The 50957-nt window shown below is 38.5% G+C and overlaps 6 protein-coding genes across 7 annotated transcripts; 3 read left to right on the top strand and 3 right to left on the bottom strand.

Moving 5' to 3' along the window:
• Nucleotides 1-1267: 1267 nt before the first annotated feature.
• Nucleotides 1268-6625, top strand: LOC135675566 (phytochrome C-like). Of its 2 annotated transcripts, XM_065185838.1 has the most exons (6): nucleotides 1271-1538; nucleotides 1671-3754; nucleotides 3863-4679; nucleotides 5505-5798; nucleotides 6078-6283; nucleotides 6356-6625. In XM_065185838.1, exons 2-6 carry the CDS (start codon nucleotides 1693-1695, stop codon nucleotides 6406-6408), a joined length of 3432 nt encoding a protein of 1143 aa, XP_065041910.1. In that variant the 5' UTR covers nucleotides 1271-1538; nucleotides 1671-1692; the 3' UTR covers nucleotides 6409-6625. The 2 variants fall into 2 exon arrangements, with proteins under 2 accessions (XP_065041911.1, XP_065041910.1); XM_065185839.1 differs by lacking the exons at nucleotides 6078-6283; nucleotides 6356-6625 and having other exon boundaries at nucleotides 1268-3754; nucleotides 5558-5792.
• Nucleotides 6626-7612: 987 nt separating this feature from the next.
• Nucleotides 7613-8487, top strand: LOC103986542 (uncharacterized). The gene has a single exon (XM_009404557.3). It carries the CDS (start codon nucleotides 7628-7630, stop codon nucleotides 8219-8221), a length of 594 nt encoding a protein of 197 aa, XP_009402832.2. The 5' UTR covers nucleotides 7613-7627; the 3' UTR covers nucleotides 8222-8487.
• Nucleotides 8488-8811: 324 nt separating this feature from the next.
• Nucleotides 8812-21605, bottom strand: LOC135675565 (uncharacterized). Its single transcript, XM_065185837.1, has 15 exons — nucleotides 21278-21605; nucleotides 20110-20244; nucleotides 19075-19222; nucleotides 18777-18859; nucleotides 16300-16359; nucleotides 14150-14359; nucleotides 13318-13446; nucleotides 12552-13184; nucleotides 12212-12404; nucleotides 11938-12131; nucleotides 11692-11796; nucleotides 11458-11597; nucleotides 11089-11367; nucleotides 10177-10492; nucleotides 8812-9103 (listed from the first exon to the last, which is right to left on the bottom strand). The coding sequence occupies exons 1-14, from the start codon at nucleotides 21515-21517 to the stop codon at nucleotides 10231-10233; spliced, it is 2811 nt and encodes a 936-aa protein (XP_065041909.1). The 5' UTR covers nucleotides 21518-21605; the 3' UTR covers nucleotides 8812-9103; nucleotides 10177-10230.
• A 4592-nt stretch (nucleotides 21606-26197) lies between these two features.
• Nucleotides 26198-33306, bottom strand: LOC103986540 (truncated transcription factor CAULIFLOWER A-like). Its single transcript, XM_018826980.2, has 8 exons — nucleotides 33002-33306; nucleotides 29394-29472; nucleotides 27638-27702; nucleotides 27440-27539; nucleotides 27280-27321; nucleotides 27118-27159; nucleotides 26923-27041; nucleotides 26198-26567 (listed from the first exon to the last, which is right to left on the bottom strand). Exons 1-8 carry the CDS (start codon nucleotides 33184-33186, stop codon nucleotides 26471-26473), a joined length of 729 nt encoding a protein of 242 aa, XP_018682525.2. The 5' UTR covers nucleotides 33187-33306; the 3' UTR covers nucleotides 26198-26470.
• Nucleotides 33307-37917: 4611 nt separating this feature from the next.
• On the bottom strand, nucleotides 37918-40764 carry LOC103986539 (cytochrome P450 85A1). The gene is made up of 9 exons (XM_009404554.3): nucleotides 40522-40764; nucleotides 39798-40119; nucleotides 39553-39702; nucleotides 39217-39465; nucleotides 39050-39136; nucleotides 38894-38972; nucleotides 38688-38794; nucleotides 38468-38592; nucleotides 37918-38355 (listed from the first exon to the last, which is right to left on the bottom strand). Exons 1-9 carry the CDS (start codon nucleotides 40710-40712, stop codon nucleotides 38268-38270), a joined length of 1398 nt encoding a protein of 465 aa, XP_009402829.2. The 5' UTR covers nucleotides 40713-40764; the 3' UTR covers nucleotides 37918-38267.
• A 5359-nt stretch (nucleotides 40765-46123) lies between these two features.
• LOC135675564 (fructokinase-like 2, chloroplastic) lies at nucleotides 46124-50757 on the top strand. The gene is made up of 5 exons (XM_065185836.1): nucleotides 46124-46885; nucleotides 47807-48132; nucleotides 48293-48921; nucleotides 49472-49943; nucleotides 50313-50757. The coding sequence occupies exons 1-5, from the start codon at nucleotides 46845-46847 to the stop codon at nucleotides 50534-50536; spliced, it is 1692 nt and encodes a 563-aa protein (XP_065041908.1). The 5' UTR covers nucleotides 46124-46844; the 3' UTR covers nucleotides 50537-50757.
• The last annotated feature ends 200 nt before the right edge of the window (nucleotides 50758-50957 follow it).

Genomic DNA, 50957 nt, shown 5'->3' with positions numbered 1-50957 from the left:
ACACGTGGACAACAGTTGTCCACCATGTCATATTGTGATTGACATTTCAATCTTAGGCAGCCGACATATTATGTCGGGACCAAATTTATAAAACTCAAAAGTACAACATCGATAAGAGATTGATACAACTCTTCCACGAGATAGATCGGTCACGTGATGTTTAAAATTTGATTTAATAAGTTATTATTTTACATGAGCTTTTGAATAATATTTATTGAGTTCAGTTATTTATTGAGTTGATTTGATTCAAATCAAATAGAGGTTTATTTAATATTTATTTATTATTAGAGTTCAAGTCCTCAGGAACTCTGGTGGAACTCTATAAATAGGGATGTAACTGCTTCTTTTCAGTAATCTATGAAAAATACTACTTTTATCTTTTGACAAACTCTAAGATGTCGATCCCCTCAAAACGATCAAGGAGGGCCGATCCTCTCGAAGTGATCATTCCTTTTTTCTTTTTTTTTTACGATAAAACTTTAGGATATTATCAGGTTGATTCTGAATATCCCGGTGTAATTCTTCCCTGTATTGCTTACTGTGTGTGAAGGAAAACCACGTGGCCATTTTGTGTAGTGTCTTGATATAAAACAAACAGTTTAATATATAAATAAATAAAATAAATAAATAAATAAATAATATATATATATCAGAAATATCAGAAAAAATATTGTCGTGATAGCAGCTGAACTGTGGAACCAGCAGTAGAGTAACAGGCAGACTCACCAATTCGGATCGAAAGCATAATGGAAGGGCCCACGTAACACGTGATGGTGGGCCAACGTGTGGTCGTCGGCTCACCAATTCTAGTGACAATCTTAAAGCCACGTGTCTAGCCCACGTGCCCCGGCTCCCCTCTCGTCATGTCGCATGTCTGTTGCAGTGATGGGTGGGCCCGTCCCAGTTTATAATTTCACGTGACCTTTTTTGAATTGTTTTTATTTTTCCTTTGGTTTTCTCTCTGTGGCGAGAAAGAAAATAGCAACCCAATCAATCCCCTTTTATTTTTTCTCTCTCTTTTCTTTTTCTCGAAAAAACAATACGAGATTATGGCGTGTTTAATCGCTACAACCTACAAGGGCTTCTTCCTCCTCCACTAATTTTCAGTCTTTCCTTAATATTTAATTTTCTTCTTCTACATAAACCTTGTTGTTGGCTTTGGAAGGAAAAAAAAAAAAATAATAATAATAATAATAATAATAATAAAAGTAATATCGTGTAGATAAAAAGGTCTCTCTCTCTGTATCCAATCACTTGGTACATCAATTAATAAACATCCGCTCGTGTCCGCGCGGTTATCGTCTCGAGGATTTTGTCGCGCTTCCTTTCGAGCTCTGTTTCTTTTTGTGGGGGATTTATTGGGGTTTTAGAGAGAATTGTCGACCAAACAAAAGACTTTGCCGAGGAAAAAAAGAGGGTGGGATAGCAGATGGAGGAAAAGGAGAAGTGGAGAGAGGAATCTGGACCCTCGCCTTGGCTTCTTCCCCCTCTTCCTCTCCTTTTCTTCATCCTTTCGTTCCGCTTCGGTCTGTAGCGAGGTCAATTTTTTTTTTGAACTCTTGCGCTCGATTTCATTATCTGTTCTTGGCATCTGTCGTCGTTCCCCAATTCGACGAATTGACTAAGAGAATTCTTCCTCCTCGGTGTTCCCCCGGCATTCCCGTCGATAGGAGCGGAGCGGGGACGTGAGAGATGTCTTCCAGGTCCAACAGGGCGAGCTGCTCCAGGAGCAGCTCGGCCCGCTCCAAGCACAGCGCTCGCGTGGTCGCCCAGACCACCTTGGACGCCAAGCTCCATGCCGACTTCGAGGACCCCGATCACCCGTTCGATTACTCCTCCTCGATCGGCGCTGCCAACCGGTCGAGCGGCGCCGACAGCAGCGCCGTGCCTTCCTCCGCCGTCTCCACATATCTCCAGACGATGCAGCGCGGGAAGCTGATCCAGCCTTTTGGGTGCCTGCTGGCCGTCGAAGACGAGACGTTAGCCATAATTGCCTACAGCGAGAATGCGCCCGAGATGCTCGACCTGGCGCCGCACGCCGTCCCCACCATGGAGCAGCGCGAGGCCTTGACGATTGGCACCGACATCCGAACTCTCTTCCGATCTCCGAGCTCGGTGGCGCTGCAGAAGGCCGCTGGCTTCAGCGACGTCAATCTCCTCAACCCCATATTGGTACATTGCAGAAGCTCGGGCAAGCCTTTCTACGCCATTATGCACCGGATTGATGTGGGATTGGTGATAGACTTGGAGCCTGTCAACCCTGCCGATGTACCGGTGACGGCAGCAGGAGCGCTGAAATCCTATAAACTGGCTGCCAAAGCCATTTCGAGGCTGCAGTCTTTGCCTAGTGGGAACATCTCCCTCCTGTGTGATGTTCTGGTACGGGAAGTGAGCGATCTTACGGGCTATGACAGGGTGATGGCGTACAAGTTTCACGAAGACGAACATGGCGAAGTCATAGCTGAGTGCAGAAGACCAGAATTGGAGTCTTATCTTGGCTTGCATTACCCTGCCACTGATATCCCGCAGGCTTCACGTTTTCTCTTCATGAAGAACAAGGTTAGGATGATATGCGACTGTTCTGCTCCACCGGTTAAAGTGATCCAGGACAAGAGATTGACTCAACCTCTGAGTCTCTGTGGTTCGACCTTGAGAGCACCTCATGGTTGCCACTCTCAGTACATGGCAAACATGGGCTCCACTGCGTCTCTTGTAATGTCGGTCACGATCAGTGAGGACGAAGACGAAGCAGGTGGTGATCAGCAGCACAAGGGGCGGAAGCTTTGGGGGCTGCTGGTTTGTCATCACACCAGTCCGAGGTTTATCCCTTTTCCACTTAGATATGCCTGCGAATTCCTCATGCAGGTATTTGGGGTGCAGCTGAACAAAGAGGTAGAGCTTGGAGCTCAATTAAAGGAGAAGCACATCCTTCGAACACAAACTCTTCTTTGTGATATGCTTCTCCGTGATGCACCAATTGGTATCTTCACCCGGTCTCCAAATGTTATGGATCTTGTTAAGTGTGATGGTGCTGCACTTTATTACCGAAACCAGGTTTGGCTGCTCGAAACAACACCTACCGAAGCACAGATAAGGGATATCGTAGCATGGCTCGTGGAGTGCCATGATGGTTCTACTGGTTTGAGTACCGACAGCATGACAGAAGCAGGTTATCCCGGTGCTGCTGAACTCGGAGATGCAGTCTGTGGCATGGCTGCAATTAAGATTTCTTCCAGGGATTTTCTCTTTTGGTTCAGGTCACACACAGCAAAGGAGATCATATGGGGCGGTGCTAAACATGAACCTGTTGATAAAGACGATGAGGACCGAAGAATGCATCCACGAACTTCATTTAAGGCCTTCTTAGAGGTTGTGAAGAGGAGGAGTCTTCCTTGGGAGGATGTTGAAATGGATGCAATCCATTCGTTGCAGCTCATATTGCGTGGCTCTCTGCAAGGAGAGACTGTTGATGTTGATTCAAAGATAATTGTGAGTGCATCACCGGATGATGCAAACAAGATCCAATGGGTGGACGAACTGCGTACTGTTACAAATGAAATGGTTCGTCTAATTGAAACTGCAAGTGTGCCCATTTGGGCAATTGATGCATCAGGTAACATAAACGGCTGGAATAGCAAAGCAGCAGATTTGACTGGTTTACCTGTGCAAGAAGCTATTGGGATGCCTCTGATTGATATTGTCAAGGATGATTCAGTCGACGTGGCAAAAAATGTGCTGCACTTGGCTTTGCAAGGTGAGCATATACTTTAGCGCATCTTGCCTCTATTTCTAGTCAATTTCATACCACTTAAATGTTGCATTTGTATTTGGCCTCATCCATATCTTTTTGATGCTAACGCAGGAAAGGAAGAGAAAAACATTGAGATTAAACTAAAGTCATTCAGCCATCAGGAAAGTAATAGCTCTGTGATCCTAGTCGTCAATTCTTGCTGCAGCCGTGACGTGAAGGATAATATTGTTGGTGTTTGCTTTGTCGCGCAAGATGTGACCGGTCAGAAACTGATGATGGATAAGTACACTCGCATTCAAGGTGATTACGTTGCAATAGTGCAAAATCCCAATGAGCTGATCCCCCCTATTTTTATAGTCAACGAGTATGGTTGCTGTTTCGAGTGGAATTCAGCCATGGAAAAGGTATCAGGCATAAAGAGGAAGGATGCAATTGACAAGATGCTTGTTGGCGAGTTGTTCTGTCTTCATGGTTTTGGCTGTCGGGTCAAGGACCATGACACATTGACCAAGTTAAGGATAGTATTGAATGGTGTAATGGCAGGCGAAGATGCCGACAAGTTTATATTTGGATTTTTTGACCTTAATGGTAACTATGTTGAGGCATTGCTCTCCGCAAACAAGAGGATTGATTCTGAGGGGAAAAATACTGGGGCATTATGCTTTATGCGTGTTGCCAGTCCAGAGCTTCAACATGCCTTGCAAGTGCAGAAGTTGTCTGAACAAGCTGCGATAAACAGTCTCAAGGAACTAGCTTATCTTCGTCAAGAAATAAGGAACTCACTAAACGGCATTACATTTACGCAAAACTTGATGGAGGCAACTGACTTAACTGAGGAGCAGAAGCAACTTCTTAGAAGGAAAGCCCTCTGCCAAGAGCAGTTGGCAAAGATCTTAGATGACATGGATTTAGATAGCATTGAACAGTGGTATGCATTTCATTTCTTATTTTGACTTTGCCTGAAATTTATCTATCAATAGGGTTGCGGAAATTAGATTGCCTAGCTTTCCTAGAAATATAATTAGACCTCCCGGGACAAAGTTGTGGTTCTGGATATGCTATTCATTTGTTCAGAAGCATCTGAAGTCCATTCAGAGACTGAGAATAAAAAATACTTTTGGTGTGAACAATCATAAGTGACTTTTTAGGGGGTAAAATTAGCCACAATATATTGTCAAGATAAACACATGGTAAATGAGTATCTTTCTTATGTTCCATGTGACCAGATCCTAAAGTTGTCATGTACGTCTGTCATTTGATGATGTTGAATTTCTTAACAACCAAGCAAAATTTCCAATTGAAAAAAATAATTTGTTGTTTCTAAAAATTTGAGCTGCAGGAGTAATCTATATGAGGCTTTCGAAAGCTGTTATACTTTTAACCAAGTTCACAATCTGGTTCAGGAGTAATCATGCATGATTTATATCATTATGTGAAAAATAGCTGCAGAGTAGAATGTAACATCAAAATCCAATGTAATATATTTGTGTGAGGAATAAGTGATGGATATTAAAATTTATTAATCTTTTTCAAATTTATTTTCCGCCTCATATAAGATTAATTTCTTGCAGTAAACATCATTTTGAGTTTTTGATACTCTGAGACTCTTTAGAAAGTGACAAATGTTTGTGTGGATCCCCACATAGAATTTGCAAGCATGCTGGCTTTTGCAATTTAGGCTTTCATGTTATTCCGTTCATTCTTGGCCTCAAGTATACATAAGCACCTATTAACAGGCATGACTTCCTAACAGCTATATGGAGCTGAACACAGTAGAGTTTAACCTCGGTGAAGCTCTGGATGCAGTCATAAACCAAGGCATGGCTCTAAGCAGGGAACGGGAGGTGGCGCTTCTTCAAGATTGGCCTGCGGAAGTATCTTCTATGTATTTGTATGGGGATAACTTGAGGCTGCAGCAGGTTCTAGCAGACTTCTTGTCAAGTGCTCTTCAGTTTGCACCAGTGGCTGATGGATCAATCGCACTTCAGGTCATTCCAAGAAAGGAACGTATAGGAACCGGAGTGCAAGTAGTTCATCTCAAATTCAGGTAGTCCAGTTCTGAAAATTCATGCTGAAAAATTCTCCAAGGGGAATGCTCTATCTAGTGCATGTGGAGTGTTCTCAGGGATGAAATTTTGTTGTTCACATAAACAACTCAGTAGAATTTGAATTGACTGGAATCTGAACATCAATTATTTCACTGTTTTAGGCTTTTAGCAGGATAGTATGTGATCTTTTGAAGACACAGAGTAAACTTGTACAGCATTAAACTGTAAATCAAAGATCAATTGCACTGAAGAAATTAATAATGATACTTTAATTTCAGGATCATTCATCCAGCACCAGGAATACCAGAGACGTTGGTGCAGGAGATGTTCCACCACAGTCAGGGTATGTCAAGGGAAGGCCTCGGTCTTTTCATCAGCCAAAAGCTTGTGAAGATCATGAACGGAACTGTACAATATCTTAGAGAAGCAGAGAGATCATCTTTCATCATTCTCGTCGAGTTCCCTTTGGTTCAGCATCACACAGGTGGGCGAAGATTTTACAGTAACCCGATAACTTGTTACCGATCTGACTTATTTACTTGCCTACTTGGTGCAGGATCGAGGACTCATGGTTCATCGACAAGCAAGAAGAAACTTCATTTAGCCTAATAGTGAATCAAGCAACAATGGCCCCGACAAACATAGTGCGCGTTTGGTTGCTAAACATAAATGGAACACCGAGGCAACCTGCAAACTGAACTATGAGAAATAAATGTGTGTATTTTCCGATGACTCCTACCATCTAGGCTTTCTGTAAATTACTACTGCAGAGTGATTTCTGAACACATACTAATGATATTAGTACGATTAAACTGTCTTGCGCGAAGGATTATTCGATTCATGCTATTAGTCATGCAGAGAGCTCAGTGTCTAGACTATATGTGGCTTCTGCATAACTACATCAGGGCAGCTTCTGCAGGAGCAACTTGTATTACACAAGTAGAAAAAGGATTTTATGACCTTCCTAAATTGAATATCCTGTCATCACCATCCTTTTTGGCAGCTGTGTGCTGCAGTTGCAGTTACCAATTGCTTAGACTGGCTATGGTCAGAGGCAAAGAAACAACAAACAAGAATAATGGAAATTGCACTGTCAGCTTTAACTTCCAAGCTAATAGGTTAGTATGTGCTTTGTGAATTTTCCTAAACCAAAGCATTACCTCACAGCAAACAGATGTCTAGAATTACAAAATCAATTGGATTCATTAATCAAATTACAATGTGACTAAGTATACACACACCCCAAATTAAATCTTTTATTTATCGAAGTTCTAATATAATAATTTATTTTAATTGATTTTGATATTGAGATAAGCATATTAAAATAGAAGTGAAGAGTTTTTAGTAAAGTTGGAAGAAAAGAAAAAAGGATTTCTTTCTCATTCATGTGCAACAGATGTGGCAATAATAATCGGTCTTCGTGAAACGTCGTTGGCAATTGGTCCAACCCGTGAATAAAGAGATCGCCACAGAAGACCGTCGGATCCGAATCCGACGGCCACGATTGGAGATTGAGAAGGCCGTGACGGTGGCCCCCGCCTCTTCTGCCCGCAAGTTTATCATATGCCTTTGGCGCATCGAAGAACGTGGTCGACACGTCACCGTTGCCTAACGTTGCCTTCCGCCCATCTTTGCCCTCAGCAAATCCAACAATGCCAAGTCCGTCCCCTGTCGAGACGCGGTGTCCGAAGCGACAACCGTTACGGCGGTAGTTGACAAAATGGGGACATTCTATTAATTCATTCCGTCAATTGCTGTTGTGATCATAAATAAATGATATAAGAAATAAATATAGCTGTTTTCTAATGAGATGTGTATTGTAATCATTATGACGGTTTCTTTAAAGACTGATGAGAGTGGAGATCTCGGAGGTGTAAGGGGTAATTTGGGGAGACCGACCGAGAAGTACATGCCTTTCTCTCTCTCCCTGAGGGAGCGAGAGAACGAGAGAGAGAAAGGACAAGAAAACAAAGGTTTGGCAGCAGAAGAGAATCCTGTCTTTCTTCACTTCTGCAAGAAGAGGAAGCCTCCGCTTGCTTGGGTTTGGTGGTTCCCCATGGCGATCCAAGAGAAGCTGATGCAGGCGGCGGTGGAGCACCGGTTCCACCTGGCCGTCGCCGCCGCTCTGGTCGCGGCGCTCTTCTCCCTCCTCAGCCTCGGTCCCAGCTTCTCCGCCGTGGCCGGCTTCTTCTGGCCGCTCCTCGTCTCCACCGGCTTCCTGCTCGTCGCCGTCGCCGTCCTCCTCCGGATCTCCCCGCCCCCGGGGGAGACCTCCGGGGAGGAGCTCATCAACTACGTCGCAGGCCGGCCGGAGGACGGCCAGCTAACGAGGGACTACGACGAGGCGGCGGACGGCGTGACGGATCAGCGGCGAGGAGAAGAGGCGGCGGCGGAGGACGCAGAGCGCCGCAAGTCGCAGTGAGAGTGAGACAAAAGGAGCTTTCCCGTGTTCCGCCGGAACTGGTTAACGCGGAGAAGGTCGCTTGCGTGGAGTGATAATGATGGGCGCGCGCCTCTGGGACCCGCCAATGGAGAGAGAGAGAGAGAGAGAGAGAGAGGAGGGGTACTGTAGAACAACCGTTCCTCTGCACCGAGGAATTCGGGAATAAAAATATATGTAATCCCATAATGCACTTCTTTTCTTTTCGATGATAAAAAGACATGGCCTCTTATCGTAAGCCAAACCAATTGATGCAAAGCGTATAAATCTACTGTTGGTATCAGGCGATGTTAATGATAGGTTGGTTGTATATTCTTTATGTTGGAGATCCGGTGATGCTGTTGGGGGTAAACTATCGGGGGTGGGGCACAACGACGGCATGGGAATTCAAAAGTATTCCCCGTAAAGCTAAACTCTGGAGAACATACGCGGCTTGCTTCAAAGCCATAGGCTTACTCTCACCTTCGTTAACATCTTGTTAGCAAAATGCTATCAGTTGCATGCATGGAAACTGTTGTTATTACAGTCGAGAAGACGAACCATCGCAGCTGATATTTCGATTTCTCAAGTGCTCAAATAAAAGCTTGAATGATGCATATTTATACATAATGAAGCCAACTACGGGCCGTTTATGTTGGAAACAAAAATTTAGCTTAAATAATTTAAGAAACAATTAAGTTTACACAAGCTCGAGCTGGTAAAGATATGCATTAGAATGGCACAAAGGGGGCAACCAAATCTAAAACCCTAACTGGAGGATACACTTGAGTTCTTCAATTCTTTGGTTGGAAATACCTCTGCAAGTTCAAACTAATCTAAAGCCCTTTTCGGAATCAGCTGTAAGAACAACCCTCTTGCAGACTCCTGGAATTTGGAGAGCCACTAATTAGTATACGAGAGAATGTAAACAGCAATAATGGCTAAACAATCTCGTTGATAATGCAGTTCTAAAAGCTGACGGCCAACTTGGGCAACTTAAATCACTAGTTCAAATTGAGCAGTTGCAGAAGCTGCAAGAGATTCTTGATTTGAGGTTCTCAAAGTTCAAGAACGTCTAGTTTCTGGTCATGTCAAATTATAAGTAATGTGCCTTGGAGTTGAAATTACACAGCTACAGTGTCAAATGAAAGCAAAGGCATAAGAAAAGGTCCCAAACTTGGCACTCTAGATTCTAGAATCAGGTATCAAATACTGGTCAGACAATTTTTACTGATTGATGTTTGGGACCTTTTACCGATCCGATCCATGCAAACTCACTGGTATTTGAGGTTCAACCCACAACTAATGCTGGAACATATGGCTCAATACCAACAACTAGTGCTAGAACACATTGCCGGAACTGTTTCAAATATCTCAAGGAAAACAAGCCATGTAAGATAAGTGTCAACCTAAGAGCTAGCTAATTCGACTTTCAGTTGTCTCTAGCCCTCCAGCAGCATTTAAGGTAACCAAAAAAAAATAATGACTTACAACAGAGACAAGAACAATATGTTGCCTGGAATACCAACATCATCCAAATTTGAATTACAGCCGAATGACAATTGTTTCATTCTCTCATAACGTTAATGAATTTCAACAACTACAAGAGAAACTAAAGTTTCTAACCACACTAGCATCCCCTCGAACAACATGATAAAAAAACTAGATTAAGGGTTTCCACTAAATTCTATTTTTATGCACGAAATGATCATCAAAACAAATTTAGGACATTAAAATTTTACGCAGTTTGTTAAACTAAAACACATGCCCGAAACAACCAACAAAAAGCAAAAAGAAAAATATAGGATGGATATGACCTGAGCCAGAAAAGGTAAAATAGGACGAATATAAATCAAGCAAAAAGCAAATAAAAGATGGATATAAACCAAGCAAAAAGTAAAACACAGGAATGATATGAACAGAAAAATAAAAATAAAATACTTGCAGCTGTAGCATACCTTGTAAAGCTTGAAAACAATACATATAAACCAGACATAAAATGAAGCTAAGTTTCATCTCCTCTTCCTGCCTTTTCCTAATTGTCCAGACTTGAAAGCATACTCCTGTTCTTGGAGGAAAGCCATAGCCTTTCCATATTTCTCTGCTCTTTCTTCTTCCTGCATTAACCTACCTGTCTCTTTTAATCCAGACACAAATTGGCTATCTTTTCGTAGTTCACGTATTGCTCCTTTCTTTTCACTTTTAAGGAGCTTTTTCAATTTCTTCATCTCTGCTCTCTCTCGATCTGGATCATAATCTCTACCCTTTACAAAGCTGCAAAAAGATTTTAGATAAGAATCATATATTTGCATTTACACAAGAATTATACTGAAAGTGACAAAATGAAGAAAGTTTCAATTAGTTAACTACTAATTATACTAAATAATTTCACTTAAATAAGATATATAAACAACAAGAACCATAAAGATGCCACAACACCACCAAAGTCTTATCTCTCAATAGCTAGTTTGAAGTGAACGGTAAAGTTTGGAGTCATGTATAAGAAGAGTACACAAGCAATGCGCCCCCCAAACAGAAAGAAATAAACAAAATTGGATTTTGACCCTATCTAAGATTGCTTTGTCTTATCCACCTATCCACAAGCAATGGCACCCAAGAAATTTTAAAAGCTGAAGCGTCAGCAACACTTATATCTGTTCCTGCCAGTAACATCACTCTACTAAAGATTTGGCTTTATATACAACCTTTAAAAGATACAAAAGGCAAAGATGTTGTGAATAGTATATTTATTTACAACATAAGCACCCTATGTTCATGAACCATAAAAAGATTTGGCTTTTCTATTTATTATTATTATATATATATATGAAAAATAAATGACAAAAAACCTCAAGTTTAGTAGCACGTACTTCTCTTCAAATTTTGGATTCAGTAGCTTTATTGGCACTGGCTTCTGTTTCCGCATTTGAAGTGGTTTTCTAAACATGTGATGTTCATCAGTTTTCTTCTTGATCAAATCAAGAACATCTTGCATCTTGTCTCGTAATAACCCTGGCAAGTTAGGATTTTGCAACACTTCGTGCAGCAAATTGGAAATTGGTGAGAATATTTCTGCAAAAGAGCTGAATCCTTCATAGATGATGATGAATCCTTTCAGTGTTTCTGAAACTGATGACAGAACACTGGCCCTGCCATTGAAGAAAGGGAGCATAACACAGAGAACAATGAAACATGAACATTCTTAGAGGCAAGAAACATCAAGAGAACCTTGTACTTGCCTGAAAGTGTCAGTGGCAAAAAAAGGTGACTCTTCTTGCATCTCCATGACTGCAAAGAAATCAAGAGGATGTATAGCACATGTCTGATCAGTTATGTGGAGCCAAGGTTTCAGCACTCTAATCTCCATAAGATGGTTTAACTGGGAAAGAAGACAGACAACAATAGCTTTAGCAACCAGAATATCATAAGATAATCATCTTCCAGCACAAATATTTTAAGGGTGTGAAATAAACCTGTGAATGTTGTTGAAGTCCAAGTTTTAACTCTATGGAGGATGATAACAGTGTTTGCAAGTATATTATAGCCTCAGGACAAAACTTCTGGGATTGTTTACACACCTACAGAAAATAAAAAGCTTTTCTGACAACACCACCAAGTACCTTAGGTCAAAAGAATGTAACATTGATACATACAAGTGCAGCCACACATGCCAGTAATTTCAAATTAGACCAATTTAAAAACAGAGATCGCACACCTACCGAGAATACCAACGAACACAAAAAAGATCCACGTGCTGCATCTTGACCCGAGTTTATGGGACAACGCATCAGATACTCACACATCAGGAGAAGTGCAGGAGTCATAACGACATGACGAAAATCAGAGCACGGAAATACCAGTGACCAGAGCCTCAACAGAAGCAAAGTCTTCAGAGTTGGCCAGCAGCTCTTTCCTACATTACAAACAAGTTGCCCACTTTAAGATGAAGTCAATGTTCCAAAGAGTAGTTAACATGATTATATGTCTCCAAACCTGGGTTCTTAATATCCTCCAGGAAGTGAGTTCGTATATGTATCAGTCGCTGCCTAGCACAAATGGCTGCAAAATAGGGGGTTTCTGCGCTCATCTCTACCAAAGGTTTAACAAGTGAATTTATAATTTTGAAATTCAATGGACTTTGAGTAGCTAAAACAGCAAAATACTGCAACAGAACACCATAGAAGATCTGCAAGTTAAAGAATCAAACGTAAGAGAACAAATTCATCCACATACATAAAAAGATAAAAGCTTCAGAAAAGGAATGCCCAGTGGAACTTATATAAAGAAAAAGGCAAGGAAAATAGACAATAAATGGAAACCAAAAATGACATACTTGCATTTTCTTCCGGTTTTCTGCTGCAAGTCTTATTGAATTGTATGCTCGAATCCGATTAATGATCTCCACAACTTCATCATCTGAACGGCTATCCAGCAAGGAACATAGCTCTGTCAGGTTCTTTGGAGCTTCAATTACATAAGGAAGTTCCTTCTCTTTTGCTGGAGCCAGATTTCCAGCAGCATTCATCTCATGAGATGAACTGGTTTTCACTTCATGCAAATCCAAGCTAAGCTTATCACCAATGGCCACTTCTTTCTCATCAATGTTCTCTGTTTCTTCACTATCCATATTCAGACCGTCATCATCATCATCACTTTGCTCCCAATCTTTCATGGTGGATATATTTACATGCTCATCACCATCTCCTTCATTATCTTCATCACCTTCTGAATCCTGGGAAGATGAATCACTTTCATCTTGATTATCTGCATCATTTTGTTCATATATGCCATCAATCCAGCCTTTTTTGCCCGTCACATCATCAGCAATGGAAAAGGAGTCTCCAAGATCATCCCCAGAAGTAGGTCTGATCTTAATTGATGCTGAATTTTGTATTTCTACATTATCATCATCACTGCCTTCATCAGTAGAATCATCGGTAGCAAGCATCCTTTCTCGACGTTGCTTCTAAAATTATTCAAAACAAGAAAAAAAAAAAAAAAAACACTAAACAAGTTTAACATGCCATAACATCACTTCTTTAAAGAATAAAAGACATCTGAGATGTAAAACATCGTCTCTTAAAACAATGCAAGGTCACCTCCAGTTCTTCTAGACGCTCCTTTTCTTCTTGGGCTATTTCTTCTGGAGTTTTTGTCCTGTCTGATGCATGAGCTCTCCTATCTGAACCCAGCTCTTTTACAAGTTTGTCATAAGCATCAGGATGACCCTGATGGAAACAATAAACATTAATGATGCTAACAGAAATGAGATAAATTCAGTCGTGTCAGTTTTGCAACAGCAAATGAAGGAAAAAAAAGAATTACAAAGAAAAAGCAGCAAATTGTCCAAAAGCAGTTTCATCAAATCCAAGCATCACGAAAGAGAATGCGTTGGTAAGGATGTCTTCAATAAAGGGACAGCTGCTTGAAAGCTTTCTATTCAGAAAGTTGTCACCACTCCAACATAAGAAAATGACAACTTCTGACAAACAGAATCAAACAAGAAAGTTTTGCCTCCTTGACAAGTTTTGTCTGCAGCGTTACTCATGGAACACTGAAAAGTGAACTGAGATTGCTCCTTAAATGATCACACAACCTCACAAGAGTATTAATTAAATAGAAAATGGAATTAAAACCTAACAAATATTTCTTTGACAACACATGATGCATGAGAAAAACAGCTGAAATAACATTATCAATAAAAAAACTGACATAAAAAATTAATCTTGTGCTATCTCATGTTCAGTTCAATGCTTAGAAATATTCAAGAAAGCCTTTAGAGAAGTAGAAGAATTTGACTTAACAAGCAACTAAATAAGAGTTTCTGAATATGAAAAACAAAGAAAAGAAGTTATAAATGAGACACATCTGGAAAACATCATCAACACATTTAGCAAGTTTAAAGGAAGCATAGCTGTGGTGTTTACATACTTTCTCAATAAGTTTGTTGTCTGATAAACCTGATGATCCTTCTTTTAAGGACTCCCTCTTAATGTCCTTGTTCAACAAAGCCTTCAAAGCATTCATCTTACTTGGATGAGATAAAGCCTGTAGTGCCTCTGTTTGGGCCAACATACTAAAGTCTTCATCTAGCTTCGCCATTAGAGTTTCATCTTCTTCTTTCTCCTTCACTTTTTGGGCCTACAATGTTTCACAAGCATAACCACATGTAAACATAAAAATAAAAAAGATCCTTTTACAACTGTATAACAATGTATGGTACCACTACCAATAACTAACATGCAAGTTTGCTCAGGCCACCTTAAGTACATTGATAACACCGATGCATGCACATATGGACATGGACTAAACAACATGATGTCATGATGAAAAAATGCCTCCAAGAATTCCAAAAAAATTTAGAATCCAGATTGACATGGTAGCAGAGAACAGAGAAATATTAATAATGATTTGCAAGAGGATTAACTAATTAACGTTTATTTTCTAATACTTTTAGCATGGCTATGTATACCAAATATGGAATCATGTGCTTGTCCATCCAAGCCATACAGATGAGACCCAAATTCTATGATGAACCACATAAAATTTACATAAAAAGTTAACCATTCAGACAATCTAAGGTGTGATTAGATTATAAAATTGTCAATGAGAAAAGACAAAAGGCAAAAAATTAGATTACGATGTCAAGGTGGCAGAGACAGAGGGGACTATGAAGCTATTGTGATGCACCCCGTCTGTACCCCAAATTGGTTTAGCTGAAATTTTCCATGAACTTCAATAAATTCAATTTCTCCACAAGTAACTATATAAGTCTATAAGTTGAGGTAGTTTATATTCTTCAGAAGATCTAAAGCAAGAAAGTTAAGGGTCTCAAGCAATTGAGAGAACCATAAGTAAAAGAAAATAAGGGTCAGTTGGTCAGATTCAGTCAACTACTGATACGCATGATGAACATGACAGTTACATTGCAACCAGATTTTCATCTGGCTTCATAAGTTATCTCAAATGCTTTGAGACCTAACTCATCTCAGGGAGACATGATTTGTTTGATAAAAAATGTACAACTGAGTGATATACTAGTGTTCTAAGTTTTATAGCCATAATAGGAATCTAAGTACTGTCCAGTTGAGTATCTTCATGAGCCATAAATGGCTGAGAAATTTGGTATATCAATGAATTTAGTATAATAAAAGGTAATATAGTGTCTCAAGCCTATTTCCCCCCGCTCTGATGGCAATCCAGTACAAAAACATATATTTCTTGGTCTTTTCTCCTTTCAACAGTCCGAAACATTCCAAAAATATATACTTGTATGACGATTAAATTTACTAAGGTGACTCTCATAGTCTCATGCATTGCAAATTTGTTTCCTATTTCCTAAAGCTTAATGAACTATTGTTACCTGGCAGCAAAAATTGTAATAAAAAAAATAAAGAGGCTTGTAACTTTTAATAGTCATGATAGCATTTCCATTTATTTTTAACAACCAAGTCAGTTATAATTAGTAAAAGGGCACCACATGCTCCTTGCCAATACAAAGTCTGGGAACACAGCCTTGTCCCTAAAAGCAGAAAAATTATGTGATCCAATAACTGGCCCCAGGCTGCAAGGGAGCAACCTCAGTGTGGCATTAAAGTTGCCAATACATTCCATATTTCCGAAATCTTTTAAGTAGAAGATATCTGGACATTTGAAACCAAGAATGGTTGAGGCACAGTACAGGCCTTTTAACTTTCAGTAGTCATAAGTAGAGTCATCAATTTTTACAATCAGGAAAATACAACATATTAGTTATGGTTAATACACAACCAATAGTGTTTATTAGCATCAACAAAAAAATACAAACTAAACAGTTAATCAGTAAGGAACCAGTAATAACCTCTATCAACCTTTCTGTCTTTTCTCATTACATAAATTTGTTAGATAAGCCGTTTAAACATGCTGCAGAATCAGAACCACCAACGAACAATATGCAATAACAAAAAGTAGGATGTTGATACGATGGCTCTTAGTAAAATACACCTCAAGGATAACAAGCTTATATAAACCTAGTAACGGTATATTACAAGGAAAATAAACAAGCAACATAAAAATTTAAATCTATAATGTCTAGTACCTACCTTGTAAAATTTGCTCTTTGAGATTATCTCCATCATCACTTGCTTCTTAGATTTGTGTGTCTGCCAAGTCAGAATACTTTGTTGTGAACATCTAAAATTTAATTGAGTACAAAGCATAATTATTATATAACTAAGAAGGCATAAATGAACACATAAGCTCATTTTATTAAAGAAACACTCCAGACACAAGATTTGACAAGGTTAAAAAAAAAACAAGAACATGGAAAAAGGAAGTACAATCCTAACTGCCATGTTTAATTATATATGAATTCATAACCTATGCAAAGGAAACAAATGCAAATTTCATGAACATTAAAGCCCTAACTAGATCAAATGTAGACTCCATAGATCGAGATAAGAAAGCATCACTAAATTCTTAAGGTGTTCCCTGTATCTTTCTGTTTTTATGCAAATTATTTTTAGGGCAAGTTCATGAGTTATATACATGCATACACTAGATATATAGCCTTTGCGCTTGTGAGGAGGTGACTCGAATATTCAGAAGATCTCCAAAAATTTTAAAAAGCATGCACAAATCTGACTTGTTATGTCCATTTTTTAAACAACGTTTTGGAGCTTTAAGCTCAAACATTCCTCCAGTTGCCAGAATGTAAAATTGTAAAGCACTATCAGTGAAAAGTTTGACATAAAATGTGCTAAACAAACTGAACTAGATTTTATCAGATATTGATGTGATGATTGTGTCGCAATTGCATACTGATGCTAAATTTATTCACGCACGTCTAGTTTTCAGTAATATCATGTTCATCTCCAAGTAAGTTTTTAATTTCTAGGGTATTACTCAGAAAGGATAATGAGTTTGGTCATTGATAATGCAAGCCTGTTTTAGGTTTTGCTTTGCATATTTAACCTGCTATTAGAAAAGTATTGCTTACATCCAAATATGAGGTTCAGATTCAACTCAGAGCCATCTCCTGTAAGCACATTGTGAAGAGAGATCAAAACTTTTTGAGATGCATTGCAAACAATTTTTTGCTTGCAAGCAAGGTTTGACATGCCGAAGCATACTGCTCGGTATGGGCGGTACGAGGTCCGATAAAGGATCGATACTGGTAGTACATCAATACATCCCCAGTATATGATGTGTTAGTACACTTGGTATAACTCGGTATAGCTCGGTATGTATCATACTGACAGCTGGTCAATACATCGGTACAGATCGATAATGTGAACCATGCTTGTAAGCACGAGGGAATTTTTCTAAAACATACACCAAAATTTTAGTTATGTTGTGCTTTGATAATTTTAGAAAGTTTTTTGTGGATTATTAAACCTCTATTAATGAAGACTAAATAATATTAAAACAACTCAACTTGGCACTATATCATTTGTTAAACACAAAAATGGCCGTGGCACAGAAGAATCAAAACTTGTTAGACATTGAGGTTGCTCCACTATGACATGGGGGTTGACATAAGGTGGTCGAAGAACATTTTCCAAAAACAGTATGCAGGACATACAGCAGCAGACCTGCCCAGAATTGAAATGAAATACTGAAAGGATGTTGATCCAGGCTAAATCAAGATGGTAAAGGAGAAAATGAATCGGTCCAAAACTAAATAAATTGAGACATAAAAGTTTGTGATAATGTTATGAACATGCAAAAAATGAAATGAGTATTACAGTTGCTAATAACTAAAGAAAGGATTGGTTAGAAGCTTGAATAATTAAAGAACAATATGCAAAAATATTTGGTAATTAGAGATACTATATTCTGAGACATGTCAGAAAGAACCATGCAAAAAGAAGTCCAACACAAAATTAGATCAACCAGATTAGGTACAAACAAAAATGTTCCTGAATTATGGATGGAGTATACGATTAGAGATCCAACAATTTCAGTTGAATCACCCAAAAATATCATCTCCTAATATATTAGATGAAACTTGGAATGAGCCAGAGAAGGCTGTGAATGAGGACAAATAGAAACAAACAGTGAAAGGTATAAAATTGAAATAAATTTATGCTCGAGATAAACCAGCACCAGACGACTTCTGAACATGTTTAAAAAATTAAATTTTTGCCCCATCAACTGGTCGATCCATCAAAGGATCAATCTGCTGCTCAACCATGGTCAAAGGTTAGGCATTGAAATTTATCATCAGATTATTAAGCCAATGCAGCTGATGATATTCAATTATCTAAATCAAGAAGGCATATACTTTAAACTGATGCAATTTAACTTGTAATAAAGGACACAGAAGACAAATTCAAACTTTGAAAAATAAAATAAATGAAATTAGCAGAAACTAAGATCTATTCTTAAATTTTAGTTGCTAGAAGCCAGCCAAATCTTCATGAGTTTTTGGAAGTGAATAAAGTAACAGACAGATCAACAAAGAGATTTAGATCATTATGCCTTAAAACAGATCCATATCACTAAAGTCACCAAATCGTCATGAGAAATTCCATGAAAAAGAAAGATATTACATTTAAATAGTGAAACAGAACATTACCTGATCCTCTCCATCAAGCAAGCTAGATTCTGAAGAATTTTGCAGAGACTGCAAGCTCAAATGTTTTGGTGATGCTAAACCACCTGGAAAACACAATTAAATTGTCTTTTATATAAAAAGGTTTATGTAAAAAAGATCATCCATGCATATGTTCAAAGTTGAAGGTACAAATCACGACCCAATTAATTGTTCCACCCAAATGATCATGGCAATAAACTGATCTATTATAGTATAGCTGTAGTTGATCATTTGTTGCATCACATAACAGTGGAATTGTAGCAAGGAAGAGCTTACTCACTTCCATTCTTGAAATCAGCATCTTCATCGTCATCTAGGGGCACTTCATCCTCAAAATCATCCTTGTCAGAGGAATGTGGCTGATCAACTGTAGTAGCATCTTCCTCGTCATCGGACAAATTGTATTTGCTAGTTCTTTTCAACTTTAACTAAATAGATAGAGTAATACAACTAACATCAGATTTGAGCATATATTCGCTAATTTCCATTCACTGCTTTCTACTCTAATGATCAGACCAAAATATATGAAGAAAATCATGAAAGACTGAAATAAATATAAAGTAAATCCTAAAGCATGAATACAATTTTGAAAGAGTAGAGCTTCCATGCAAAATGGAAATTTTAACTCAGTCGATCTATCTTCTTTGGAAACCCTCACAAAAAGATGCAATTGCTTCAAAGGAATACTCTCCAACTTTAGAAACAAAAAACGCAAAGTAACTGATAATAGAACTTACATCCAAGGAACATGCTGGGGATTTGACATTTGAACCCTTTTATACCATGACCATCTCCAAAAAGACATGCCAACTGAAGTTCAACACAATTTATGAACAAAGGAGGTGCTATTTTTCCACTTTTGCTGTGTTTGTTCCCAAGTGCATTTCTAAAGGTTGGAAATTATCGACACTACTTAAACTGAATGTAAACCAAACAAGATGATGATATGGTATTGACACTCTTTTTTTATTTGCAATAATTGTATTATAGTAATAATCCATAGATACTTTTGAAATAAATTTCCAGATGGACAATTAATATCTCAGGCACTGCATCCCGATGATGGACAACTACACAAGAAAAACAATGAAGAACTGAACTTTTATAACTAAAATATAAAACCGAAGAAAAGTTGTAAGAAAGAGCCATAAGAAGTGTCACAAAGACAGATGGCAATTCAACTGAACCCAAGGAGATATTATGATGATATACATTCACAGAGCTAGAAAGCTAAATGGAAATGAATCACATAATTCATTGAGTAGATTGCTGGGAAAAAGCAAGTTCAAATTATCATATTTGAAGAAAATACAACCTGGCGCTCACGTTGAAGACGTAACACAGCTTTGTCGAATTCTTGTAGAGTATCATCCTTTTCTCCAATTCGGTTGTCCAAAAACACGGATGACTTTGCACTTTGCTCATACTCCTTCAGCAAAGTCTTCTTCCTCTGTCATTGACAACCAAGAATCACAACAAAAAGAATTGTTTCATATCTTCTCAACAACATGCCAGATGTCATCATTTTAAAGTGGGGCCATAACTATGCAGTATGATATATTCAAAGAATGAAAATGATGAGAGATGAGGATGATGGAAGTATCTTCCTCTATCTGTGAAAACTGAAGAAAAGCCAAAAGAGATGCAATTTCCAATTTCTTCTCCAAATAAGTTCCATTTTCTCTAAACGGTTAATAATTCTGTAGAACCATGAAAGAACAGAAATCTTATCCAGTAACAGAAATTCTGAAGGTGATGAAATTTTTTTTTCCATCCTAATTTCTTCTCCAACAAGAAGCGTCTTTATTTAAACCATCAAGAACTCAATAGAATCATAAAATTCAAATGATTAGGGATGAGATAAATGATGATGAACGTTCTCTTCCTATTTTATTGGGAACCCAACGTATAGTTTCTTCTCCAACAGGTTGTTTCTTTATTTAAACCATCAAGAACTTAGTAGGAACCGTAAAAACAACTTCAAACAATAAAAGGCAAACATATTTTCGAGGAACATAAATGATAAGAGACGACATCAATGGTAATCAAAAGATATTTTCCCATGTCACTGAGAACCCAAGAACAATTAAGAAGAACCCTCAAAGGCAGCTATGTACAAAAAATGAAAAAGATCTTTTCGATAAAGCAAAATGTTGAAATGAGATTGATAGTCATGAAAGTTTCGTCTTTAATAAGTCTGCATCTTTCATTCAACCATCAAGAGTTCAGTAAAACCATAAAAATAACTTCAAGCAAGTTATGAAAAGCCTTTTCAAGAAACAAAGATTATGGGAGATGATAATTCATGGTGATAAAAGTGTTCTTCTCCATCAAAGTGCGTCTACCTTTAAATCATCACGAACCTCGTAGAACCATAAAAAGATAAATTCAAACAAGAAAATAAAGATGGTCTAAAGGAACGAGTTGAATTTTGGGTATATAATGATGGCAAAAGAAGAAGATGGAGGAAGAAAGTCTAGCACCTTCTCGACGGCGAGAGATCGGGAGAGACCGATACGACGCTCCTCACCCTTACGTCGCTTGCCGACGACGTCGAACTTTCTGCGAGACCATATGGTCTCGAAGGGGTTCAATGTGGGGGGCGGCTTCGCCGCCTTCATGGCAGCAGAGGCGGGGCCGGAGGGCAGACGCTTTGCCCCTTTCCCCTTCTTCTTCTTCTTCTCCTTCTTGGAGGGATCGGAGCGGGCGGCGGTCTTCGCCATTGACGACCGGGATAAGGAAGACGTCAGTAGAGAAGACGATAGGTCGGGTTTTTAGGGTTTTATCGTGACACGATTAGCAGGGATCTGGTATGATTCGTGTGCCGTCTTGTATGGTAACTTAAGTCGTCCCAATATTTATGATAATTTCTACAAATAAAAAATACTATTGACGCGACTATGAATTGGAGGCCTTAATGGGCTCAATGAGCCCTATTATGAGTCAGGAAGCTCTCGTTCGTGGGCTTGTATTGTATTGTGGGTGGGAAGAACTCTACGGACTAGATATTTATAGAAACTTGCTCGTAACCGTTGGATCCGTGATTGATGCATCAAAGTAGAAATACTATACGGTTGTCTCGTCAGTACCACATTGTTCCACTACTAGGCTACTAACGACCGTTGGATTTGTTATTGATGCATCGTAACGGTGATGTGGGAATCGCATTTGGGGACCTCTATTTATGGCGCGGTTTGGGCGCCTTGTCGTTCGTCGAATTCGAAACGATGTCGTTATTTCCGATGGTCGTTGGCGATCGAAAGAGAGAGCATCGGTTTCCTCCCGATCTTATCTCGAGGCCTCTTCCTCCCGATCTTATCTCGAGGCCTCTTCCTCTCGCATTTCTCCGTCGATCGTCCCAGACTCTTCCATCTTCTTCTTGGTGACAACGTGCATCGCTGTAATAATCGAATCCGTGTACCTTTCGTATAGCTATCTCGATCTCTCTGTGATTTGAGTTTTTGATTGCTAATCAGACAGCTGACTATGGTTTTCTTTCGGAACTGGATTGGGATTAGTAGCCGTAATGCTTTTATTCCGATGATTTTTCCCGCTAGATGACCCTAATTGTTCGTATTTCACTTCTTCTCGCTCCAGATTGCTCATATTGATATTGTTCTTACTGCCGATGTTCACATTGCGGCGATCGAATTCGATCTTCTATTTACTTATCTCGACATCTCTGTAACCTGAGATCCCTAATCCTAATTAGACCGCCTCCCTTCGGCTTCTCATGGTTTGGATTGTGATCTTTCATTGGTAGCCGTAATATCTACCAATAATTGGAAATGCCTTTCGAAAACCCTATTTGTCCTGAACCAGTCTTCCAAGAACGTAAGATTCGTGCGGATGATGTCCGTAGTTCTTTTAGAAAGAAGTCGTAACAGCGGATGGAGTCCCTTTCATTCGTGCGGATGAACGTAAGCTTCGTCCCGAGTCAGTCTTCTCGAAAACCATAACAACGATTGTTTCGAAGATGCACTAGGGGTGTCAGAAGCAGGAACTGTCTTAGTTGCTTCCAGTATTATTATTTCTTTCCTTGAGTTCCTGAGATCCGTTCTTATTTTGTAGTTTTAGCATCAAAATGATGACCTAGGTACAATGAAAGGGAAAGAAGGAAGTCACTCGCTACAAACATGGCCATAAATCTCAGTAGCAATAAATGTTTGGAAGTCGATGATTTAAATACTTGATCTGGTTAGCAGTTCATGGGCTTTACGTTTGTATTTGTACTGAGATTTATTAAATTGGAGCACAATTTATTATCTAAATATCTCATTGAATATACCTCAGATTCTACTAAAACAGATTTATTTTTAAATTTATCTATTCTTGTTTTTACCTTTTTAAACTTGATTTTAGCTAAATTTTTTCTCTTAAATGAGTTCTACGTGGCTACTTTAAATTTTATATCTTTTGTCATCGATCTCGTATTATTTCATATGTACATATGTATTTTCATATATACTTTCTATACATACTAACTTTCTTGCTCATAATGTCTTTTTTATTATGATATTTATAGGATAATGTAAACATTTATTAGAAATGAGAAAGATAATTATGAATCTTTATCAAAAATAAAAAAGAGAGTTATGTGTAGAGTTTAGGATACTCTTGGCCCAATGACTTCATTCAAATATGGGTGGATAAAGCTTCCAAACGTAAGAGGCTAATATAATCATATAAAAATGGATAGATCATGTTATATTATGATCCCACTTTACGTAATTTGTATGTGCTCTTTGGATATGAATGAAATAAATGAAATGTTAAATATTATACTTAAACTTATGTTTCGTATTTATTCCTATATACTTTTAAATACTCTTTACTTTATTGATATGTTCCTAAATATTCTTTATTCCATTGATATACTTCTAAATTCTATTTATTATATTATTAAAAATGAATCAATAGAAATATCAAATATGACTCTATTTTTTAGATAATGATTTGTATCTTGATATTGAATAGCTTATATATTACCCTTTGCTATTATGCTTCTAATGAAATGATATCTTTTGTAACTAATGAAATGACATCTACGATACTTATATTCATACTTTTATCTTGAAATTAATGTCATATGATGTATCATCTTTTTGTCATGGATATCATAGTTCCTTGTTGAGCTTGGTAGCTCACTATGTTGTTATATAAATTTATTTTTTTATTTATTTTTTCTTTTCTTTCTTTTGTATCTTTTTTTACCGTCTCTTCTTTTCTTTTTTTATTTACTTTATTTATCATTTATTTATTTTTTCTATAATTATTTTGGTTTAGTCAACACAAAGATGACAAAGTGGCAAGCATACATCAAGGAAACATATGTCATCAATGGAACAAGCATAAGTGATACAATTATTATATTAGTTAGTGACACATGTCCTCCATCTTATTTCTCTTTTTTTAACTTAATATAAATTATTTCACAGATCACATTTAAATTATAGGATTCACAATTAGGTCTATAACCTAGCACTTCTAATGTAAAATTATTTAATACAAAAAATTATTAAATAAATTATCATTAAATTAATCAAATAAAAATCATGGATATCATAAATAATTCAAAACTAAAAAATATTATACTCTCTCCCCTTAAAAGAAAATTTAGTTTTCTAAATTATCATATCTTAATAAATGAAAAGATGGGGTAAGCTTTCTTTGTCTCCTCTTCTAGCTCTCAAATAGTTTCATCAACTGAATAGTATTTCCAAATCACTTTAACAAAAGAAATAATCATATTTCTTGATTATTTCTTAGAATCTTTTTTTCATTATTTGAGTGCACTCTTTCATAAGATAAGTCTTTCGATCATAATTAACTCATACTTAAAAATATGAGAAGGATTATATATATATTTTATAAGCATTGATACATAGAATAATACATCATAAATATGATACAATAATTGTGGTAAGGTAATCCTATAAGTAACAAAACTAATCCTTTTAATGACCTCAAAATGTCTAATAAATCTACGACTTAACTTTTCTTTCTTTTCAAATCATACCAAGAATACAAAATCTCTTACTTTAAACTCAATATATTTTCTTTTATTATTAGTATAATTCTTTTGATGACTCTGAATAGTCTTTAATTTATTTTATAACTTAAATTTTAATCTCTTATACTTTGTTTGGTGCTAATAATTTTCTATTGCCAATATCTTCCCAATATATAGGTATTCTGTATTTTCTCCTTTATAAAGCTTCATGAGGAGCCATCTAAATGCTTAAAGTGAATTCAATAAGAGAAAAATCTTTATCTCATTCTCCTTTCCAATCTATAACATAAGTTTTAAACAAATCCTCAAGTATTTGAATTATTTTTTTAATTAATCATAAATAGTATGAAAGATTTATGGAGGGATTCTCTCAAATTGCTAGTCCTCTCACTCGGCTAACCCAAAAGAATATAAAATTTAGATGGGGTGAAGAATTATAAGTGATATTTTCAAAAGTTAAAAAGAAGATTGACGCACCTATCATCACTATTCTTAGTGATAATGATGGATTTATAGTTTATATAAATGCTTAAAGAAAAAGTCTTTGTTGTGTTTTGATATAAAATAGAAAAATGGTTGCTTATGGTCGTAGACAATTGAAAAATTATGAATAGAATTATCCAACTTATGATTTAGAGTTAATAATAATTATCTTTATTCTAAAGATTTGGACACATTACTACATGAATATTTGAAATCTATATTGATAGTTTAAAATATATTTTTACTCATAAAGAACTGAATATAAAATAACAAAGATAAATAAAACTTTCAAATGATTATGATTGCATTATTAATTATCAACTAAGTAAAGCTAATGTTATAACAATAACATTTAGATATTCGTGAAGTTTTTCTCGCTTCTTTCGTGTCCCGTTTTCTGATTTACACTGCTGCCAAGAGCCGCAAATACGGAAGTACCAACTCAGTCGTTTTACGTGGTCGAGAATCACAATTTTTAGAACCATGGATGGGTATGCGACCACTAATTGCACTTTAATAGCGTTACCTCCCCTAGAAATGTTGCATGAATCGTTGAACTCCAGCTGTGAGGAATTCTTCTATACTAATGATTTTGTCCCGGTATCCAATTTGTTGAACAGTTCCGACAACATCGTCCAACAAGTATGTGCCCCTCATGAAAAAGTCAGTCGTTAGGGATGTCGACCACGGTGGCACGCGCTTGTGACGTTAGTGTGCAAGGTGTAGGTTATGCTGGCACGGGCGAAAGTCTCAATCAAATTTGATTGTTGTGATAGCAAAAATAGATCGAAGGCCAATGAAAAAAAAATGTTTTCGCATTTTAGCAAGATTGACACTTTGTGGATCCTTTGCTTGCAGAACCTAATAGTTAAGTAGTTGATTTAATTTACTTCCTAAGACTAAGATCTGACTGATATACTTGCTTTTAATTGTTGTGGAGAGAATGTGTCGTCTGTACAGGCTAAAGAAGTCTTTCTAGTTTTGCTACAAATAGTTATACACGTGCTAAAGAGAGATCGACGCTACCGGTGGCTGTTACATTTCTTCGGTCCCATTTACTTATTAGAGATCGAAGGGAAACCTTAGATCAAAATTGACCTGGAGACCTTCGGTGGAAGACCGCTTTTCACATCAGCCTTTAGTTGTACGGGGTTTGATGCGAGAAAAGGAAATGTCATCGCTAACCGTTCAAGGGACGGAACATCCACGGCGGCAATAAACCATTACTGGTCCGTACCTGATGTTGCCCGTATACAGCTGCCATACCTTGATAAGGCCTGCATCAACAAAGGACAAGAGCTTCTTAATCCAACTCAAGAATTTATATTGCATAATTTATCATCAAGTATAATCTACATTTGTATAATTTGCCTGAGTCGCAGAGTTAAAACTTCAAACTAATCATCTAGCCAGAAACTTATATTATTTGTTAGATTAATTTTTTTTTTCATTAGTATAAGCACGACAACAGCATGACTGCGTTTGCTGCATATACCCTTTCCCCGATAATTTTATTTATTTTAACATTGGGCGTTCATACGTAGGATTGATAGCCTACTCGCTATGAAAGATAGACCTACCTACCATCCACTATGACTATTGTTCACAATTTTGTTGTGTAGTGAAAAATACCCGATGTTGAAGGTAGGGTCAGCTTCCGCCATTAACGAGGGCGGTGATGCCGAGCTTCTTTGTGCATGATCCCAGTGAGCTTGCTGGTTGACAACTTTAGCCTTCTGCTTCTCCACGATCTGCTCACATCACGGCAAATCCGATGAAACCGAGCAGCAGAAACTGCGCCCGCGTTAGCAACAGACTGTTACATACCTGCTTCTCTAAATTCTTGTTTTGCTCCTGCAGTGCCTTCTCCTGTTCATGAAAAGAATGATTAATATCATGGAACCTAAAAAACATGGCAGATTTCTGCAAGGCAGCTCTCCACCAAGCAATTTCTCATACAAGGAAATTCTTTCATAGCAACTCTTTTACCTTGCTTTGAAGCTCGGCAATGGAGTCAAACATGACTTGATTCTGCACCATGAACAGATTCAATCAGCTTTGACGACATCGTTCCTAGATCATATTCCTTAAATGCTTCGTAGATCTTCTTTAATTGACGTCTAGAGAAGGAAAATTATGAGGTTTTTACCTTTCTTGACCTAACATGCTTTAGGGAAATCTCCAGTTTATGCTCTAGTTGTTGGAGTTCTCTAATATTCAAGGACTCCAGTTGTTCTCCCATCAGATGCCTAAAGTCATCATCGGTGCATCACATGGTATGCAACTTTTAGATTGTAATCAACTTGTAGGACGAGAACTGATCTTGACACTAATTATAAAAGATTACCTTTGACTTCTACTTAAAGCCTCCAACTTAGCTTTGAGTTTGCGGTATTCTTGACACCAATTGCCCTGTTCAGTGTCCAAAATACAAATCAGTGGACTGCGTACGTGTTGTATAGTGTCAAGACATGAGCTCCACAAAAATAGAACTCGAAACAATTCCTACTATTTGTAGAGGATGTATATCGTTTCTTAGCTGCTAACGCAGCATTCCATGTCCAACTTATCATCTTGCATAAACCGAAGACCACCATATATATACCAAAGATAATGCAGCTTTATGAAATGAAAAACTTATAAAATATGACACAATTTGGAGACTGAAACATTATATGGATACCATGTGTCGTTGACATACTAAAGTTGGGTCATTAAGGTTTGCTGTTGCTGTACTAATTTTCATTTAATGAGATCAAAAGAATTGGCATGGAAAACTGGGACTGCTTCAGTAAAATCTAGATTCCTTCAGGAGAATGGCTTGACACAAGCAGCCAAAATGCAATAAAAATCAATGTAGAATAATCAAATTTTAAAGAAGAAAACTTATAGAAATGAAACTAGGAAAACAACATACTGTTCCTGAAGGGAAATCTTTATGCACAATGTTCTTTCATCTTTAGGTGGAAGATAGAGAGATACTAAGAGGATGAAGTAGATATTAAGCTGATGAATGCAAAATATAAGTCCAAAAGAACCTTTCCCTAGCTTCACAAAGCTCGACCTCTTGTTTAGGACTCTCATCAATAGATTTCTTAGACTCCCATCAATTATAGAATAAGCCTATCTTGATTATTTTTTCAGGCTTAGCCAAGATTAAGGTGGTGGTTTATCAAGCTCAGTTGGATTACTTCCACGAGTATGTTATCAACGAAGCCAAAATACAGTACTTTTATAGTTTGAAGAAATCTGAAAGCAAATTTCAAAAGGGATTTCAAAAAAAATATCTCATTAGTTTCATTCACTTAATTAGATCAGCAGAGCATATCGATTATGAACAGGAAAACCTGAGTCACACAGGTGTGTAGAGTTACCTAACCGCAATTGCCTCTTCAAAGAGACCGATTGTCAGAAAATGCTACAGACGCAAAATGTTTGAACTTACTACAACAAGTTATAAATGGACGATTATAGTTATGAATTATGGTCATATGCTGCATTTCTGCTAAAAAAATATTTATATGATCATTTTGATGAAGTTGACCCTCAATCACAACACAATTAGAGAAGGCAGTAGCTTTACTTTTTTCAGCATAACACAGTGGCTATGGGCATTATTTCTTCCTTTTGCTTTTCGTTTATAAAAGTCAGCACGCACCTCAACATGTTACCATCCACACTAAACATGCATGGGGAAAGAAACTTCTTAGCCTGCAACTCCTGCCAAGGGTCTTTCTAGAAATTTCCATTAATTGAAGTTGTTGCACGATGATTAGATGATTAGAGGAGGTAGACAAACGATCCCCTCCGAGATATCACACTCCATTTTATCCTCATTTTACTATGTATTGCCATCCCCCGTATACACATGTAGCCCACAGAGTCATTTGCTCCAAGATGTAAACGGGGGGTCACTAATATAAATTTTTTTTGTCATACTACAGTACAGCATTAAACCAATACATCCATGGTACAAAATAAGTCCAAAAATGAGATTTAACTTGCGTGTAGGGTTTTAATAAGTGTGAATAAACAATAATATATGGTGTACAATTTAGAAGTACTGTATAATGAGTAAAACAAACAAGCAAGATTTCACTAACCTGAGAATCCAGATCTGATGAGATGAATGCCTTTTCTGCGTACCAGTAATTCTCGTATCGTCCAAGAATCTTTTCCATACTGCAAAAAAGTTAATTACTTATAAAATCATTATTTTTATTCGTAGCTCAAGCAAGTAAATGAAGTCAAATATACGTCCGAAACTTTTCAAGGTACAAAATACAAATGATCATCCTTCCATACTGCAGTACTTTGCATATCTTTCACTTTACTGAAGGCGATAATAAGTCCCTAATAAAGACAATATTAAGGCATAACATATTGCAGAAAAATCACATATGACGAAGTCCCCTAATAGCTTGATGCGTTGCTTTTTTGTCACTGGATCGGCATATCTGACAGCAAATTTTGTGGAACTGTACCTGTGTTGTACGCTACAATAAAACCTTCGTATAACATGAAGCATATTGCAGGAATTATTGCTCTTCAAAAGATACCACAACGACAATTTAAGCTTGATCAGACATTTGGTGGCATCTTCTTTACTAACATAGTGAATTTTGTTAAAGTAACTCACAAAATACATGTATTTTTCTAACATGTAATACAACTGTCTGTGAAGGTTCTGTTGAGGTCTACTTTCACTGTACTTTAGTATTTGCATTTCATGCTTTCGAACCCTAATCACAAACCCACAATTAGTAAACATAAATTTGGAGTGAATAAAAGAAGCCTAGTTAACACAGATTAGAATTTTTAATTGATAGACTAAGGACAGTTGGAAGTGTAAAAAAAAATAGGATGATTATACAAAAATTCAATAATTTTATCAATTGTCGAAAATAGTTGAAGTCTTCCATAACTTATTGGCCTGATTGTTGGAAATATTCATGTGAGATAAGAGAGATGGACTAAGAGGATATTCTTATAGCACTAAGGATTAAAAGAATCTGATTACATATGCTAAGTTTGACTTATAACCTAGTTCTGATATATGTAAACTTGACTAGTCTGATTGACTCGTCAATATTCATTTTTTTGACATAGTATGAGATGAGAGAAAAAATTTGATCCAAATGAGTCAAAACTAAAAAAAAAAAATTGAGTCAATCAAGCTACAGTTTGATTGAATGATTATAAGTCATACAGTAAACGGATAGACTATGGTGAGTGAATCATTACTTAACATGAAAAGAAATAGTCTAAGTTTAAATCCAAAGGAATAAACGAAAGGTCTCATATGACTAAGGATTGAAAAAATTGAATTGGTATGTAATTTCGTACCATATCAAAGTTTCGATGTTCGCTCAATACAATACGAAACTATATATCGCCTCGTGTATATATATATATATATATTGACGGATCGATTGGTACAACCCGTACTAAGTAGTATTATTCAGAATTGCATACTCGCATAAAGTAACTGTGATCCATAATCTAGTAACTTGAGTTTTTGGACTGAATTTATATCTAGCATGATATGTTAACACTTACAAAAGATAACAATATTTAATTTCTGATTTTGTATTGTTTTAATGGTACCTTATATAATAAGATAAAAATGAAGACCGACCATGAGAAGAGTAAGAACTAACTCATTCACCAAGAAATAAATTAAATTAAATTAAATTGAAGCCAGCATAGCATATCCAGACCTTCAACCCAGTGATTTTCAATTTAAGAGAGTCCACAACAATTATAGAACCTATTCCGAAAATTCGAACCTAAATGACTGAATCGAACTGTTGACTTCCCTCAGTTAACTTACAAGTTTCACATCAGTAACACTTCTTACATCCGAGATTAAAGACATTGACACCAAAATCACTATCGATCATGGGTAAACATTGCAACAGGACCTTAAGCTCCTGAAGAATCTGAGTCTCCAACAAACTCTTATCGACAACATGATGTTAGAGTTTGGCCAACATAGTCTGAATAGATGTAATACCCAGTTGACGCTCACTTGGTTCTGCGTGCAGGACTGTGTCGCTTAACGGTGGCTCCTAACACCAGTCACAAGGCTGAGACAGGCATGTTTAAATCTAAGTTCATAACCAAATCTATTAATTCTGTTTTAACTTCATCGAAGCTTCTGTTTTTTCTGCCCCCATATCATTTCATGTGACGTATCGCTGCAAACAGCAATGAATTACAAAAAAATCAAAAAATCTTATCTATGATGATGGGAAGAGACCACTCAGTTTGCATCACCTGCTTGATCGCTAAAATCATCAAACTTCTTCCTCAAATCCCAAAAGGGAAACTTCATAATTTCTGTTCCTAAGAGCTTATAATCTCACCCGACTGATGATCCTCTTTGGCAAATTTGCAACATAGACGATTCATGTTTGTGTGCAAACTTCTTATAATCAAAAGTTCTGCTATCGATGAAGTTTGCATCACCATGATATGATGGGAAAGCAGAGACTACTAGTTAGACTACAGATCGGATAGGTGCTGAAAAGTACCCATTTCTCTCGGAGAAGATTTACAACAGTACTGACGATCAACATGATCGAAGCTAAATATGATGCTGAGTTGATGATCCATGGTTGAAGCCGTTGCAAACTAAGTTAGCGAGAAATCGAATAGCGTAAGACAGATCTGATGGCATCAGATAGGAGCCTGTAATTAAAGCAAATACCTAAATGTTTTTGACACCAAGGTTATGCTGAAGAAAAAAGAAAGGAAGGAAAAACATACCAATATGCATTCAGAGGTTTAATCTTGGCAATGGGTGAATGGTAGAAGAACACTGAGAAGAGGCTTTGATAATTGATGTAAAGAAGAAAGAAGAAAGCAAATGAAATAAAGGGCACCTTGAAGAGAAGTTAAACGAGAGTGAACCCTACAAAAATTAACATGAGCATCTCACGTATAGATCTTGCCTTTGGACATTCGTACAAAAGTTGTACGAAGAACCCTAGTTTTGCTTTCAGCAGCACAAAGCGGAGAAGACGAGACAAACTCTACACAGTGAGAAAAGTGCATAGGCGATCAGATACAACAAAAAGGGAAATGAGCAAAAAGCTTAGAATAATGACAACGTTTCATGGTCGACGGTCTCACCTCAGAACATGAAAGATATGTGGAGAAGCCAAAGGCAAGAAAACCTTGGTTTCGCTCCAAACTTTTCATCTGATAGCTAAAATTAGTAATGGTTAAGAGCAAGTTTCTTCTTATAGTATCGAATATGCATTCCCGGGGTACGATCATGATGGCTCCCTTTAACACAACCCGATATATGGCAGCCGATTTTGGCTGAGAGATGAAACTTGTCGGCTGGGCGGATGCACTCCATCCCAAATCGGACAAGCTTGATTGCTGCCATCTGAAGCAAGAATCGATCCCACATACCCTTCCACCCGGCCTAAAAAGGCGGTCTCGACGCAAAAAAGACGTAATCTCCTGGTCGAGATGAAATCACACAAGGAAGCAGATGATACATACGACACTCGAGGCATCTGTGTCTTAGAATCGTTTCGCTTAACTTCATCAAAGAAAGCGGGACATGTTGATGAGTCAAAACCCATGCTCTCTACCATGATCATTCTCGGGAGAACGGTTTAGGGTTTGTTCTAAAGAATCCAGGACAAGAGACGGAAGAAGATGAGAGGAAGAGCGGGGCGGGGCGGACGCGCACCTGGAATCGGTGGAGTACTCGTAGAGCTTGCCCTTGGCGGAGAAGATGATGAGGGCGACCTCGGCGTCACAGAGGACGGAGATCTCGTGGGCCTTCTTGAGCAACCCGGATCGGCGCTTGGAGAAGGTCACCTGCCGATTGATCTTGTTCTCGATCCGCTTCAGCTGCACTCGCCCCCTCCCCATCTCGATCGACCTCCTCTTCCGCTCCTCGAACACTAACCAGCACACAGGCAGATGCAGCAGCGGTAGGTAGAGGAGGAAGGAGAGAGGAGAGGAGGAGGAGGGGGAAGGAGCGAGGCCGTTGAGGTTGGGTGGAGAGGTAGTGGGGAGGGGCAACGGCGGTTTTATAGAAACCAGAGAGGTATCAGGACGACCGCGCTGTCGAGCGGTGATTGGTGCCACGGGGGTCGTCGCGGGCCCACCGAGGGAGTTTGTGTGTGAATCGACACATAGTAACACCCGCCTATGATCGTACGGAACGAAACCAGCCTTCTTCATATAAATTAATTCCCTTCCCTTTTTCTTTCTCTTCGCTTTTTTTCTGTTAGACCGCAAATAAATAAATAAATATTCTTTACTTAATATCGATTTAAAAAATGAATCTTTAATCTTTAATCATATTATATACATACACTGATAAAGTCATATTTAATCTCATATTTGTTGGAGAGACAATGGCTCCTCTGGCTGACCCCGCGAGCCTCGTGAGGCTGGTCACACGTTAAACAGGAACTCTGGATGATGGGTACGGTGGATGCATGCATGCATGCATGTAATTGCAATATTGGGTGTCTATTTATTATTATTCCCTGTGCAATCAAGCAACACACTAAACCATTTACAATTTATTTGGTTTATTTGCTTATTGGTATTTATAACACGAAAAAGAAAAAATCGCAGGAGTGTAATTAAATAGTCACGCGTAACATGGCGATACATTAAACTGGTCTCTTGAACTCTGTCTTGATGTTTATATCAGCTTGCGATGTTCAAATTTAATGTGCCATTCGATCAACTGATGGCACATTAGGATATTAATATATCAATTGAAAAAAAATAATATATCAAGAGCGATATGTATACCAATTTAGGATGATCAATATAGTTAGGAAGAAATTAGCTAATTTTGTAGTGGTATACAAGAAAGAAGATAATGGTTATCGCTCATAAGTAGTCTCGAGATGGCTTTTAAAAGAGCATCAACAAGTATATCAGCAACAAAGTATAGACTTGTCGTGATAAATAATTAATGTATCTTAATCTCTTTTGTGGATTATCGAATTCTACATTCACATAGGGAGGGGAATTTGTTGGTAGATTTCATTAGGAAAGGTAAGACTCTTTTATTGGCCTCATGGAGATCTAAAGTAATAAAATTATCTTTTTTCTTTGTGAAAAAAATAAACACGAGAGAGAGAGAGAGAGAGTTTTATCAAAAGATCAAAGGTTTTAAGAGAAAGGAGGGGAAGAATGAAAGGTAAGAAGCTTCAGAACATGATGCAATGTACTAGTGACCCAAGCAGCAAGGAAAACTACAGTGACATAGCACATAACACCGCTATTTCTCTACAGGGAAATGGCTCCTTTTCCTGATAGGAACAGGAAAATGAGATCTCTGGAATATCTCCTGAAGGACACCCGGATAGCGAAATTGCATGGTATTTGAGAGCTGAATTGAATGTTGTGTGACGAGGTATGGATATAATTACTCCCTCGGCTACATTCATTTCGGACACACAGGGAACAAAGCAACAGAGCCTCCTAGCAGTGGAAACAATGTGATCACAAGGTTCCGGTGATAGCTCTCTCAAAAGGATCCTCATAATATATACACATCTTTCGATTGAAAAGATTGTTTTGATGGGTTGATCATCCAATTTATGGAATAAAAAGGTAAACTAAAACAAAATATCTATGGGTGGGTGTTTGTGGTATTAGGTGGAGGTGCTGATATACTCTTACATAATGTACTAATCTTGGATTTGTATTGCATCATTTGCATATGACATGTGTAGAATGGGTACTAATTTTGTATGAACAAAATTAATGGTTTTAGTGGGGATTGAGGAGTACCATTACATTTAAACTCCTTAGAAAATTAGAAATCGAAAGTGGAAAATTTATTTATGATTTGAGTTTTATTTGTGTGAATATCTAGATCTTAATGCTTTTAAGTGTTTATGAACTATCTGTAATGGATGTAGAAAAGGTGAGAGAAAAAATGAGATTTTTTCTTTTATATTTTAAAGTTTACTTGAGGTGAGGTGATGTATAAAAGAATTTATAATTTAGTTGACTTTCAGTCAAAAAAATTTATAATTTGATTGTGAAAAAATCTGATCTTCTCAGCAATTTGCTAAATAACAATTATTATTAGATCATATAATGTTATATTAATTTTTTATTATTAATTCTTCGAAATTTTTTGCTTGGTTTTGAAGTCCTCTCACCAACACTTATGATCTCCATTGCAAATGTACACAACCGTATCAAAATTTGATGCATGACACCATAACCATGGATGAATTTACTAACTAAATACACTAGACGTGATAGAGATTAACCATGTGGCACAACAAAATATATATACATGTTAATGTCCATTGGCTACCTATATCAACTATTAAATGAAACTCTAATTTGTGTTAATATCATCGTAAAACTCTAAAAAAATATTTCATATCAATTCCAAAAAAATATTATTCATGCATAAAAATAATTATATACATTTTTAATATAAAATTTTTTAAGATATTTTACGTTAAAAAACTCTTAAGGTTAGGTTTTATCAAATGGTGCACCCTTAATTGATTTTTATATAAGAGCACTTCTTTTTTCGTTAATTCAATAAAAATACCGTTCGTCCTTTACCAATTGCCCCTAATCGCTATCGCATCCATCATCGTTATTGTTGTCGTTGCTTCTACTCCCACCGCAAGCAACATTATATGTCACTGCCTCCCCCCTCCAATCCCTTTCTTTTCACTCTCCTCGCTCGTTCTTCCATGTTTCCTATTCCCTCTATACCCTCCTTCCTAGTCACTTGTCTTTTCTCATTGCAATAGGAGTGAGTAAGTAAGTAAGCCAGCAACAAAAATGCCAATAGAAGAGATAACCTCTATGCAACACAGCCCATAAACGATAGCCTTGTCTCTCTCCCTCAATAAGATCACCTCTTTAGTATCTTCATCATTAGCATTCTCCTCGTCTGTTTTTGCTCTACTCACTTACACCCATCATGATGAGTGAAGAGAAGGCAACAAGCAATAATGGAGAAAGGCAAGTAGCAAAAGAGGAGGAAAGAGAAAGAGAAGAGGAAAATGAGGGGAAAGAGACCACAAGTGATGTTGGTTGCTCTGAGTGAAGAAAGCTATGGTAGCGACAGAGACGATAATGATCAAGGTTGATGGCGATAGAGGTGATAACGATTAGTATAGGGCGAATGATATTTTTATTAAATTAATAAAAAAAAGGCCTGAAGTAAAAATCAATTAAGAGAGCCCAATATTAAGGGTTTTTTAAAATAAAAAATCTAAATTTTTATAACAATAAATAGGTTATTTCCAAAAGTTATAAGAATATTCAAGCCCTTTTTTATTCTTGAAGATATAATGCAATAGGAATCGCAAAGAGAGGGTAGGGTTACCTTTTAATAGAATGGGTCCCCATTCGTACACATACGAGGCAACTTGATGACCATAAGAATAATGTGGAGTGACTGCATTTTAGAATCTTCTGTAGCTTAGATTACAAGCAACTGCCAACTTGGGGGAACATAAGTGCATCTCTTTCATTACCACTCATACAGAAAATTATGACATGACACATGGTTATAAGTTGCTTTCATGGACTTTGATTGATTATATTTTAAACAAAAAATAAAATAAAAATTATAGTACATTGAATAGCATACATAGGTTTATATATGGAACCTATTACTTATGCAATAAAATATTAATATATTCGAATGTCTCAATAAAAATAATTAATTAAAATATTTCAATTAATTAGGTTATAAAAATTATTTGTCTTATGATCTTGATGTTGATTCTTGACTACTACACACATGAGGGATATGATTTTTTTTATTATCTTTTATATAATTCATTTGTATATCAAATCCATCTTTATCTACTTTTTCTTTTTTTTGTAACTTAAAACCATCTCATATAAAGAGGCTTGAATTTATAACTCAAAGACTCATAGGTAGATACCAAGACTCATATATAACAAATGTTATTACTATTATTTGCTCATATTATACATTGAAATCACCATCATCAAAGTATCAGTGAAAAGAGTCCTTTAAGTGATTGGCACCTAATCGGAGGATGGATCAAATCAGGCATGATTCTGTCAAAGGAATGGATCACCTAACCATGATATCTTTCTTTTATATGGCCTTCCAAAGTACTGATACCAGCCATGCGATGTTATGTGGATCCTCTCTCATCTCTAGTGTTTGAAGATTGGAGAACATCATGCACCTTCATTTCTTTCATGCCTTGCAGCAGCACTGCCAACTGAGCATTTTTATCTGCTCAGATGATGGTCAGGTGTTCATTTGAATCACCCAAAATAATATTAGGAGACGGTCTCTCCACCTCTCTCTCTTCCACAATTTACTCTTTAAATAAACAGACCATTTGGCTCAGGAGATTGAGTGAGTATGGGCATTCATTAGTTTGGATGCAGATTAATTTTGGAATTTGATTTGCCACCTTTGGAAGGAGGCCATATCCTAACCCTTCTCCCAGCAGCATGAATTATGTGATGATGGTATAGTCTTAACTGTGATCAAGACCTTTAGATGCATAACATAATTTTGATATGGTAAAGTTAAGTTTACCATGAAGAAAGTTAAGTTTTGGGTAAATGTTATGGACTAAAAATCTAATCTCACATGGCAGTGAGTTATGCAGAACAACTCTGGAGGTCTCTTTTCTCTCCTGCATGTCATTGCTCACTGTACAAGAAAAAGATTTGAGTGACAGTATCACTTCATCAATTGGTCACCAACCAAACACAGAAGCATCACCAGTTCGGTTGGTTCAGTCATCTGACAATTTCATGATCTTGTATGACTCACCTACTGATCATACTCGCATTGACAAATTTATAGCAGAAACTATGTGTAACTCTCTATCTGGACGAGGGTAGTTCTAAGTTCTAACCCTCAGCAACTCAAGAACAAAATGCAGCAACATTTCTCTTCGGATGATCATTTGTCGAAAAAACTACCTAATGCTCTGTACAATTCGATCCTAATCGTCCCAAACACGGATATGCAGGCCGTTCGGAGCTTCGACTCTCGGAAATTTTAGTATATTATCCCCTCCAACTTCTTCCCATCTGCAAAAGCAAATCAGAAACAATTAGGAGTTGTTTGCCTTGAGTCATACATATGCTTTGTTGCAAGTTCAAGGAAAACTACTGAAGACAAAAGATGAGAGAGTTAGCACACCTGTATCGGGTTACAAAATAGTGAAGGAATGTAGCGATTTCTACTGTCCCCAGTTCTTTCCCTGGGCACATCCTTGCTCCTCCTCCAAACAGCATGAAATGCTGGTGTGAGTCCATGTTTTTGCCCTGCATTTGATCAAGGTGCATATGCTTAGCTCTTAGAATATGGATCTTCTTTTTGCTCAATCTCACATAGATGTGCATTTATGATTATTACTCACCAGCCATCTCCATGGGTTGAAGCTTAAAGGTTGTGGGTACATGAGAGGATCATAATTGATCTCTCTAGTGTACACATAAATCCTCCACCCTTTCGGTATTGTGAAACCTGATGAAGACATACCTTCTCCGTTATAAAGCTATCAGACTGATTGATTCATCTTAAATCAAATCATGTGTTTTTTTCCCTTATTTTGTCTGTCCTCACCTTTCATCGCCACATCTTGGGTTGTCTTTCTGAGTACCCCGTTGACTACTGTGGCCATTCTTAGAGTCTCCAGTATCACCTACAATGAGAAACGAAGCATCCTCTCCGTAAGAGCACTGATAGAACACCTTAATTCAGCCGGAATCAGTAACTTACTGCACGAGTAAATCTCATGGACTTGTAATCGTTCCAATCGATTGCATCCTCGCGCGACTTCCCTTTACGGATTTCCAGATGCTCATTCTACAATTGGAAATAAAGTGATAAGAAGAAAGACGAGAGAAGATTTATGGGTGTCACGAGCATTTGCTTTTCTGCCTTACCCTCAGTTCTACAAGGACTCCGGGGTGATCATGGAGATACTTGACAGCCATCATCGATGTGGTCGAGACAGTTTCATAACCAGAGTAGACCAAGGCAATGATCAGATCAATGATCTGTTCATCATCAAGTTTTCCTCTGGAGCTGTCGTCGATCTTCAAGAGGGAATCAAGCATGTCATCGTGGTAGTATCCAGAGACTCTTCTTTCCTCTATTAGCTGCCGCAATATGTACACAAGTCTCTTCCTTGCCTGCCGAAAAGGAACAGCACATATGAATTCACATAGCTTTGATATGTAGCAGGAAATGGTTAAGATTTTTAGAGATTCGAAGGCTACCTTGAAGCCCTGATGGTAATTTGTTCCAGGAATATTGATTGGCAATGAAAGAGTACCAAGAACAAGTCTGAAGATCTCTGCTTTTAGAGCTTCAGAAACTGGACCTGTCTCGATGCTGGCAATTTGTTTCAAGGCCGACATCAATGCCATCTGAGCACAAAGAAAGATTCTAGTGATCCTGCCTCGAGAAGAGAAGAAGATAAAAGAGTCTTCCGGCAATTAATGGGAGTAGGAAGCTGGCTGACCTCCTTGGTCTTCTCTTGGATGTCGATGACTCTTCCACCCCAGTTGTCGATGTAAGACCTCATGAACTCATCGATCTTGGGCAGGAGTTGGTCCCTGATCACTGGGGGGCTCACGATGCCAAGCATAGCACTCCTCATCGTCTTGTGCATGTCACCACGTACGGCTGCAATGTTGGATCTCCCCAGGATATCCAGCATGGACTGTGGGTAGCCAGGAGCAAACCCTTTGCCTTCGTTCATCAGAATGAACCTGTTGAGCTCTGGATCCATGCACACCACCGTAGGACATCCCAGTATATGAGACTTGAATAAGCTCCCGTACCTACAGAGGTGAGAAGATTCATGTCAACATTTCTGGGGATCCAAGCTGGCGAGCAGAAATGTGGAGTACTCGAGGAACAGCTATAGCAGTCTTTTAGCAGACAAATAGAAAGAAATGGTGTTCGAGAAGCAGATGTCCACTTATCAGTAAAAGCCACTGATAGCGTGTTATGTCCCAAAATCTCAGATTAAATCACAGGAAAGATCATGTGAATCGGCCAATATGCCAGTGATTCTTCTCTCTCTTACTTTGTGCGTGTGTGTGTGTGTGTGTGTTTGTGGAGAGAGAGAACACATGTATTTCTGCGGTCCAAAGAGCGAAGAAGAAGCACGCTCGACACAAATCTCCAACATGAATTCGTTTATCCAAAAGTTGAGATTAGCTCAGCTGTTTCCAGCTCACCTGAGTCTCTGGTTCTTCATGAAGCTTGGACCTTGCTTCAGGAACTCTGTGGTCTCCCCAAAGACTGGCCAACCCATAGTCCCGGGAGGCAGGCCTTTCTTCCTGTACCTCACCTCATTCCATCTCAACACAGCACCACAGGTGACCAGGAGGCTCACTGCCAACCCAATAACCATTGCCAAGACCACCATTTCTGCAACCAGGGGAGCAACTCCTCACCCAGTCGGAGAGCAGTTAGAATGAGAGATGACTCCTTGTGCATGCCTATTTATAGGCCTCCACAGACCACAGTAAGTGCAAATTACCTGTTGTTGTGAGAACACAACAATCTCCCCACAGCAGGTTAAAGATGAAAACAGTTGGGAGATCTCATCACAGCTTCCAAGGTCTGTCTTTGACCGAGGTCCCATCCGTTGGAAGTCCAACGCTGAATTCATTATCCAAATCCAAGTCCTCTGCAAATGTTGCTGATGCACTGCTTCGGAATATGGATGTTTGGTACACCACAAGACTGTTTATAGGCCAAAACACTTGGTGAACACAGGGGAGATTTGGATGCTTATGAACAGAAACATTCAATAATGAGTTGATGCATTTGGATGTGGGGGAGGAAAAGAATTGTCAGCGATCACCAGCAATTTAGGGGGCACGTGGTCACCACCACAATGGACCAGAGGAGGAAAAGGTGGTGCGTAGTACTCCCAACAGGAACAACGAAAAAACGCAGCTCTTCACATGCCTGTTTAGTAGATCTGGTTAGCCATCGCAGAATCATTCTGGCACCCGACTTTTTGATGCATGTTCTTCGGACCTATACCACTCCTTTGGAGTTCAGAGGCTCTTCTATTCGCTATGGAAGCTTTCGGTAGAAATCTTTGCGGTGTGGGAGGAGCTCAAAGATGTGAATCTTATGGTTTCTCTCTTGAATATACTTTAAAAGACAGTGATTTGTGCAAGATGGAAAAGATGAGTTTGTAAAGTCCTAAACAGTTCCATGGTAAACTGAGGGCAGGTCCGAGACACCATAGATTGCCTGGCGATGCTCTTAATCCTCTTCTTTTTTTTTTTTTGGACTTAGCCTCGAGGGAGACTGCTTGTCTTGGGGTGGGGGAAAGGAGATGGCGAGGACTGTGACCTGAGGGAAGGGCATGGTCCCAACAAGATCCTTGGATGTTGATTTGGCAGCCAAGATGTAGTTGCCCCTTTGCCCTTCTTTCTTCTGAAATCTTCACAGGATAAAGAAGGAACGCTGTATCCAATTGCCAAGGGGGATGTGATCGGCAGAGGCAAGACAGAGGGTGCTCTCTTCATATCTCTCTCTCTCTCTCACTTCCATGAATGCACGGGAACAAAGGTGAGCTACTCGTTCGGCGGATATGCATGAGATGTGATGAGAAATAAGTGGTTGGAATTATTGAAGCATGGCGAGATGAGGTGTGGAGAGACATGGCTATCTACTTATTTAAGCAGCACTCTCGTTGCTCTCATCTCATTTCAGGTGATCAAATTTGGTACATACGGATGGAAAGGGCATAAAAAGAAAGATCAGCTGCTGCAGCAACAATCTCTCCCCGCTCAGAAGTCAGTCCGACTGCCACTGTAGAAGCCATAAACAACTCCTTTTACTGGACATCGAACTCTCTCACCTGCAAGCACGAACAAAAACAAGAACTTGAAAATGATTTTTTCAGAATCAAATTACTCGGTCAACACATGCTCCATATTTTTGGAAGATATTAATTTCCACGGACATGTAGAAAAAGAAGATCAGAACTTCTCACGAAATTCTTGGATCGTTTTAGATGTGAAATAACCACTGGAAATTACATTTACTGGGGATCAATAGGACGAACCTGTTCTGTTCTCCGGGTGTCGAAGAAATGAGAGAGGGAAGTGTACACGAGCGGGGGAATGTCGATCCCCACGTCAAGGCAATCCATCTCATCTCCATGGATCGGAAAAGGGGCAAAAGGAGAAGTAAAAGAATTGTGTGGGATGCATGAAGGTACCAAAGGTGGGCCTCTCGATCAATGTCTCTTTGCACGAGGGCTCTTCCTTGTCATCTTCTCCTTTCCCTGTCCTCTCCTTTTCTCATTAAATGCCACCATTACAAACGGAGGAGAGGGAGAAGAAGAGAAAGAGAGAGCCACTGATGTGGTCAATTTTGTGGATGAGGAGGCCTTGGTTCATGTTCATCACAGAAGACAAGTCAAGTAGAGACTCGTTGCAAGAAGAGATCTCTTCAAATATATGAAGGTTAAATTGCATTATATATCTCCTATTTGTCCATCCCAATTTATGATCACAATTAATTTCTATCAATTGAGATGTTGAGATTCAGCTTGACATTAACATTTTTTTTAAATAATAAAAAAATGGAAGGCCAAATGATTGGTTGAAGTGATAAAGAGTATTTTCGGGGTGTATTTTTATCTATTTAATTCATTAATTATCAGTATTTTTATTTAAAAAAATTAGAATTTTTTTATTACTTTAAATTATACATAAAATATTTATATATGAACTCAAACTTGAGATCTATGAAATTTTTAAATATTTAAAATATATATAATCTAAAATTTTGAAGTGATATATATATGTTTTCGATAGTCGAAACGATAGATATGTAAAACCTCAAATCTAAAGTGCTTTTAAGAAAAATAAAGATAAATAACAACACTTAGTAATTCGATGGATTGGATTAAAGTAAGAGTTTATCTTTCTGGAATTGTTGTCTTTCTTAATGCTACTATATCACAAGAAAAAACAAGATTCAGTTGTAAGGTGTTGGATTTACTATTAAGCAAGATGAGGATCTGTTCGCTATCGATGAACAACATCCTATCCAAGTCCAATAATTGTATACCGACAAGATGTTGATCTAGAAAATTTATTAGAGGTTTTAGGATTTTTGTTTTTGCATGTACGATTTATTCTTACACAAATAAAGCCAAATCTATACGCCAAATTCTCCACATCTTAAGCTGTTAAAAAATCAACGCAACAAGTAATACTTTTGTTTCTTTTGACGGGTCTCTTCTATGGTATGACGGGGACAGCGACGTGAATCATGATTGACATCAATCACAGAGCAACACGTGTGGCCTCCCAAACCCTCGGATTAAAAGAAAAAAATATATATATTCTTTTTTTAAACAGTAAAATAAATTATTATTTGGGGATTTCGATGTTACAAAAATACATCGATCTCTTCGTAAAACAATAAAATTTGTCGCCGTAGGAAGCCATATGGATATGCTCACAAGCGCAAATGCAAATTTGGCTTTGGACTCTTATCCGAATTCCAAATCATCAATCATCACATGAAGCCAAGAGGCTTTAACATCAGGATCTCCTTTTTCTACATGATCCATGGCAATGACACGTACAATTGTTGCCACCGAACTCCGATACGTGCTCACACAAGGGGGGAGTTCATGCCCTCCTTCGAGTGGCTCTCGAGGCCAGTTCATGTGCAAACAAGGAGGTCGTGTGTGTGGCGATGTCGACCTCCTATTTCCCCATGACTTGTCCAATTTGTATCCATGATGTATGATTGGCACCAGTGCACCAAACAAGGGCCTGAAATCATGGGATTCCAAATCCAAGATCATGCACCAATCACACATCAACCTCAATTTGGCCATGTTGATCGATTAGACGCTAAGACCCATGACAATGACACGTGAGAAGCATGCACGAGTGGAGAATGTTACCTCCTTCGAACACACACCGAGCTCATCCATCCCTGCTGTCCTATTGGTACGGCCACGCAAAGGGGAAGGGAGTACACCACCGTATAAATATACTCCCTCGCGTACCAGAAAGAGGGTGTGTGTATATATATATATATATATATATAAATGGTGGAGATATTTTGGGAGGAATAGACTAGTGTGTGTAGATAATAATGGATTGCCACGTACTATTTGTTATATATGTTGGCCTTTTGGGTCTACAGAAAGGATGGTGGGATTCGCAATCAGGCCACGGCGCCCTTTGCACGAGGGCCTCACTCTTGTCTTCTTCCTCCCCTTTCCCCGTCCTATACGCAGCTTTCCTTTTCCTTACTTAAATGCGCGTCGAGAAGAGAAGGCAAGACGTAACGATCCACAGTGCCTCTTTCTCTCGCCTCATCATTGCATACCGATGTAAAACTATGCATAAAACTCGAACAGTACTACCGTTTACGTGAGCACTCGTGGGAAAGCAAGAGGACAAAGATAAATCGCACGAGTGTGCTTCGTCAACCTCTGGCTTCTTCCCATGGACGTACGAAGGCGAGGCAGAAGAAGCCCAGACTGTGTATACATCGTCCATCGAGGCGCAAAGCTCTCAGACACACACTGCGCCCTGCAGAAACTGTCGCAGCTTGCTTTTGTTCTTTTGAGTTTGGAGCACGATGGAGTCATCTCTCCTCCGAGGGGTGATGGCCGGTTCATCATCAGAAGAGCTTGTGATGAGATCGTGATCCTTCCAACCAACATGTTGCAGGAAGAACCCAAGCCACTCTTGCCTCTGTGCCTTACGAAAACCTTTTGTTTGGTTCGGGATTTGTCCTTCTTGATGTTGCTGTTTGGGCGGATTTGGTGGAAGTTCAACATATGATATCAGTCGCTCAATCATGCGATGTATCAACTCTAACCTCATTCCGACTCAATCATTGCTCTCTTCTGCAGCTTAATATAGTCTACACTTACCAACCGGGTTTGATGTCCATCTTCTCTCACATATGATATCTTTTCCAGCCTTTCTATCACCCAACGAAAAGGGTTGCAAGAATTAATCAGCTACATCCAACCTATATTTGTTTGACATTTCTGTGCCACATTGCTTTTTGACTCCGTACGTTGACGCCGAAGGAGTCCTGCTCTAGTGGAAGCCATGCAAGCATGTTTGCTTATCTTAAGCATCAGCCGTGGAATACAACGCCATTGCCAACTTTCTGCTGAATAACTTGCATTATCCACCGTTCCACCTCGAGCTCCTCAATGGATTCCATGACAAATATTGCAGACCAACATCCCGCCAGACACTTGGTTCCTTTTTGATGCGGAGGCAAACATGTAGAGTGCGTTTTGGCTCTGACTGCACTCTGTCTGACACCGACACAGCTTATACGAGACCGTGACGAAGGAAACCAAAAACCTCATTGTGTTACCATCAGATACGTACCCATCTGTCACAGCACGACACTCAGCGCCCAGAAGGAAGAAAGGAAACACTGGACTGGTGTTTTGAGGCGGTGTTCTGACAGAAGCACGTACCTCGAAAGGTTACAGAGAATTGTTGATACTTCTAAATAGTGAATAGATTAATACAAGATTATGACATGATTTGATCGAGGGCCTTTCGGGAATCTATTTGGGCCGGCCCATCATCGGAGCTGATGTGGTTCGGGTCAATCGTGATCAACCGCGGGCCCAATTTGTTTGGATATCAGATCATGCGGATGGGCAACATCGACTTCGGACCTCTTACAATCCCAACCCGGATCCGATGACAACCCGACCCGATTCGCTCCCATGACGGATCCGACTTGCCATCCGCGAAGGAATGAGTGTTGGCGACGAGAAGCCGCAGAGCACAGCACCAGGGAGGGTTGCTGAGTCGTCGTCATACACTAGTCAAGGTCCGATCTTTGTCCCCTTCTTTCCCCTCTCTCTCTCTCTCTCTGCAAGCGCGCTGTTTGATCCACCGGCGGTGCCATTGGAGCACAAGATTCGAATACAAGATTAAAGCAATATTGAGGGGTTTGATGATCTTCGACGAATTCAAATCCACCCGGATGTAGCATAACCTCGGCGAGACCGGTGGAAAAGGATACATGTATCCGTCTTCTGACCGGTTGACGGGAAACACAGGATATGGATACGCTTCGTGAAGGAAGATGCTGCGATCCCGAATCTCCGATCGGCAAAGTTGAACGTAATAATTGAAATTGGCTCCCAGCCGCTCAAAGTGGAAACGTTTTTGGGGCTTTTAATCGGCTCGATTGCTCTTCATGAAATGTCTTTAAAAAAGAGGATTTTTTACGTGGGGAATTAAAATGGTTGGCTTTGAGGGTTTAGATTCTGATGAGGCCCGTGAGGGTGGAAAGGCAGAGGTTTTGGTCGTATTTACAGGGAAATATCACGGGCACTATAGTCATTTCATTCATAAGGAAATGTTTCTTCGATACTGAGGTTTTGGTTCCCGATAGCCCTACGAGAAACCCATTAATGGCGGCTCCGCAGAACCTTCCCCTATGGAGCGCCCCGAAGAGTAGCTTTTGAGCTTGCGAAAGAAGAATAGCAGAGGAGGTGGAAGCAGCTGTCTGAATAATGGCGTGTGTCCTCGCAACATGCCCTCTCCCCTTCCTCAGGTCTTGTTTTTTCCTTCTCACTGATCCTCTTTCGAGGGTTTCAAGTATTTAGCTCCATAATTTCGCCCTTCTTCAATTACTTAAGCCACCTCTGCCCCAGGAATAATTTTGGTTTTGCTTCAACATAATTGCATTTAGAATGTAATTTTTTTTTCTTTTATCATTTGAATTTTATAAAATTTGACCGGTAGGATATATCTGACAAGAGAATTTATTCTATAATGAAAAATTTTAAGACTCAATAATTTTCTTGTATTTTTTTTTATGGAGATTCCTTTTTTTCTCCGAGTGAAGCACGATTTGGATTACTAGCTTCATTCTTGTAAGTTCTCTCGAATACTCGAGTGATGAGTTAGTACCTATTGCTGGCAGCAAGGAAATCTGAGGGAAAGGAAAATAGAAGTTTTACTTCTTCTCTTCGTTTTGGTTTGTACCATCATAAGTTGTTGTTGATTGGAACTTGTATTGCATCTTTTTGTCAGAATTTGTATTGTTTTATCCATTTGCATCCGAAGGGGTTTTCATTTCTCTAATTAATGTAAAATGCACAGAGGAGTCACACCGGGCTTTATCGTTTGCTTGAGGGCGTGCTTTGTTAATATGCCAAAATGTTGTCATAAATCCGCCAACAAGTCCAAGGCTGGGCTTTTCTATTGCCATGACTGATTTGATTGTAGCGAATACGTAATACATACATACATACGCATCTGCAAGAGAGCTTTTCATATTTATCATCATATGGTAGAAATCAAGGCTCCTTTTTTACGTTTTTGTAGCTTCCTGACCAGTTTCTTCGGGGATTTTTGGTTACATGTATTCTTCGTGATGACAAATCTTTTATATGCTCCTTTAACAACATACTTTTCTTCAAATTATTTGAAATGATAGTACGTGAGATCAGTGATGCATTGGATTTTACAGTGGGCAGACGGATTGCAAGATTATGATTTTTCAACCTAGTATCTCTCACCTAAATTGTTCAAGACTGCAGAAGTGGTGTATTTCAGCAGTCTCCAGGAAAAAATCTCGACCAATTGATGTGGAAGATAACAATAGTACAGAAAGTACTGATGAAGGATCTAAGAAGACTCCACGGACTCCAAGACATTCTAGAAAGAAAGTTGCTACAGATATTGCGGACAAGAGCTCTATGGAAATGGTTACTAGTGCCAATGAAGAAGAAAGGAGCGCCGTGGTGACTTCTCCTGAAAGCTCTAAGAAAATTAGTAGAAGAGGCCGGAAGAAAGGTAAACGTCCTTCCGGAGTTTCTATAATTCCCTTTTTGCTTCATATGTCTTTGTTTTCAGTTAAAAAGTTGGTCAAGTTCTAGAATTTACTGTCGCCACTAGAGCAAATTCTGGGGCTTGAAGTATATTTTTAAACAGCTCTGAATCTTGATACCTGCAGCTAGTTCATCGTCAAGCTCAGAGGAGGTGAAACTTGAAAAGAAAGCCACTAGGCGAAGGTCTTCAAAAAAGGTCAACAAAACGAATGCGAGCATGGATAAAGAACTCGTTACTCATGAGGAACTCATAGAGACAAAATTTCCTGGTAGTGAACAGCGGGAGCTGCAACTAGAAGATGATGGGGAGGATATCAGTTATACTTATGGTTGGCCACCTCTAGTTTGCTGCTTTGGAGCTGCACGATATGCATTTATACCTTCTGGAAGGCCAGCTAATAGACTGATAGACCACAAGATCCATGAGTCGATGAAGGATATGTTCTGGTCACCAAATAAATTTGTAAGAGCACCTGGAGGGTCATCGTCCAGTGTTGCTGTAGCTCTTGCAGCCATAGGTGGTCGAGTTGCATTCATGGGAAAACTTGGGGATGATGAATATGGTCAAAACATGCTGTATTATTTGAATGTTAACAATGTACAGACTCGATCAGTCAAGCTTGACGGTTCAAAATCTACAGCAACATCCCATATGAAGATTTCTAAAAGGGGTGGCCTACGACTGAGCTGTACAAGACCTTGTGCTGAAGATAGTTTCTTGATCTCTGACATCAATGTCGATGTTCTCAAAGAGGTACATGCACTTTATAAAATGATCTTCTGCATTATTTTGTGTAGTTTTTTATAATTAGGTAATCTTTGATATCCAATGTAGCAACTTTTAGATTATCGTAATCTCAAATTCTGCTTGTCTATCGGTAGCATTCTTTCCTTTTCCTTCCGTTTACATCAGAAAAGATTATCTGCGACAGTTATACACAGTCCAAACCTATTTTCCAGGAAGCTGGATGCATAGTACTGTTTACTGCTTGAGTGGATTGCAAATTTTTCTGTGCAACCACATGGTTATCCATATGCTTTAGTGCTCTTGTTCTTTTTATGTCTCATACAAGATAGTTAAAAAACATACTAGTCAGTTTCCACTTGGAAAAATGTCTACTTAGTTCTTTTCTCTTACACAATATAGTGACGTATGTTCACAAAGTTTGTTTGTCAATATTTCTATTTACTGTGGTTGTCACACAATTATTAGTTAAATTTTCAATCGAAGTGCTTAACATCAGTGAAATCCTGTGAAGGAAACATTATTCTCTTTAACCTTATCAAGATGTTGATGGGTGCAGGCAAAAATGTTCTATTTTAGCTCATCATCTTTGCTTGACCAAAGTACAAGAACAACAACTCTGCAAGCCATCAAGATTTCCAAGAAATTTGGAGGTGTCATATTTTTTGATTCTAACCTCGCGCTTCCATTGTGGAAATCTAGTGAAGAAACCAAAACATTTCTCCAAGAAGCATGGAGGTATGCAGACATGATTGAGGTGACCAAGCAAGAGCTTGAATTCCTTTGTGGCATCGAACCCTCGGAGAAATTTGATACTAACGATAATGACAGAACCAAATTTATCCACCATAAACCAGAAGTGGTTAAGCAGCTATGGCATGAAAATCTCAAGGTCCTGTTTGTGACCAATGGAACTTCTAAAATACACTATTACACCGCGGAGGATAATGGATGGGTTCATGGAATGGAAGACCCACCTATTACTCCCTTCACCGGTGACATGTCAGTGGCCGGTGATGCCATCGTTGCTGGTATGAATTCTTGACCTGTTACCTGATCGTGGCGCATATAGTTTTTTCTTTTTCTCTTCATATAGTTTAGATGGGAGCTCATCATGTCCTATATGGCACTTTTCTTTTGCTATATGATTTAGAATGAAGCACATGATGTCCTACTGGCGATAGGAGAACATAAATTTATGATTCTAAAGCATTGTTGTAATTTGTTTATAAACTCAAGCCGCTTCACAGGATCTTGTCTCGGTTAAAACATGTATCTCAAGCCTGCCTATTCGAATCATTGGAACATTTTACAGATTATAGATCCTGCTTTGATATGCACTAATTCATCATATTCATCTGGGAATGATGACATCAATTTCTTTGTATCTCGTCTTTCAGCACTTTTGAGAATGCTTACGGTGCAGCCTCATCTGGTCACCGATAAGGGTTACCTGGAGCACACAATCAAATACGCGATTAATTGTGGTGTCATTGACCAGTGGTTGTTTGCTAGAATCTGCGGTTTCCCCCCTAAAGAAGGGATGGATGTACCAGAGGACGAAGATAGAAGATTCAAGTCCATTACGGAGAGAGAATATCGTGCAGTGCAGCCGAAGAAGTAGTTGGCTGATCACCGTTACATTTTCTTCTGCTTGTATGTCCTTTTTTGAAGAATTCCCAGAATCATCACGATATCTCCCCGGAGAGATTCTGAAGATTCCCGAGTGTGATCAGGTGAGTAACCCATAGGGCACGGAGGTGCCGAGTTTTTATAAATTTTTACAATCGAGCGTATGAGGCTACTTGTGTATGATCGATCGTTAATTTCAGTTTCTTGTTCAAATCGTGCATTTGTTTTTGGGTATCATTGATCGACAGCTTTTTGTTTATACGGGTAAGATGAATATACAAGTCATTCTCGAAAAGAAGAAAGAAAGAAAAGAAAAAGAAAACAAGCCAGCATTTCCATTCCATTTGTCTTCGTGGCTGCTTGGTAACTCTCAGTCTGAATGCCATAACATAGCTCGAACTTGAATTCTAGAT

The sequence above is a fragment of the Musa acuminata genome, chromosome BXJ1-6 (assembly GCF_036884655.1).
Source record: "Musa acuminata AAA Group cultivar baxijiao chromosome BXJ1-6, Cavendish_Baxijiao_AAA, whole genome shotgun sequence".
In the NCBI taxonomy this organism is placed as follows: Eukaryota; Viridiplantae; Streptophyta; class Magnoliopsida; order Zingiberales; family Musaceae; genus Musa; species Musa acuminata.
Note: the sequence above shows the minus strand (reverse complement) of the source record. Positions and strands in the feature narration are given on the sequence as shown.

Bases quoted from the DNA above. Each gene is read 5' to 3' on its own strand.
- LOC135675566 (XM_065185838.1), top strand. From the start codon at position 1,693: ATGTCTTCCAGGTCCAACAGGGCGAGCTGCTCCAGGAGCAGCTCGGCC. The intron at 3,755-3,862 runs GTGAGCATATAC...ATGCTAACGCAG, and splicing joins GCTGCACTTGGCTTTGCAAG to GAAAGGAAGAGAAAAACATT. The intron at 4,680-5,504 runs GTATGCATTTCA...ACTTCCTAACAG, and splicing joins TTAGATAGCATTGAACAGTG to CTATATGGAGCTGAACACAG.
- LOC103986542 (XM_009404557.3), top strand. From the start codon at position 7,628: ATGACGGTTTCTTTAAAGACTGATGAGAGTGGAGATCTCGGAGGTGTA.
- LOC135675565 (XM_065185837.1), bottom strand. From the start codon at position 21,517: ATGGCGAAGACCGCCGCCCGCTCCGATCCCTCCAAGAAGGAGAAGAAG. The intron at 19,223-20,109 runs GTTGTATTTTCT...CTATCTATTTAG, and splicing joins GTCTTCAACGTGAGCGCCAG to TTAAAGTTGAAAAGAACTAG. The intron at 12,132-12,211 runs GTTTGGAGACAT...TTTGTAATGTAG, and splicing joins GGAGGATATTAAGAACCCAG to GAAAGAGCTGCTGGCCAACT.
- LOC103986540 (XM_018826980.2), bottom strand. From the start codon at position 33,186: ATGGGGAGGGGGCGAGTGCAGCTGAAGCGGATCGAGAACAAGATCAAT. The intron at 27,703-29,393 runs GTTAGTGAAATC...GACACTGAACAG, and splicing joins CATCAGATCTGGATTCTCAG to GGCAATTGGTGTCAAGAATA. The intron at 27,322-27,439 runs GTAAAAACCTCA...TTCATGGTGCAG, and splicing joins AGCATGTTAGGTCAAGAAAG to AATCAAGTCATGTTTGACTC.
- LOC103986539 (XM_009404554.3), bottom strand. From the start codon at position 40,712: ATGGTGGTCTTGGCAATGGTTATTGGGTTGGCAGTGAGCCTCCTGGTC. The intron at 39,703-39,797 runs GTCAGCCAGCTT...CTTTGTGCTCAG, and splicing joins TCCAAGAGAAGACCAAGGAG to ATGGCATTGATGTCGGCCTT. The intron at 38,593-38,687 runs GTGAGTAATAAT...GATCAAATGCAG, and splicing joins TCAACCCATGGAGATGGCTG to GGCAAAAACATGGACTCACA.
- LOC135675564 (XM_065185836.1), top strand. From the start codon at position 46,845: ATGGCGTGTGTCCTCGCAACATGCCCTCTCCCCTTCCTCAG. The intron at 46,886-47,806 runs GTCTTGTTTTTT...TGGATTTTACAG, and splicing joins TGCCCTCTCCCCTTCCTCAG to TGGGCAGACGGATTGCAAGA. The intron at 49,944-50,312 runs GTATGAATTCTT...CTCGTCTTTCAG, and splicing joins CGGTGATGCCATCGTTGCTG to CACTTTTGAGAATGCTTACG.